Raw genomic sequence first — 72,089 nt, 5'->3', positions numbered from 1 at the left:
GTTTGAGTCCTGCTGTAAATTCTTACTATGAAATATAATTGACAAATAATTTGGTGAATGAACTTGTGAAGAAGGTGGAGCTGGAGTATTACGTCACTTCATTAATGAAAATGCCGTGATGCCCGGCGGGGGGAGTGTGGGGGTTGACGGAGAATGTTTTCTTCAGCGCTCTTTGGGGCTCTTCCTTGTTTTCAGTTCACGTGATTACGTAGGAGGCGTGATGACGCGATACGCGACTCTGCCTCCTCCATTACAGTATATGGACAAAAAAGAGGTTCCAGTTATGACCATTATGTGTAGAATTTCGAAATGAAATCTGCTTAACTTTTGTAAGTAAGCTGTAAGGAATGAGCCTGCCAAATTTCAGCCTTCCACCTACACGGGAAGTTGGAGAATTAGTGATGAGTGAGTGAGTGAGTGAGTGAGTGAGTGAGTGAGTGAGTGAGTGAGTGAGTGAGTGAGTGAGTGAGTGAGTGAGTGAGTGAGTGAGTGAGTGAGTGAGTGAGTGAGTGAGTGAGTGAGTGAGGGCTTTGCCTTTTATTAGTATAGATATACACAGTATGACAGAGAGTGATGTGTGTTTCATGATTTACATCTCTTATAATGCTTAAAATGTGCTTATCTGTTTATACATCCATAACAGTCTGTGTGTTGTATGTGATAACTCATTTTAGAACTAACTACACTCACTCAGACTTCTTACTAAATTACTAAAGTACATAACTTTGCTCCCCTTCACCATCTCCATGATGCATACTGGTACAGCAGTTACAATAAGTCTTATACACCTTATCATCTTGGCACATCTGGATAATGTAAAAGGTGCTCTTACAGAGGTATGTTTATAGACAACAGCTTAGCATTCAACACTGTTGTGCCAACAGAACTGGATTTTGGACTTCATAGCGAGCAGACCTCAGCTTTGCAGATTGTCAGCATCATATCCTCTATGCTCACTCTTAACCCAGGTACACTATGGGGCAGTGTGCTAATCCCCCAGTGTGACTGTGTGTCCGGACACTACGCCAGCTTCATCATTAAAAATGCTGCTGACATCACCATCATAGGACTGATCACCACCAATGATTAAATAGCTTGCAGACAAGAGGTCTATCTGCTGCCTCAGTGGTCCCAGGACAATCTGACCTTTCATGGCCAAAAATTAAGGAGCAGGTCATAGACTTCAGAGAATGGATTAAGCTGTGATTTGTTTTTGTGGGGTGCTGTGGAAATGGTGAGCTTGTTTAAATTTTGTACAGTAACAATCACGGATGAATTGAAGAAGGAACAGCACGTTTTATTTATTGCCAAGTTCTCTAATGCCTTCCTGAGATGTCTCACAGGTGCTATTTGGAGTCCATCTTCACTGGCGGCATCATATCCTGGTAGGGCACACACGCTTGGGTCACTACAGAGGGTGGTGAAAGCCATAAACTATTACTGGCACCCAGCTGCCTTCTATCCAGGGCATCTAAAAGACATTCTGCTAAGTATACACTTGGCCATCCTGCACAAGTATTTTTCTTAATCCTCCCTTCTGGCAAATAGTAAAGAACCAATGGCGCTAAGTATAGCTTCAAATAAAGTGTTTTAGTTAAAGAGTTACTGAGCAGCCAATCATAATAACAAACATTGTAAGAAAAAGACTAGGTATAAATATTTGAAATATACCTGAATATATATCTATAGTGTAAATTGTATTCTATATATTTGTTGTGGGGCGGCACAGTGGCGCAGTGGGTGGCGCTGCTGCCTCGCAGTTGGGAGACCTGGGGACCTGGGTTCGCTTCCCGGGTCCTCCCTGCGTGGAGTTTGCATGTTCTCCCCGTGTCTGCGTGGGTTTCCTCCGGGCGCTCCGGTTTCCTCCCACAGTCCAAAGACATGCAGGTTAGGTGGATTGGCGATTCTAAATTAGCCCTAGTGTTTGTGTGTGTCCTGCGGTGGGTTGGCACCCTGCCTGGGATTGGTTCCTGCCCTGTGTTGGCTGGGATTGGCTCCAGCAGACCCCCGTGACCCTGTGTTCGGATTCAGCGGGTTGGAAAATGGATGGATGGATGGATGTGTATAATTTGCTAGTGGGAATATGAAATACATTTATAGATTGAAAATCTACAGGTATGAGTTTCATGAGGTACATTCCGTTTGAAACACTGGATAGTAATAAGATTTGTTACTTTTACTATAGACCTACTGTAACACTTCAGGAGAAAACGTAATGAACAACCATTCAAAATAGTAAAAAAAAAAAAAACTGTACTTTATATCGGCAAAGTGTTAGAATCATGAAAGAGCTTAGAATGATTGGATAGCATAAGTATGAGACTGGAAGTCATTTATGTTTGACCAGATAGAAAACTGTTGTATTTTGTTCAACTACAGCATACTGTGCATCGAGCGCATCAACACTGTCTTGCAGAGGGCATGATGCGAGTGACGCTGGGAAAGGGCATTATGATAATCGCGTCATTACATGTGTGTGTGGTGTTGTGCTTTGAAGGACATTCTGTGACTGAAACTATGGGCGTTCCATGATATGGAGGGCATTCCATGAGGTATTGCAGTCTGGAGCTTCACTCTGTTCGACAACCTCCTCAAATTGCCAGTAACCATGGCATAAGAATCACCACAGACTCAGCTCACCCAGCTCATGACTTATTCCAAAAGCTTCCCTCTGGTAAACACTTCAGGTCAATTAGAACTTAAATTAACAGACACCTCAATACTTTTTTTCCCAGAGAAATAGCCCCCTCAAACCAGTAACTTAGCCTGACTTCTTTGTACATTCATGTGTTCTGTCATATACTGTATGAAGGTGGGTGTATGTGTGTGTATATAAACACGAAGTATTTTTGCATTTACTCATTTAAGTAATTACCTTATGTGTAGCGCACGGACTAAAGATTAATTTCTGAGATTGAATTCTATCATAATTCTCATCTTTTGAAAGTAAAAGATGACTGTAACTGCTCTGGGTATTTACTAATCTCTTCTGACTTTAACACAAGAGATTGCTTGCTTATTCATTGCTATGTGTGCCCATTGATGATTGCGTTTGGGGGGGGCAGTAGTTTATTCAACAGTATACAGATAAAGTTCGGTTTTGTTGTGAAGCAGTAATATGCTGATCATTTTGTATTCCTGATCACTGATCAGCATTCAGAAACAAACACGCAGCTGCAGTTTTCTCTACAAGCGGATGCATCCACTACCCCTTCCTAATCTAGATTGCTCTTAAGTGCAATTATTTCAATAAGGAATAAGAAAAGTCATCATTAGATGATCTGTACTAACCAGTTCAGTAGCTGATCTTCCAAATATCTCAATCTCATATTTTTCTTTCCTCTGACTTTAAGAGACACACCACACAGAAATTGAATCCACGCATCCATCTATTTCCTTTGTATTTTTTCATTTGATATTTGTATCTGTCAGGAATGATCACTTTTTCTCCCCATGAAACATAGTTTATCTTTGACATAAAGCTGCACAATGATTTATATTATTCTTTACTGGCAAAATTTCATTTAAGAGTGATCAAGATCAGGAAGGACTAAAGATCCTCTTTGTGTAGAGAGAAATTGAGCTGTGAGGTTTCTTGTGAATGCTCATCAGTGATCAAGGATACAGAACAATCAGAATATTTCAGCTTCACAAATAACTGATCTTTTATGCCGGTGGCAGTTCATCTATAAACTGAAGTTAATAAAATTGGTTCATGTATATGCTATGCTCAGAAAGTATTGCAACAACCAACAGGATGGCAGTAACAACAAACACTCAAACTTAAGGTAACCCGAATAGGGCGTTTCATTTCAATCAACCAAACAGCAACTCCAAACATGAGCTGCATCTTCCTGTTGTTTAGGCCACAGGAAACCCCCTAAAAGTTTTGCCCTGTTAGTTCCTCCTTCCTTCAGATGATGAACCTCCTTCCTTGCTCCGGTTCCCATTTAACTCCTGCAGCACTCAGGCTCTACCTACCTTCCTTCTTCTTCTCGAAGGTTCTCCGAAGAACTTACACATCTCACTGCTCTCAATTTTGTCCCTGGACCTGCCTACCCTCCTCAGCATTCATCCAGCTGCTACACTCCATCTTAGCTCCTTGTCCCCAAGCCCGAGGAAATACAAAACCGTCATAGGGTCTGGGCAGGTATGTTCGTCTTATTGACTTTCTACGAGCTGAAACAGATGGGGAGAAAGATCCAGACTCTGCAACAGCCAGAATATCATTGTGGTTTTGAGGACTCTGAACAATATTGAATTGAGATGTCAGGGAACCAATAGGAGCCTACTCCATTGGTCAAGCCGACTGAAGCTCCCCAACCTGGTACAGAGCTAAGCAGTCCTGACAAAAATCTTTTGCCCAGGGTGGAGCAGTTGCACCCAGTACATCACCTCACCAACTCTCACACAAAACCTTACAAATGTCCACCTATTAATTGTCCAGTTGAATTTCCCTTTCATTCTTTTAGGGCTATAAACCCACACACGATCTCCACTCTCGAAAGGCCACCCCCAAACTCGGATATCATAATTTATTAATTTAATTTATTTATTGCATGGCACAGTACCTGAACCACTAAAAGTGTCAGTCATTAAACCATTACTTAAAAAGTCAGACCTAGACCACACATACTAAATAATTATAGGCCTATTTCAAATTTACCCTTTCTCTCTAATATACTAGAAAAAGTAGTCGCCAATCAGCTTCAGTCACACCTTACACATTACAATTTATTTGAGAAATTTCATTCTGGTTTCAGCACTGGTCATAGTACAGAAACAGCACTAACGCGGGTTGTAAACGACATTCTGATATCCTCTGATGAAGGAAACTCCACTGTAATTATGTTGTTAGACTTAATTTGACTCTAGGAGTTATCTTTGACTCTAGCGTGTCATTTAAAGCGTATATTACAAAGTTGTCCAAATCATGTTTCTTCCATCTTAAAAATGTTAAGAAATTAAGGCGCTTTCTAAATAAACAGGATTCTGAGAAATTAATTCATGCATTTATTTCTAGTAGGATTGACTACTGCAATGCGGTATTCACTGGATGTTCAAACTGTTCTTTATACAGCCTCCAGTTAATCCAAAATGATGCTGCAAGAATTATTACAAGAACAAGAAAATATGAACACATAACTCCAGTTCTTAAAACCTTACACTTGCTCCCGTTTAAGTTTAGGGCAGATTTCAAAATCCTCCTTTTAACACATAAATCATTAAATGGCCAAGGTCTGGCTTACTTGTCTGAAATTATCATGACTTACAAACCAGAGCGCTTATTAAGATCTCAAGATGCCGGTCTGCTTATGATTCCAAGGATTAATAAAATAACAGTGGGAGATCGAGCTTTTAGTTACAGGGCCCCTAAACTGTGGAATGGTCTGCCTGCTACTATAAGAGATGCCCCTTCGGTCTCAGCTTTTAAATCCCAGCTGAAGACTTTCTACTTCAGTTTAGCATATCCTGAGTAGAGCTGCTGATTAACTGTACATACTGCATCTCTGTTGTTAGTCATTAGCACTAAAACATAAGTAACATGATAGTTATAATTGGATACCAACCCTCACCTATTCTGTTTCTCTTCTCGGTACTCAAATGTAGCACTTGGTGCCACGGCCCACCTGCCAAGTTATTTTGCCTGCCTAAGGTAAAGTCATCCCTGATGAAGGATTGCAGGAGTCGTGGGGTATAGGGGTCCTTTCATTGGATTGGCTGGCCCAGTGCTGTTTCAGCTGTGGAATGGCCAAAAGGGGGAGGCAACTTGATGGATGACATCTCCAGGACTCCAAACAAATCCAAATCATATTATGTGATATAATCTACTGTTAAAAATTTTAGAAGTACATTGCAGAATTTATTTTTATACTGTATTGAGGATTTGTTCTGTTCTGTGTATTGTATTGTATTGTATTGTATTGTATTGTATTGACCCCCTTCTTTTTGACACCCACTGCACGCCCAACCTACCTGGAAAGGGGTCTCTCTTTGAACTGCCTTTCCCAAGGTTTCTTCCATTTTTTCCCTACAAGGTTTTTTTTTGGAAGTTTCTCCTTGTCTTCTTAGAGAGTCAAGGCTGGGGGGTTGTCAAGAGGCAGGGCCTGTTAAAGCCCATTGTGGCACACATTGTGATTTTTAGCTATACAGAAATAAATTGTATTGCATTGTATTGTATTGTATTGTATTGTATTGTATTGTATTGTATTGTATTGTAATGTATTGTATTGTATAATGTTTCTTAAGTGTCCGCCCAGCTGCTTACAGATGCCCATAAGCAAAACTGTGTGCAACTTCCAACCTGTCCTGCAGTTGTCTGGCATACTTGAGGCTGGAGGGTCTTGATAATATTGTTAGGTTAATGCCCAGTACCATTGCAATAGATATCCTTAATTCAAATCCCAGCATTAGCAATGTTTGTGTACAACCTGTGGAATCCTGCATAGCAAAACAACAAGCCATTAAGATCAAAGGTAAATGTTGATCTTTACCAATGATAAGAGCCAGCTGCTTTGTAAGGGTGTTAATAAATCACTCTGCCAGCCCATCGCTTTGTGGATGCATGGGTGTGGTGTGGGTTTTCTTAATTTAAGTATCTGAGCATACATAGTCTGAAACACTTTGCTTTCAAAATTCCACTCCTGATCTGAGTGAACTCCTAAAATGACTAATGATGCCTTCAATTAATACCTCTGACAAGGTATCTGCCTCTTGATTCAGAAAAGCATATGCCTCAGGGCACTAAGTGAAAAAGTCTGTGGCCACAAGCACAAAACAGTTTCCTTGATTAGGTTTCAGGAAAGGACCCTATACATCTATCCTTATTCTTTCCACGGGCTCCTCCAACCAATATTGTTGCAACAGTGCTATTGATTGTTCTGGGTAGCCTTCTTGGCTGTGTACGGGTCACACATGCAACAGAAATCCTCTATGTCTCTGTGACAGCATACTTAGTAAAGGTGCTAATGGAACTATTTTAAAGTTTTTGTCTTTATTTGAGGCTCCGGGTATGTGTTGCAGAACATCTCCTTGCAGCACCTTGAGCACTAGAAATTTAACATTTCCCTTTACCAGTTACCTGCTCCTGCCATTTCTGTTTCAAAACACCCTCCTGGATGGTCTGACTGTCCCATTGGGACCAGAGCCCCTTTACCACAGTGTTCTCTGGTGCCACCTCCTCCCACGTCGGTCAAGTTTTTGTCTGTACCCAACTTCTTTCTTTACACTGCTCTGGATTCATCTCCTGGTACTCACACCACCCTGTTCCATTTACAGGCACAGCTGGAACCCAGCAGTGGGATCACTTCTCCAATTGCTTGGCCTTCTCCTGTTCCAGCTCATCCAGTCATGTGCAGTACTGGCAATTACGTTCTGCACAAGGTCTCCGGGACCGGGCATCTGCATTGAGGTGTGTGGCCCCTATTGACAACCAGTGAGAATTGAAAGAATTGAACCTGTTCGATCCAGCGGGCCTCTTGTCCCTCTGGTTCATGGACAGGCAACAGCCATTGTAGCCCTGCATGATAGCTGCTCACAACGAAAGGCAGACAGCAAAGTTACTGCTGAAATCTAAATTTGCTGTGTCCATTGCTGATCCCTAATGGGCAAAGAAACTAGTGCTTTTCCTAACACTGCCTCAGTCTCCCCAGTCATGGTGGGTAAAGTTGTCTTTTTTTGTTTCTGCATCACCCCCGATGGTATTATATGGGGCTGCACAATAGTGATGATGGCCCTTGTGTCTATCAGAACCTTTACAACACGACCGCCAACCAAGGTGTGGAGGGCAACAATAGTCTCCATGCCCAAAGCGTCCCACTGTTACAGGTGGACACGGCCCTAGGTTATATTGTAACAATGGCTTCAGCAGGAGGATGCAACCCAGTGTCCTCCTCTGTATCCTGGGTTTATTGTAACTGGGGATCTTTTGGTGGTGGTGCCAAGCTTCTTATTGCAGACCCAGCACCAGCAAGCCGACCAAGTAAGCACTGGTTCACTTTCTATTGCCTTTGCCAAGGCCTGCTCCATTGTAGGTTGGCGCATAAAATGTACACACCAGGATAGTGACTCGGGCATAAGACCCCTCAAAAATGCATCTATGGTGCCAAATCCACCTGAACTGTCTGTAGAAACTGAGAATATGCCTATCTGATAGTAACAAAATCTCTGTGGCTTATTTCCCTAGGGTCTCACCATTTCCCCGGACTGAACTCATCCAAATCTGTGCTCTAGGGAAGTGAACATGGCTCCCAGTTCCACTAAGTCCTTGGAAGGTAGGTCTTCCAACAGCAAAAGCACTTCCCCATCCAGTGCTGCTACTAAGTGCACTACCTGCTCTTTTGGCCCCAACCAGTTAGCCAATGCAATAACCTGGAACTGGTTCCAATAAGCCCTCCAGGAACTTGAACCTTTAAACCAACTCACCTTCAACTTTTCTCCTCACACTGTAGTGTGCCAGGTTCCCCATTATCACATAATTGGTGTATGACAGCCTCATTGCTGGCAACCCACCAAGCAAGGGATTCTAGTATGTTTGGCATGAAGCTCTATCAAAAGGCTCAGAAGTGTATGACTCCCTGCAAGGTGGCCAAAATAAATTTCCTCCAGTGAGGTCTACCTTGACTCCTGACAACTGGGTGTCCAGGTCACTGTGCCATTCCTCCAAAGCATGAATACAACAAACTGAAAATCCCGACAGATGAACAGATGAATTCAGGTCACCATCACCGACCGGTGTGCTCAACCTACACTTGCAACAGTTCTTTATCTCTGGTGGTCTTTCCATAGTACATCCCACTTTCATCACCACTCACCACTTGTAATGACCAACGGTATGGCAGTTATGACACACACACAACTTAAAGTAACACAAATCAGGCACTTTATTTCAATCAAAAAAACAACAATTCCAACACAGAAAATACTTGCTAAGCCCCAAAAAGTTTAACCCTCCTTCGCACCACACTCCTTCCTTGCGCCAGCTCCTATTTAATTCTCACTCCACTCTGACTCTTCCCACCTTCCTTTATCTTCCTGAAGATTCCAAGAAGAGTGTTCCCTTAGCTTGCACGTCTCACCACTCTCAGTCTTGTCCCTGGACCTGCCTACCCTCCTCAGCATCCAACCAGCTGCTACAGTATTCTAATAAGTAATACCTTTTACATTTTTACAATCAAGTATGCGCTTAAAGTAAGATCTTTTCTTGGGTGTGAAAACCACAGACTAAATCCGACTTTCTCCTGAGATTGAATTCTCTTATAATCTCCTGCCTTAGAAGTAAAGAACAACAAATCCTCTGGGTATTTATTAGTCCTTTTGACACTAATACAAGAGATCGCATGCTTAATCTGTAGCATGTGCTTCAGATGGTGTGTGAGTTTGCGCACCTGTGTGTATGTGTGCGTCTACAAGTGCGTTTTGGAGTCAGTTTAACTATAAAGATTTAAGAGTTAAAGATCAGTTATTTGTGAAGCAAGAATATATTAATCATTCACCATTCCTGATCACTGATCAGCATTCAGAATAAAAGCGCTTTCAACAAAAGGAATTCTTATTCTTCCTGACGTAAATTGCCCTTCAATGAAATGCTGCCGGGGCGGCACGGTGGTGCAGTGGGTAGCGCTGCTGCCTCACAGTTGGGTGACCTAGGGACCTGGGTTCACTTCCCGGGTCCTCCCTGCGTGGAGTTTGCATGTTCTCCCCGTGTCTGTGTGGGTTTCCTCCGGGTGCTCCGGTTTCCTCCCACAGTCCAAAGACATGCAGGTTAGGTGGATTGGCGATCCTAAATTGGCCCTAGTGTGTGCTTGGTGTGTGGGTGTGTTTGTGTGTGTCCTGCGGTGGGTTGGCACCCTGCCCGGGATTGGTTCCTGCCTTGTGCCCTGTGTTGGCTGGGATTGGCTCCAGCAGACCCCCATGACCCTGTGTTCGGATTCAGCGGGTTGGAAAATGGATGGATGGATGGCTGAAATGCTGCCAAAAGGAGCACCAGAAATCACTGTGTCAATGACAAACTAATGTTTCATGTGGTGAAAAAACGGAAGTACTTCAGATGCAATCAATGCTTTCTGATAACTCTGCTTTTGAGAAGAATCTATCATGGGAGAGACAGAATAAGTGAGAGTGGTGGGAGGGACTAACTGGGGTGGGACAGAGCTTGGTGAGAAGGCAGAAATCACTGCAAGTGTTTTTTAGAAAATGAAAGAAAAGAAACATGGTTTGAACTCAAAGAGCCAGATCAACATGACTTGCAAAATAAAATAAGTCGGACAGATATATGTTTTTGTATAAAATATGAACAATAATGACAACAAGGCTGAAACAATGGTAAAGCGAAAGCATGGCAATAAACTTAGAGGGCCACGCAGAGCCTGAATGTAAATTCCAACAATTTTATTCAAACCGTTATCTTTATATCTGAACAGACCTATATATTCAAACCAATGTGTCTCAACCTATATACAGTGCATCTGGAAAGTATTCACAGGGCATCACTTTTTCCACATTTTGTTATGTTACAGACTTATTCCAAAATGGATTAAATTCATTTTTTTCTTCAGAATTCTACACACAACACCCCATAATGACAATGTGAAAAAAGTTTACTTGAGGTTTTTGCAAATTTATTAAAAACTAGCAAAATACCCGCGCTTCGCAGTGGAGAAGTAGTGTGTTAAAGAGGTTATGTAAACATATATATACATAAACATATATACATATATATATATATATACATATACACATCCACATATATATATACATATATCAACATATATATATACACATACAGACACATATATACATATACATATTTGTATATCTACATATATATACACATATATACATATACTTATTTGTATATCTACATATATATACACATATATACATATACATATTTGTATATCTACATATATATACACATATATACATATACATACATATCTATCTACATACATACACATATATCTATCTATCTATATATATATATACACATACATACATATCTATCTATATATATATATACAGTATATATATATATATATATATATATATATATATATATATATATATATATATATATATATATATATATATATATATATATAGCTGATTACCCAGTGGATTCGCTCACTGAGTGCAAGAGAAAAAAATAAAATGTATGTATAAAATAAGTTTAATTGCCAAATTTATTTTTCCACAAATAAAGGGCACTTACAATAACATAGAAATCAATATAAACAACATTAACATCATTATCATATGAGAATATGAAGTAATATATAAGAAGCACATTGCATATAAATATAAATTATTAAACAGTAAAATGTTCTTCTATAATACGCTACCGTGGCTATTCGTTTGTCTGTCCAGGATTTTAAATCACCTGTAGCTCGCAAACCGTTTCACCTATTGACTTGAAATTTGGTACACATATACTACGTCACGTCTACTATTCGCTTTCCCACACATATGAACAAATATATATATATATATATATATATATATATATATATATATACACATACATATACACACACATACACATATATACATATACATACATAGTGCGTTGCAACACGGGCTGCGATTGTTACATGGGAGGGAGAGGACAAATCATAGCTTCCCGCTTTCTAATCGGGCTTGTGATTGCTGCTTTGACGGATGCCCAGATCCCACAGTATTTCCCCTTAGGAGAGGCGTTAGGCAAGTGTAATTGAATAGCGGTGCTGCAAGTTATTGCTCTTTTTATGTTTATTTTATTTTATTGTAGAGTCAACTCACAGCTGCGCGCACCAGTGCGTGCATGGCGGATGCGTACGGCTGACGTTTTCATTGTCTACCACCTCCGCTAATCATTCTTGAGGCAGATTGAAGACTTAAGTGCCAGCTTAACTGAAAAATTAAAGAAAACATACTAAGTTTTAAAAAAAATCAGTTTTAACGGGAAAAGATGCCGACGAAAGAAGAGAAGCAGCGGGACGCTAGGGTGAAGAGCTGCTCATTAAGCAGCAAGGTCATCAACCTCTGAGCAAACGAATGCTAAACGTACAGAAAAAGAGGATAAATACTATGAATGGTCATGTCAAGTATATTCACTCCACGTTATCGTGCAGTGCGCTGTTACTGGTATTTTGATAAAAGAATCTGAATAACATATAAGAAGCGTATAAATTATTAAACAGTAAAACATTAACATTTAAGAAGTAAAGATACATTGAGTACTACTGTAGTGCTTTCGGGTATAGTACATTTTTTGTTTGCCCATTACATGCATAAATGTATACATTTTTTGGTGTACCTACCCAAGAACACGCGGCATGACCCGGCAGTTAAAAATTTATCGCTCCAGCAATTTTAACTCTGTTACAAAGTCATCTAATATGGTATTGCAAACGGCAGCGGGAGCGTTTCTATAAACTCAATTTAAACTTACTGTTTACACCGTGGTTTGAAGATGCATAGTATGCGACACGTGTTTCGCCGTAATTGTGGGCTCATTAGGAGTACACAGTCACTGCACTCCCTTACTGGAATCGATCCTCGGACGTAGAGGCGAAGCCCCTAACGTTGTGCTACGGCGTGTGGTTCGTTCATTTGACAGCATGTAGATCGGGGTAATTACATTGCAGGCATTCGTAGTCTGATTCACAATCTGATTGTATGGGTGGTTACCTACCAGGTAACGCTTGTGGTTGGTGAGCAAGTCGGCTAACTTCTGCCACGGTGCCCTCTTTCAGTTGCGAGAAGCAGATCATACAATGGTTGAAATAGTTTAATATATATAGCAAAATCACCGCGCTTCGCAGGGGCGAATATGGTATTGCAAACGGCAGCGTTTCTATAAACTTAATTTGAAGTTACGGTTTATACCGTGCTTTGTTTCATATTCTTTTCCTACTTTATCAATTGTGTAATGTGTTTTTTGAACAGGTTTGATTCATGGAAGTGATCACTCCTGCTGCGTTCAGTCACTTCACGTGAGCCGCTCTCTTGTGTGATGTTGCGATGTCCACGGGTTTATTTAATGTTAGCTAAGACCCGGCAGTTAAAAGTTTCTCGCTACAGCAATTTTAACTCTGTTACAAAGTGATGCAAACTGTCGTTTATACCTCGTGTCTTCTCATTAAACTTGTATCTCGCGAATATGGCATTGCAAACGGCAGCGGGAGCGTTTCTATAAAGTTAATTTAAGGTTAGGTTTATACCGTGCTTTTTTATACCTCGTGTCTTCTCATTAAACTTGTATCTCGCGAATATGGTATTGCAAACGGCAGCGGGAGCGTTTCTATAAAGTAAATTTAGACTTACGGTTTACACCGTGCTTTTTTATACCTCGTGTCTTATGAAGATGCTTGTATGCGTCACTCACTCGCTTCTTATTGTTTCGCTGCCTTGTCAATTGTGTAATGAGTGTTTTCTTCAGCGCTCTTTGGGGCTCCTCCTTCTTTTCTACGTACTGAGTTCACAGTCAGTTCACGTGATTACGTGGGAGGCGTGATGACGCGACACGCAACTCAGTCTCCTACGGCCATCTTGCTGCCTTCCATTACAGTATATGGACAAAAAAGAGGTTCCAGTTATGACCATTACGCGTATAATTTTGAAATGAAACCTGCCTAACTTTTGTAAGTAAGCTGTAAGGAATGAGCCTGCCAAATTTCAGCCTTCCACCTACACGGGAAGTTGGAGAATTAGTGATGAGTCAGTCAGTCAGTCAGTGAGTGAGTGAGTCAGTCAGTCAGTCAGTGAGGGCTTTGCCTTTTATTATTATAGATACAAAAAATGAGAAATCACATGTACATAAGTATTCAAAGCCTTTGCTCAATACTTTGTCGATGCTCCTTTGGCAGCAATTACAGCCTCAAGTCTTTTTGAATATGATGCCACAAGCTTGGCACACCTATCCTTGGCCAGTTTTGCTCATTCCTCTTTGCAGCACCTCTCAAGCTCCATCAGGTTGGATGGGAAGCGTTGGTGCACAGTCATTTTAAGATCTCTCCAGAGGTGTTCAATCGGATTCAAGTCTGGGCTCTGGCTGGGCCACTCAAGGACATTCACAGAGTTGTCCTGAAGCCACTCCTTTGATATCTTGGCTGTGTGCTTAGGGTCGTGTCCTGCTGAAAGATCGCCCCAGTCTGAGGTCAAGAGCGCTCTGGAGCAGGTTTTCATCCAGGATGTCTCTGTACATTGCTGCAGTCATCTTTCCCTTTATGCTGACTAGTCTCCCAGTCCCTGCCGCTGAAAAGCATCCCCACAGCATGCTGCTGCCACCAACATGCTTCACTGTAGGGATGGTATTGGTCTGGTGATGAGTGGTGCCTGGTTTCCTCCAAACGTGACGCCTGGCATTCACACCAAAGAGTTCAATCTTTGTCTCATCAGGCCAGAGAATTTTCTTTCTTATGGTCTGAGAGTCCTTCAGGTGCCTTTTGGCAAACTCCAGGCGGGCTGCCATGTGCCTTTTACTAAGGAGTGGCTTCCATCTGGCCACTCTACCATACAGGCCTGATTGGTGGATTGCTGCAGAGATGGTTGTCCTTCTGGAAGGTTCTCCTCTCTCCACAGAGGACCTCTGGAGCTCTGACAGAGTGACCATCGGGTTCTTGGTCATCTCCCTGACTAAGGCCCTTCTCCCCCGATCGCTCAATTTAGATGGCCAGCCAGCTCTAGGAAGAGTCCTGGTGGTTTCGAACTTCTTCCACTTACGGATGATGGAGGCCACTGTGCCCATTGGGACCTTCAAAGCAGCAGATATATTTCTGTAACCTTCCCCAAATATGTGCCTCGAGACAATCCTGTCTCGGTCTACAGACAATTCCTTTGATTTCATGCTTGGTTTGTGTTCTTTGTGTGTGCCTTTCCAAATCATGTCCAATCAACTGAATTTACCACAGGTGGACTCCGATTAAGCTGCGGAAACATCTCAAGGATGATCAGGGGAAACAGGATGCACCTGAGCTCAATTTTGAGCTTCATGGCAAAGGCTGTGAATACTTATGTACATGTGCTTTCTCAATTTTTTTATTTTTAATAAATTTGCAAAAACCTCAAGTAAACTTTTTTCATATTGTCATTATGGTGTGTTGTGTGTAGAATTCTGAGGAAAAAAATGAATTTAATCCATTTTGGAATAAGTCTGTAACATAACAAAATGTGGAAAAAGTGATGCGCTGTGAATACTTTCCGGATGCACTGTATACATATATGTGTGAATATGAATGAATGTATATACCGTACAAACCAATGTATGTATACTGTATATTCAAACCAATGTATCTGAACCAATATATATTTAACAATTTATCCATTTACAAATCAATCTACACATATATCTCAACTGTTATTTTGCCACTGTGAAGTAACAATGTTAATTCCCTAATTTACATAAACAAATGTTATTTGCATTGTAGTAGTTGTAGTTGTGTGGGTTTCCTCCGGGTACTCCGGTTTCCTCCCACAGTCCAAAGATATGCACGTTAGGTGCATTGGCGATTCTAAATTGTCCCTAGTGTGTGGTTGATGTGTGGGTGTGTGTGTGCGTGTGTACGCGCGCCCTTCGGTGGTCTGGCACCCTGCCCGGGGTTTGTTTCCTGCCTTGCGCCCTGTGTTGGCTGGGATTGTCTCCAGCAGACCTCCATGACCCTTTAGTTTGGATATAGCGGGTTGGATAATGGATGGATGGATAGTTGTAGTTGTAGTGTAATAGTGGAATTCCATAACTGAGTAAGAAAAGTATGTTTAGTCAGTCTCTGTGTCTTTCATTATTTGTTGGAGTTGGAAGGAACGCAGCCCTGTGTTGGCTGGGATTGGCTCCAGCAGACCCCCGTGACCCTGTGTTCAGATTCAGCGGGTTGGAAAATGGATGGCTGGATGGATGAAAGGAACACAGCATTAACCAATTTATTTGTGTATATATACAGTGGTACATCGGTATACATCCTTAATCCATTCCAGATCCTTTGACTTATACCAAAACAAGACATATACCAAACAAATTTTTCCCATAAGAAATAAAGGGAAAATGATTAATCCATTCCCATGAAAAAAAAATGTTATTGGCATATTATACATTTATGGGGTTGTATAAAATAATTTAAACACTGCTTAATATTAAAATACATAAATACAAAAGCAATTAGATGAAATAAATGAAAATTTAAACTCACTTTACTTTTTAATAACTTCTTTGTTTTTCACAATCGTAGATACCGTCGTTCTCGGCATACGGTATGCAGCAGCCATGTCCCAGATACGCATGCCACCCTCATACTTTTCAACAATCAATTCAAATTTATGCAAAAAAGCACAAAATCAAGTGAAAATTCACATAAAGTTATAGCACGGGTTTTTCACTGAATGCTAGCAACAGGCGTACTGACGCTCGTGGGCAGCATAGGGTAGTGCGCAGTGTGACGATGCACGTCCGCTCCACGCTCCCATACATCCTTATGGGGAGCCCTGGACCCGACAGCATCGGTAATGTCACCGAGATGAGTTGACAAATGAGGACAATTCTCAAATGAAGCCAGGGGATAGTGCAAGAATGGCAAGTGCTTTTATTTAAAACAAAAATCAGTGTCCAAACAAATAGTGCAGTGCATTTGGTTTCAATAAATAATTATTTAATAAATATCTATAAAAACAAGTGTTCTCTGGGGATAAAAACAACAATAAATAAATCCGATAAAATCCGAGGTTAAAAATGCAGTCTCACTCTTTCCGATCACAGCCCACCTGTGAAGGTGCGACTCGCTCCAACTTCCTCATTAACTCCCCCGCGGTTGTGCAATCGCACCCACGGAGAATGACATGGCTATATGGGTTAAAACCTGGCCCTTTTTTTGAAGCTGCGGACCCGCTATACCACACATGGTGTTCTAGCACACGAGTCGTATTCCAAATAAATGTCGTATACCAAGCAAAATTTTTCATGTTCAAGCAGGACGTATACCAAGTTGGACTTATTCCAAAGCAGACGTATACCGAGGTACCACTGTATTTATATATATACTAGGGGGCTTCGCCCCCAGCTCGCTTCGCTCGCCAGCCACTTCACATCTCTGCCACTCACGTATGTGGATTTCACTTTCACCAAACAACAAATCTTTTAATTTACGTGGATATGCCTCTTCATTGGGAAGAAACACTACTTTTCCCTGATGGCAACACAAATTAAATAATCTACAAGTCTCCGACTTAAACTTTAAATCTGAACAATATTTTCAATCTCTTTTCGCTGTTCCATTATTTCACAGAGTAATAATTTCAGTTTGTTTGCACTAACGTGATCTTTACTATAATTTTTTTGAGACTTTTGAATTTTAGCACTTTCATTATCTCAAACCTGCTCTGCATGTGTATCACACCAATGTTTTGGAACCTGTTTACGATGTTCTACTTTGGCATCTACTCTTTGTCTTTTATTTCTGGCCCCGGGTGTGGTTAAATCTCTTGAAAGAAAGTCTTATCTCATATATCCATCCATCCATTTTCTAACCCGCTGAATCCGAACACAGGGTCACGGGGGTCTGCTGGAGCCAATCCCAGCCAACACAGGGCACAAGGCAGGAAACAATACTAGGCAGGGTGCCAACCCACCGCAGGACACACACAAACACACCCACACACCAAGCACACACTAGGGCCAATTTAGAATCGCCAATCCACCTAACCTGCATGTCTTTGGACTGTGGGAGGAAACCGGAGTGCCCGGAGGAAACCCACGCAGCGAGGCAGCAGCGCTATATTTACAAACCAATCTTTTTTCTGCCTATGCACTACCAGTCAAATATTCTGTCATAGCAAATGAAAGTGTCATAATATCCATTGGTACCTGCTTGTGTCAGTGCAGAATTACCTTCACGGTTGATGACTGTACTTGGTAATGGACTAATGGGGTCCATAAACCGTGACTTAAACATTGAAAACAAAATATGTACTATTATAATGCAATACTGGAAGGACAAAAAGTAAATCATTTACTATACAAAAGTGGGCAATTTAGTTATAAATATATGTGAATAAATTAGCTAATGGATAGTCAACACTGTTTTTCTAAAACAACAGTAATAATAATAACTTACAAAATATTTAATTTTTTAAATTTATTTAGTTTAATAACAGATTTAAATTGATCCTTTGTGCCACCAACTGAAGAAATTTAATATAAGCTCTATCCTCCATCCCATATAACATAGTTCACTATCATAAACAACATGACAGAAGATACATAGCGACAAACATAACTGGAGGGAATTTATTGTTTTTCTTTCTTCTGAATTATGTTATATCATTGTGGTTACCTAAAGAGGGAAAAATAATCTCTGCTAAACTTTGGTGACATACATTTTATTTGTTTATTGATTCATTTGTTAATTTATTTTGCTTTACATACCTTATTGTAAATTGTACATTAGTCGTGGAATATCCATAAAATAAAGTGTGTTCAACCAAAAGGTTACATAAAAATACCTTATCTCAGGGTAAATTGGTCAAATGCCATTAATCTAATTTGCAGTGAAGTCACATGATTTTATATTGTATCTTTGGCCATTCAAATGAAGCAAAATGTTGAGCTATTAATATATTACCACTTGGTGGCAACCTTGCTCAAAGAGAGTGTTGTCTGGATAGAAATGTAACACCCTTTGTTGTCCTGGGAATTATGAGCAGATATCTGTGTTTGGGAAGTTCAGCTGGGATGATGGGATTTGAAATATTAAGAGCATGGAGTGTGAATACACTCTGTTCAAGATCTGATTAGGGGAGGCAGCTGCAAAAGGTTGTGACAAAATGGCAGTTAATTGTAATAATGCCTGTTATTGTAACATTTCTACTTACAGTTTTTCAGACGATAAACATGAGTCCAAATAGAATAAATTATCCTTTCTATACAATATAAGGAGTAGATTGTTCAGATTTGTCTCAAAGCACTAGTTGCAAAAGTGGATGCAGAAAATGATCTTATTTTGGAGAAAGTTGGCAAGGTGATAGAGTATTACTGTTGAGATAACTCAAAAAGACCTTGGTAAATATTTGGATGACGCAGGGAAAGGTAAGAAAGGGTTCTCTCAGTAAAAGTAGGGATGCACTGATATTCTCCAGGAAATTAGAACTCTGAGGAATTGATAAAACTGGGGAGGTATGACAAAGGCATTGGTGATTAAATTTACCATGCTGAGTTCAGCATATTGATTAAAAAACTGCATTGTAACAAGATTTCAGGGTTTTGTAAAATTCAGCCACTAATTCTGACAGCTAAGAATATTAAGGGAATGCCTTGTTTAAGACATCTTATCACTGATGCTGAATGTAGGTCTTAATTCCATTTAATAAAAAATGGTTACACAGTCTAGCCTCCAGAATAAGATTCCTGTGATAGTTTTATTATTAACATCTTATTCAGGTGGAACAATGCAGATTCTGGATTCTGGAGGCTTTAAACAATGGACAAATTGTTAATCTGAGTTTAAATATCAGAGGGGAAAATTGCCAGTTCTGACTAAATGGGACTTGTATTCATGAAATGGGATGAAATGATTACCTGTGATCTCCAGCCTGTACTGGATTGGATGGAAGCAGAATGTGATGTGGTTGGGATGAAAATTGGAACATAATTTATAAGGGAAACCAGCTGCCAAAAGTGAAAAATTAAGATTGGCCAAAGATTGATTTAGTGTGAGGTGATTTTACAACATTCTACTAGACGGTCATTTTGAAGCTGGAGCTAAGTTTTTGGATTAAGTTTTTTTTTTTTAAAGAAAATCTATGCTGCTATATTGACTAATGGTCACATGCACTGAGTAATGACAAAAAAAATTAGGGTACAAATTTTAATATGGGGAAAACATTGTAAGGAAATCAAATTTTGAATCAGTATATTTCAAAGAGGGAGCCATTCATCATCATCGTCATCATCATTCTTACAATTTGTACATAGTCTAGTCTGTTTTTATTGCTTCATACCAATACCAGCTTATTTCCATTTCCAGTGATGAAAATAATGAACAATTTAATTCGTAATATTTAGCACATTAAAAATAACTAAATATGAGATATAATTCTATATAAATTACTTCACTCTCATTTTACTTCAGCATAAAGACATTGTCAGTTTTGCAGTAATAATAAAAACTGTACCTGTAAAAAGTGTTCATCCCAAAAGAAGTCCACACTTTCTTTGACAATGATCAACAGAAAATGACTCTTTAATGTCAAAATGAAAGCATAACTCTGCAAAGTGAATTAATTTAAATGTAAAACACGAAATAATTGATCACATAAGTATTTATGCACTTTAATATGACACACATAAATAATGACCAGTGAAGCCAATTGGTTTCAGAACTCACCTAATTACATGGCGATCAACTGTCTGTAGTCAAAGGGTTTCAATTAATTGTGGTTTAATAAATGCACCTTTAACTGGAAGGTCCATCTTGTGGTGAGTCAGTATCATAGCCTAACCTACACAAAAGAACACTAAAAACAACTCTGTGAAAAGGTGATAAAAAGCACATATCAGGGCTGGATACTAGAAAACATCCAAGTCACTGTGTATCCCTTGGAGTACAGTTAAATCAATCAATAAGAAATGGGTAGAGTATGGTACAGCTGTAAATCTGATTTCAGCAGATTATCTACAAAAAATGAGGATTGTGCAAGAAGAAGACTAGTGAGGGGGGCCACCAAGAAACCTATGATAATTCTTAAGGAGTGACTGAGATTGGAGAGACAATGAATAGAACTGTTGCACAGGTGCTTCACCAGTTACAACTGTGTTGGAGAGTGGCAAAGAGAAATATATGATTAAAAATATAACAGAGTTTACCAGAAGGCATGTGCAAGGCACTGAAGTCTGAGAGTCAAGACTGGGGGGCTGTCAAGAGGCAGGGCCTGTTAAAGCCCATTACTGCACTTCCTGTGTGATTTTGGGCTATACAAAAATAAACTGTATTGTATTGTATTGTAAGTCAAATGGAAGAAGGTTCCTTGGCTCGATTAAAACAAAACTGAGCTTATTGGCCATGACAGTTAATGCCATTTTTGGCAGTCAAACACTGCACATTACTAAAAACACACCATACCCACTGCAAGGCATGGTAGTGGCAGTATCATGTTTTGGACATGTGTCTCTGCAGCAGGCCTTGGAAGGCTTGTGAGGATAGAGGTGAAAATGAATTCAGGAAAACACTGGGGAATCCTAGAGGAAAACTTTATGCAGTCTGCAAGAAATTTACGCCTAGGGAAAAGATTTTCTAACAAGACAATGAAATTTAAGATAAAGCCAAAGCTACATAGGAATGGCTTACAAATAACAATGTTAATGTTAATGGATGACTCTGAGTTCAGAGTGGCTGTTCACTCATGATTATTATGCAATCTGACAGAACTAGAGCACTTTTGCAAGAAGAGTAGAAAAAAACTGCAATGTTCAAATGTACAAAGCTGATAGATACCTTTTCACTCAAACTCAAGACTGTAAATGTTGCCAAAGGTGTATCTGCTAAATGATTGACTTGAAGGGATTGAATACTTATGTGATAATTTTTTTTGTAATTAATCCATATCAGATTTTTGCAGAGATCTGTTTCTAGTATGATATTAAAGAGTATTTTCCTGTTGATGAATGTCAAAAAAACAAAATTAAATTCATTTTGATTCAATGTTGAATAATAATACATTTGTAAATAGCCTTTGAATAATTTTTAAAGGAACTGTATAGAAGCTTTCATAAAATATGTAGTGTACATATAAAGTAGGGAGCCTAACTGGCCAATATATACAGTGGTGTGAAAAACTATTTGCCCCCTTCCTGATTTCTTATTCTTTTGCATGTTTGTCACACAAAATGTTTCTGATCATCAAACACATTTAACCATTAGTCAAATATAACACAAGTAAACACAAAATGCAGTTTTTAAATGATGGTTTTTATTATTTAGGGAGAAAAAAAATCCAAACCTACATGGCCCTGTGTGAAAAAGTAATTGCCCCCTTGTTAAAAAATAACCTAACTGTGGTGTATCACACCTGAGTTCAATTTCCGTAGCCACCCCCAGGCCTGATTACTGCCACACCTGTTTCAATCAAGAAATCACTTAAATAGGAGCTGCCTGACACAGAGAAGTAGACCAAAAGCACCTCAAAAGCTAGACATCATGCCAAGATCCAAGGAAATTCAGGAACAAATGAGAACAGAAGTAATTGAGATCTATCAGTCTGGTAAAGGTTATAAAGCCATTTCTAAAGCTTTGGGACTCCAGCGAACCACAGTGAGAGCCATTATCCACAAATGGCAAAAACATGGAACAGTGGTGAACCTTCCCAGGAGTGGCCGGCCGACCAAAATTACCCCAAGAGCGCAGAGACGACTCATCCGAGAGGTCACAAAAGACCCCAGGACAACGTCTAAAGAACTGCAGGCCTCACTTGCCTCAATTAAGGTCAGTGTTCACGACTCCACCATAAGAAAGAGACTGGGCAAAAACGGCCTGCATGGCAGATTTCCAAGACGCAAACCACTGTTAAGCAAAAAGAACATTAGGGCTCGTCTCAATTTTGCTAAGAAACATCTCAATGATTGCCAAGACTTTTGGGAAAATACCTTGTGGACTGATGAGACAAAAGTTGAACTTTTTGGAAGGCAAATGTCCCGTTACATCTGGCGTAAAAGGAACATAGCATTTCAGAAAAAGAACATCATACCAACAGTAAAATATGGTGGTGGTAGTGTGATGGTCTGGGGTTGTTTTGCTGCTTCAGGACCTGGAAGGCTTGCTGTGATAGATGGAACCATGAATTCTACTGTCTACCAAAAAATCCTGAAGGAGAATGTCCGGCCATCTGTTCGTCAACTCAAGCTGAAGCGATCTTGGGTGCTGCAACAGGACAATGACCCAAAACACACCAGCAAATCCACCTCTGAATGGCTGAAGAAAAACAAAATGAAGACTTTGGAGTGGCCTAGTCAAAGTCCTGACCTGAATCCAATTGAGATGCTATGGCATGACCTTAAAAAGGCGGTTCATGCTAGAAAACCCTCAAATAAAGCTGAATTACAACAATTTTGCAAAGATGAGTGGGCCAAAATTCCTCCAGAGCGCTGTAAAAGACTCATTGCAAGTTATCGCAAACGCTTGATTGCAGTTATTGCTGCTAAGGGTGGCCCAACCAGTTATTAGGTTCAGGGGGCAATTACTTTTTCACACAGGGCCATGTAGGTTTGGATTTTTTTTTCTCCCTAAATAATAAAAACCACCATTTACAAACTGCATTTTGTGTTTACTTGTGTTATATTTGACTAATGGTTAAATGTGTTTGATGATCAGTAACATTTTGTGTGACAAACATGCAAAAGAATAAGAAATCAGGACGGGGGCAAATAGTTTTTCACACCACTGTATATATTGAATTTCTGAAAATATAAATTTAAAGTTTATATATATGTGTTTTTTTTATATGTTCATCCTTCTGATTTTTTGCTAATCAATTTATCCAAGTCAGAGGTTTGTAATGTGCATAAGAAAACTGCATTTCACAGGGTGCACGTAAATATAAACTTCACATGATGTCATATTATACATCAACCAAAGAAACTAATGTAAGCAAGTAAGAAATGTAAATTACCACTAGGGAAAAGCACTCCCCTAACCACAATGACTGTTGTCAGTGACTTATAAAGGCTGAATAAAGGATCAGTGCAATCAGATTAGTTAAAATACTTACAATTAGGATGGGATTGACTTTCATTGTGATTATTCTGCTGGTAAATATAATTTCATGTATGTATTTTTTAGTAACAAATTCAGTTAATTATTCATTTAGTCATTGCATTTTTTTAAAATAATTTTTAAAAACTTTTTCATTTGCAGTCACTTTTGAAGAGGAGGCTGTGACATCCTTATATCCTTCACAAAATGCAAAAACTGGGGGAAAAGCACAAATTACATGCAAGTACATTGCTGACAAGAGCTATGCTATTTATTTGCAATGGTACATACAGAAAGGAGACCAAAGAATAGAATACTTACTTCAGACTATTCAAAATCCTGGTGAGAAGAACATCAAACAAAGCAAGCATTTAGTAGATAATAGAATTGTTGCTGTTATGAACCCAGAAAATTCTACGGCTTACCTTTCAATAAATGACGTTGACTTGCATGACTCTGCAACCTACTTTTGTGCTTTGAGTACCACAGTTAACAATGCAGAGATGTGCTAGTGCAAAAACTTTGTTTAGAATCAAATTGGCAGAATCTAATGCAAACTTTACAGAATCAGTATTTACCTTAGAGTGATGAAAAGAAACAAAAAAAATAGTTTTATAAACACAGATGTAAAACTTTGTTGAGAAAGCTGCAGCATGTGATAAATATTAAAAATAGTAGACAGAAACAAATCAATTAAAAAAACATATATTAGAAAATAAGTCCTAAAATCCTGCGCCATTCATTTATCTGTTTTCCAAACTAGCTTTTCACCATCAGTCATAAACAAGTATCTAGCACTGAAAGGATTCATCCACTCATCCTTTTTCCAAAAAACTTTACATTATTTAATTTGCACATTTACATTTAATGTACACTGTTCTGGAAACAAGAGTCACCTGACAAGAACCAACCAAGAACCACTGCAGAGTATAACCACTCATGTGCCCATTATTTCTAATGCCAGGCCAATGTACAGTGACCAAATCTCTTTAATATTAATGTCTTTATTTTGTGATTGGAAATAGGACTACACAGAGGAAATTAATTCAGACAAGTTGGTAATATTTAAAGACCAAACACACTTTATTTTGACTGGATTGTAATTCCAGATCTCTGGAGTTAAGAGACATTGCTGCCAGTAAAATATTGTTTACAATACCAACCAAAACAATGGAACATATATGTATATTGTGTGCAGTTGAGCTGCATTTTCATTCTCTAAGGCTGATTCATGTACAAAGAAGACATACTCTCAAATAGTTAGCTAAAAAGAAAGAAAGGAAGAAAGAAAGAAAGAAAGAAAGAAAGAAAGAAAGAAAGAAAGAAAGAAAGAAAGAAAGAAAGAAAGAAAGAAAGAAAGAAAGAAAGAAAGAAAGAAAGAAAGAAAGAAAGAAAGAAACACTTTCAGACCGTACAGCATTAACTCATACAGTATCTCACAGTGTTAGGAGACTTTAAAGTCAGGTTACTTACACAGTACTTTAACTGGGTTGTCAAGTATATAGTAAGTGATAAATGAAGACAAACGAGTAACATTTTTCACATTTACAGTCTACCTTTAAAAGACTCTGATATTGTTCTTTCAAGTTCAAAAATAAACGTCTGCTGGCAAGCATCCAGCTGGCTGTTTTATTTTTTTAATGTGCAGGTCTTATCCGTGATGTCAAAGCCAAGTAGAAGGGCTGCTCTCTATCATCCTGGGGAAGATAGTGCATTGTGAATGCACTGTCTCCTGGCCCTTCCATCCAGCTGGTGTCCTGGCCAGGTAATGACCGTGGCCGTCTGTCACAATATATAGATATGGAAGAGAAGTTCTGTGATATGGTTTGCATATTTGTAGCTAGAAATCCACAAAGTGAGAAGATGAATCATGTACCATAAAATGTTTTTTTTATTTCTAAGCTTTCAACTTCTACCAGGAATCATTATCAGAGGAACATGATTAGACCTAAGGCAATAAGGAGAGGAGGGTAGGTTGATGTTGGGGGGAGGGGTTTGATGGTTTTGGTCATAAAATCTTATTTATATCTGCATGTTCTTCTTTTTAAGCCTGCATATGCTGGGTTCTTGTCCAAATGTCTGTTAATGGCATTTTCATTGGATAGCCACTTTTCAGCCAGTTCTCTTTTAGTTTGCTGTAAACTATGACTCCAATTCCTCTGGCTACAAAAACTCTACAAACAAGGCTTAACAACGACCCAATCATAATAACATGAATGGAGCTGGCCTCAAACGATATAATGTATCTAGTTTCACTTTACCAGAAAACTCACTTTCATTTAGGAAATACAACAGACGAAAAGAAGGCATGCCAAAGGGATCTCCATTATCAGGACTCTTAGCGGAACTGCAGCATTTTGAAAGTGTGGCTCTGACACCCTGAAACTTTGGATACGCTACATTGACAACACATTTGTCATATTAAAAAATGAGCAGCTGAATGATTTCTATAACCATATCAATGCAATATTCCCTGTGATCCAATTTAATATGGAAAAAGAAATAAACCGATGCAGCAATTTCTTGGATATATGTGTTGAAAAAGGTAACAATGCCACCATCATTACAGGTGTTTATCGTAAGGAATGTTATGCAGACAAAATATTACACTTTGTTAGCAATCATCCCTCATCACATCTACGGAGCTGTGTTAAGACACTATTCAGAAGAGTTTACTCTCATTGTAATTCCAAGGAGACCAAAAAGAAAGAAAGATGCTATCTTTTACAACTGTTCACATCAAACAGCTACCCAAAAACATTCATTAGACAATGTATACATAAGAGATGCCAGAGATCCCAGCAAACAATTGACTCCAACCTGATCCCCCATCCCACATGGCACACACTTCCTTCTCATCACAGGGTATCAGAAGGTACAGCATGTATCCTGTCCAGATCAGACATCAAAGTAGCTCACGAGCCTATAAACTCTCTGCGCATAGTCTTTCTTAATGCTAAAAGCAAGAAATCAGCAGCAGAGAAATGGAACACGGTTTATAGCATACCATGTGATTCATGTTCAGCTACATATGTGGGGCAGATATCAAAACTGCAATGTGGTCAAAAGAAAGGACCAACGGTCTCTGATTTCCACACGTACAAGTTCGACTGGATGAACATTTAAATAGGACTTGATGCAAGTAAAATTCAAGGCTAATACTAAAAGTGCCAGAGAATTGGTTAAACGTGGTTATCCAATGAAAAAACAATTAAAAGACATTTTGATATGAGCCCAACATATGCAGGCTTGAAAAGAAGAACATGCACAAATAAATAAAACTTCCATCTATCTACCCTGCCTTATTTTCTATATATTATATGTGATTCATTTTCTCCCTTTGTGGATTTTTAGCTACAAATATATATATATATATATATATATATATATATATATATATATATATATATATATATATATATATATATATATATATATGTATATATATATATATATATATATATATATATATATATATATATACTGTATATATACTGTATATATACATATATATTGTCACACACATGCGCTTAGGAGGTAGCCAACAAGACCTAAGGTCAGTTATATTATAAGGGTTGATTGTATATACTAATGCCTCTCTTCTCTATCAACAGAATCAAAGAAGAAAAACCATAATTCACCCATAATAGTTCCATTTCCCCAAAATGGCAACTATCCAACGATCTGGTCGGCGATAGACCAACGATCCCATCTCCGAATTCCATCGGCGACGTCACTTCCAGCTCCCACTTATGACGTCACTTCTGGGTCTGCCATAATGACGTCACTTTCTGGCCCTCCATGATGATGTCACTTTCAACTCTTCATGATGAAGTCACCTCCAGCTCTTCACTTCCGTCTGTCTGCTTTTGATGTCATTTCCTGTCTAAATCATTTCCTGCCACCATTTTCTATATAGACTCCGTGTAATCATTACCAAATTGTCAAATGCTTTTGCTTTTTGATCCATATGTTTTGCTATTTTTTCATTGTGTCCGACGGACTCATTCCCCAACTCTTCTTAGAGTTTCCCAGCATTGTTATTTTATTACATTGGTGTAGTCAGCAGGGTATTGTTCCTAAAAATGTCAGAGGAACAGGATCTCACTACCATCCTCGCTATAATGATAAATGAGCTTCAAACTCTTAAAATCCAGATGATTGAAACAAGGACTCAACTGGGCAGCGGTGGCAGTTGACTTATTTAACTAAGGGAGTCGACATAGAATCATACTTTCTTATTTTTGAGAGAACCATCAAACGTAAAGTCTGGCCAAGGTCAGAGTGGGCCAACATTCTGGCACCCTACTTGAAAGGGGAAGCACAGAGGGCCTATTATGATCTATCTGAGGAGCATGCCGATGACTACAACATTCTAAGATCGGTGCACAAGCACTACGGCATCTCAGTGGCCCAGCAGGTGAAGGACTGGTGGGAGTGGAAGTTCAAACCTGAGAGAACCTTCCGAATCTAGGCCTTTGATGTCTGGGGAAAAATTAGGCGCTGGCTACAGCCAGATATAAATAACGTCGAAAAGGTAGTCAAACTCCTCGCATGCAAAACATTTGTGAATGCCCTCCCTGACTAACTCGCACAGTAGATCCGTAAACAGGAGTGCTCTGTGCAAGAGAGGACAGAGCCGACTATACTTCCTTAGAAGGCTGGCGTCTTTCAACATCCGCAATAAGATGCTGCAGATGTTCTATCAAATGGTTGTGGCGAGCGCCCTCTTCTACGCGGTGGTGTGCTGGGGAGGCAGCATAAAGAAGAGGGGCGCCTCACGCCTGGACAAACTGGTGAGGAAGGCAGGCTCTATTGCAGGCACAGAGCTGGACAGTTTGACATCCGTGGCAGAGCGACGGGCGCTGAGCAGGCTCCTGTCAATCATGGAGAATCCACTGCATCCACTGAACAGTATCATTTCCAGACAGAGGAGCAGCTTCAGCGACAGACTGCTGTCACTGTCCTGCTCCACTGACCGACTGAGGAGCTCGTTCCTCCCCCACACTATGCGACTCTTCAATTCCACCCGGTGGGGTAAACATTAACATTATACAAAGTTATTGTCTGTTATACCTGCATTTTTATAACTCTTTAATTTAATATTGTTTTTATCAGTATGCTGCTGCTGGAGTATGTGAATTTCCCCTTGGAATTAATAAAGTATCTATCTATCTATCTAGTTAACCCATTGTCTCTCCTGTATATGGGAGTAGTAATAGTTCATGGCTATAAAGTAACCGCTATGTTTGATTCTGGGAGTAACATTTCTATTGTTGTTCACTGTTATGTTTTGCCATGACAGTGGTTGAAAACAAAGACCAGTCTCAGGTGTATCCATGGGGAAACCCGTTACTACAAATCCGTCTCCTGTATCATCCATCCATCCATTCATTATCCAATCCGCTATATACCAACCATAGGGTCACGGGGGTCTGCTGGAGCTAATCCCAGCCAACACAGGGTGCAAGGCAGGAAACAAACCCTGGGCACCTCAGGGCACACACACACACACACACACACCCACCCACACACTAGGGACAGTGTAGAATCACCAATGCACCTAACCTGCATGTCTTTGGACTCTGGGAGGAAACCGGAGTACCCGGAGGAAACCCACGCAGACACTGGGAGAACATGCAAACTTCACGCAGGGCAGTATTACCCAATCCACCCTATCTAGTAATATTGGGGCAGGACTGGTCTGACAGAAACAGCGGTATAAACAATACTACTCCTAATAAAGTGGGCTTGTTAATGGATAAAAGCAGCACTGGAATTAGTAGGGATATTCGCCTGTGTAGGGATCCCCATGGAGATGCCAACAGACCAAAGGACTCCCTTAATTTTAGAAACATTCAGGGAGCTTGCTAAGTTACTGAAAATGAAACATGTAAAGACATTGGTCTATCATCCTCAAACAGATGGGTTGGTAGAATGATTTAATCAGACTCTCAAACAGATGTTATGTAAGGTATTTAGCGGTGAAAACGGATCAGTTGCTTCCCCTCATGCTATTTGCCAATAGGGAAGTGACACAGACCTCTATGGGAATTTCTCCTTTTGAATTATTATATGGTAGACAACCCAGAGGTCTATTGGACATGTTAAACAAAGGCTGGGAAGAAGAAGTCTTTCCCTCTTCTAATATTCTAGTATATATCGCTCAGTTACGCAAGAGATTGGCAAATAATAGACCCGTTCTAAAAGACCATCTAGAGCAGAGGTAGGCAAAGTCGGTCCTTGAGAGCCTCAGTGGCTACAGGTTTTTGTTCCAACCCAATTACTTCATTAGAAACCAATAATTGCCCATCTCAGACCTTATTAAATTTTATGGCTGGTTAGTCTACAATGTTAGGTTCTTATTTTGTAGATTTTTTACTTTCCAAGAGTTTCATCCAAATGATTTGAAGCATAAAACTGAGTGAAACATTTTCAGTCTGTCACATTTTTCTATTATTTAAGTATTTTATAAAATCAAATCAAAAAGTACATGATGAATACACACGGAAACAAGGTAGATGGAGAACTGCTGGCCGCTTTTGTCATTTACATCTTATTGCTAACTAGCAAAATACCCGCGCTTCGCAGCGGAGAAGTAGTGTGTTAAAGAGGTTATGTAAACATATATATACATATACATATATACATATCTACATATACACATATCTACATATACATATATATATACATATATACATATATATATATATATATATATATATATATATATATATATATATATACACATATACACATCCACATATATATACATATATATATACACATATCAACATATATATACACACACATTTACACACATACATACACACACACATATACATATATACATATACACATACATACATAGTACATTGTAACACGGGCTGTGATTGTTACATGGGAGGGAGACGACAAATCACAGCTTCCCGCTTTCTAATCGGGCCTGTGATTGGTACTTTGACTGATGCCCAGATCCCACAGTATCTCCCCTTAGGAGAGGCGTTAGGCAAGTGTAATTGAATAGCGGTGCTGCAAGTTTAGCTTTACACCTGTTTTTAAGGCTTATTAGCTGAAAGGGGCTTTCATGAAAAAAGTTAGGGCTTTGCTACAGGATACACCCTCCACAAGTTAAGGAAGTAAAAATAAAGGTATATATTTCTGTTTTATTTAAACCTTTTAAGTTTGTATGCGGGCGGCATGGTGGCACAGTGAAAGGTGCCAGTTAGGAGACCCGGGTTCGCTTCCCTGCGTGGAGTTTGAATGTTCTCCCCGTGTCTGTCTGGGTTTCCTCCGGGTACTACGGTTTCCTTCCACAGTCCAAAGACATGCAGGTTAGGTGCATTGGCGATTCTAAATTGTCCCTGGTGTGTGGGTGTGTGTGCCCTGCAGTGGGCTGGCACCTCGCCCGGGGTTTGTTTCCTGCCTTGTGCCCTGTGTTGGCAGGGATTGGCTCCTGTATTTAGGATATAGCGGGTTGGATAATGGATGGATGGACATTTGTATACATAGCACCATTTGACCGTTTTCGTTTTTTTTCTTTCTTCAGTAATATTTCAGCAAACCCGGAGCTTGTCAGTTCAAATCCTGGTACTGACACCACTGTGTGACCCTGAGGAAGTCACTTCACCTGCCTGTGCTGCAAAAAACAAAAGTAATGTAACAAATTGTATCTCAGATGTTGCAAGTTGCTGGAATAAAGGCATAAGTCAAACAGATAAATATGTATTATACACATAGGAACTATTCATTTATTTTCAGTTAAGTCATCTGCAGCAAACCTTTATAAATGAGGGTTTCTCCTTTTTAGATAGTGCAAACTGTTTCTTCTTCATTGAGGTTTTCTCTTGGAAAGCTTTTTTCATTTCATTGAAAATTAAAGCAGCAGCTGCCAAAATATGTAGCTTTCTTATTAATTTTTCAACATTGTGTAAAATAACTTTATAAAGTAACATAAAAGGTTTAAATACTGGTTATCCTTTTACACTAAAATATTACTAAAGAGATACAAAAAAAGTAAAATGCATATGTTGTTTTTCTTTAAGGAGATTAAATATTACTGAAGAAAGAAAAAAAAAAAAAAACTAAAACAGCCAAATGGGGCTATGCATACGAACTTAAAAGGTTTAAATAAAACAGAAATATATACCTTTATTTTTACTTCCTTAACTTGTGGAGGGTGTATTCTGTAGCAAAGCCCTAACTTTTTTCGTGAAAGCCCGTTTCAGTCAATAAGTCTTAAAAACAGGTGTAAAGATATTGACAATAAGCTACGCAAACCCACCAAGACATGGAATCGTTTAAATCAAGGCGCTGCGCTACCTTCTTCCAGATCGGCCCCAAGGCGTTCATATTTTTCCAAAGCATTTCTGGTCTCCATCGGCATCTGTAGCTGAGTCAAAAAACACCATCCCATACTATTAGTTAACGATTAACACATTTCTATATGTATTGTAAGCATACAATACAACTGATAATGTGTTGCGCTTATTTATCTGGTGTACCGACATTTTTGCGCGTTTAACGGCTGAAATCCAATGTGGTTTGTGCCCTTCAGAATGAAAACAGTTTGCATTTACCTTTTTAATAAAAGGCGAGCTTTTAAGCCTGAGAAATCACACCGTAAATGCACACGTTTAATTGCACATGTGTTAATACTGGTTATCCTTTTACACTAAAATATTACTAAAGAGATACAAAAAAAGTAAAATGCATATGTTGTTTTTCTTTAAGGAGATTAAATATTACTGAAGAAAAAAAAAAAAAAACTAAAACAGCCAAATGGGGCTATGCATACGAACTTAAAAGGTTTAAATAAAACAGAAATATATACCTTTATTTTTACTTCCTTAACTTGTGGAGGGTGTATCCTGTAGCAAAGCCCTAACTTTTTTCGTGAAAGCCCGTTTCAGTCAATAAGTCTTAAAAAGAGGTGTAAAGATATTGACAATAAGCTACGCAAACCCACCAAGACATACAATCGTTTAAATCAAGGCGCGAGTCAAAAAACACCATCCCATACTATTAGTTAACGATTAACACATTTCTATATGTATTGTAAGCATACAATACAACTGATAATATGTTGCGCTTATTTATCTGGTGTACCGACATTTTTGCGCGTTTAACGGCTGAAATCTAACGTGGTTTGTGCCCTTCAGAATGAAAACAGTTTGCATTTAACTTTTCAATAAAAGGTGTAGCAGTAGAGGCGTGGAGCCACCTCTAACACCCTCAGGTACCACTCTGAACATGAGGTAAAAGCACAAGACTTCTTTATTATATAATAATAACGTGCACAAAGCACCCTCCACTCCACACTCATATAAATCACAATAACTCTCTCAATAAACCAATCCTCCTCGCCCAGACACTTCGCCACCCTACCTCCCAGCTCAGCTCAGTGTCTGGGCTTTCCCACAATCCTTTTATACTCCCTGACCCGGAAGTGGCTCCTGCCCAGTAGTCCACAGTTCCTTATTCCTTCCGGGTCAGGGTAAACAGTTCTTTTCTTCACTCCGGGACCACGTCGTTCCTTCCTGTCACGTGACCGTGACATACTCCTGGGTTATAGGGCACATAAGAGTCCACGAGCCCCCCTACAGCGACTCCCGGTGGCCCCCAAGGTATCCAGCAGGGCTGTGTATAAAAACGACATAGTCCATGAGGCCCTGCTGGAACTCGGGGCACGTCCACGCTGCTGGAAAAGCTCCTCCTGGCGGTCTGGGGGTGAGGGCCGGAGTAAAAAGCCAGCAATCCTTCACAAAGGAGAGCTTTTAAGCCTGAGAAATAACCCTTAAATGCACACGTTTAATTGCACATCTGTTAATATGTATGCTTACACAGTATTAAAAGACACTCAACAATTAACGTCATTTACCTTCGTTCCCGCGTTTGAGTCGTGCTGTAAATCTCTTCCTTGTTTTCAGTTCACGTGATTACGTAGGAGGCATGATGACGCGATACGCGACTCTGCCTCCACCATTACAGTATATGGACAAAAAAAAGGTTCCAGTTATGATCATCACGCATAGAATTTCGAAATGAAACCTGCCTAACTTTTGAAAGTAAGCTGTAAGGAATGAGCCTGCCAAATTTCAGCCTTCCACCTACACGGGAAGTTGGAGAATTAGTGATGAGTGAGTGAGTGAGTGAGTGAGTGAGTGAGTGAGTGAGTGAGTGAGTGAGTGAGTGAGTGAGTGAGTGAGTGAGTGAGTGAGTGAGTGAGTCAGTCAGTCAGTCAGTCAGTCAGTCAGTCAGTCAGTCAGTCAGTGAGGGCTTTGCCTTTTATTAGTATAGATAAGGAGCCATTAACACACTGAATGCAGCTGTTTAAGATTGAAATAAGCAAGGGAGGGGAAACTTAACAAGCGAGACCACTAAAATGAAACATCAAACTCTATTACTTAAGCAATAAGTGCTTCATCAGCAATAACTGGCTGCTCATTAAGAAACTGGGTTGGAACGAAAACCTGCACCCACTGCACCTCTCCAGGTGCCTCATGTATAAACAGTGCGTACACACAAAAATGTTGCGTACGCCCAGTTCCACACTCAAATCGCGATGTATAAAAGTTAAACTGGGCATAAAGTCATGCACATTTTCACGCTAGCTCAAACCCTGATGTACGCAAGATCTCCGCTCAGTTTTGCAAACTGGCAGCACCCAGTGTCAAAGCAGTGCTTTTGTTCCAGTGTGGTTTCTTTTTCTTTTTTAGATCAACATCCCTGACGCAGCTTTATCATATACACTGAAATTAACTACATATTGTTTATTAGTTTAAGGCATCTGATTGTAATTAACCTGTAACAGTATAATGGTCCATGGAATGGCCAAACTATTCCAAATACAATAGCTGCTTTAGTGTTGTTACTCTCACTGCATCTTCTTCTTCTTCTTTCAGCTGCTCCCGTTAGGGGTTACCACAGCGGATCATCTTTTTCCATATTACTCTCATTGCTCCACTCTGAGTATTTATATCACTGTATCTGAGTGTGGAATCACAGCTCTACAGCAGCTGATCGGACAGAGAATTATTGGTATACAGCACCAAGCACACACTGCCTCAGCCACGCTGCCTATTTGAACTGCTCCCATACAGTAAATACTTCAGAGCCATTCCTGTACTGACCTCGCGGTTCAGAAACAGTTTCATCCCAAGAACTATAAACACAATCAATCAGTCTATCAAGTGCTCCTTGTAGAACTGCTTGTACTTATAAGTACAATTACCTCATTGTAAACTTGCGATACAGTTATAATATTGCACAACCTGAGCCACTTTAGTGCGTATTTACATGTGATGACAATATCATTTTTAAGATGAAATGCAGCAAAATATGTTTATTATATTATACAGATAAAATGTTAACATCATTTAAATAATCTATATTGTTAATAATTAAACATGTGAGGACACGGTGTCGCCTTGTCTCACATGTGCGATTATGAGGCAGCTAAAAGGCTTGAGTGATTGTAATACTACATCAGATCAGGGTGGTGGTGGACTGTGCTGACTGTCTCTCTCAGTTCCTTGCAGACCATTCCCGGGAAATGCCACGAGGTTCCGGCGCCTCTGATGATGCCACTTCCAGTCCCAGCATAGATGACATCATTTCCTCCACCAGCCCTTAAAACTGCCATCTTACTTCCGCATATTCAGTTCTGTTTTGGAGTCTTGTAAGCAACTCACTAAGTACTAACCTTTTGCAGCCAGTATCATATTATACGGGTGGCTGCCCCAAACCTTTTTGATTGTCTGGAGTCATTTTGGTACAACATATATAATAAACCATGTAGTGGGCTGAGAGTTCATATCTTTCTGCCTGTATAGCCACTGGAGTAGAACATGGTCAGTCACCAAGTTAAAGCACCAACCCCACAAGTAATAGCGGAGTACCTTCACTGCCCACATAATTACCAGGCATTCCTTCATAATGGTTGAGTAATGATGCTCCCTGGGAAGCAATTTCCTTGCTCAGAAACACAATGGGATATTCTTCACCATTGAAACTCTGAGAGAGGACTGCCACCTTAACCAAACACACTTGCATCTGTCTAAAGAATGAACTCCTTAGAAAAGTCTGGATTCCACAGAACCAGGTATGACAAAACAATGGTCTTCAAGTCAGAAAATGACTGTTCACAATCATCGGACAAGACAAGGCAGTTGTTCTTTTTGCCCATCGCAAGGTCAGTGGCTCTATGTGCAAAATCCTGCATATAACAGTCTATAATAACCAGTGAGGCCTACAAAAAGCTCAAACCTGCAGTTGCGTTTCTGGACACGAGTACATAAGCACCTCACCCACCATGAGCATATACTGATAACCGTTCTTACTTCTGGGAAGTGGATCAACAATTGTGTCAAACCCAACTCTCTCGAAAGAGACATCCAAAGTAGGCATCAATGACAGGGGAGACTAAATGGGTCTATGAGAGGAAACAACTTGACCATCAGGGCAAGACTTACAAAAATGCTTCATAACTCTGCACATATTCAGCCAATAAAACCATTGAGAAATGTGATCCCTCATCTTCTCCACACTCTGAAGATCCCCAAAACATGTGTGTGAGCAATTTTCAATACCATCTCTCTATGACCACTCTGGACTACCAACTGTTCAATCATCCCGTCTTCAATGTGATACAAGATGCCATCCTTAACTAAAAAGTGTGGAGGTTTGAAACTAAGGTCTTCCCAATCTTCATTGTAACAATCATTTGCGACATGCTCTTGTTCAAATGCAAAATATAAGCTGCTGCCGGCTTGTTGCAAGTGTGCAAACTTCATCTTTGTTTCAGCCCCTGCTTCCCAAGAGTCCAACGCAGGAACCCCTTCTTCCCTAGCCAATGTTTCCCCAGAGCCTGAAGCCACAGTCCCATTTAAGAAGGTTGAAGATGCAACCAACTGTCCCAGAAGCTCAGGTTTCTCCCCATCCTCATTGGACAAATCAGGTCCAATCTCCAAGCTGGCTCCCAGTCTGACCTGGTCAGTGGCAAGCCCGTCCCTTTCTACTACAGAGAGAGGCTCTCTGTAGGTGGCTAGGACGTGCAGGAAGAGGGTACTCCTCTTCCCTACTAAGAGAAGCCAGGGTTCAAACCTTAAAGTTCACTTTAATTTCAGAGGGAGTATGACGGTCTCATACTCCTTAACATACCAATAAATGTAATGAATGTTCACATGTTCTGTGCTTGTGCAGGGAATCTGCTGGAGCAAGTCTTGGCGGACAATGCAGAGGTCACTACCAGTTTTCCAACAAGGCAACAAACTCATGTGTGGCTAAATTGAAAAATCCCTCAGGAGCATCTTTACACAGAGGTCATCGCTTATCCTAGACAAGACTGCATCAACAGCAAGCTTTTCCACAATGCACTCGAAGGTGTCTCCATGAAAGCAGCTTTGAATAAGGTCTACTAAGTCCTGCACCTGTCCCCGGATAGGGTGATCCAGATCAATTTGCCACAACAGGAACTTGCACCCCCTGGCGAAGGAGCTCATAGCCATACAAAGAATGATTTTCAGTTTCAGGAAATCATAATCATCAGGTATTTCGCGAGGAAGGTGACCTGGAGGGCCTTCCCAGTCAGTAAAGGGGCCCAGATAGCTGTCCAGTCTCCCTGTAGCCCATCAATGTGGCAGTGTATTCAAAACAAAATAGGAAACACTCTGAGTTGTCCAAAGGATCCATTTTCACAAGCACATCTCTGGGACTGGTAGGGGCTGAAGCCCCTGCAGGAGCTTCATCTGGAAGAGGAACATTTTGAGGTTGAATATTTTGAGGCTGTTAGAAATCCATATGTGCAAGACACCACTTCTGGTACCACTTTGTGATGTGTAGGCCACTGACTTGCACAAGAGAAAAGGAAGTGAGTCTAAGTTTCCGAGAAAATCAGCTTTATTGTAATGAATTGGGAGCTGGCACTTCAGAACACACAAATGCAGCAAACAGTGACATTGTCAGTCATCCTGTATTAGCTCCCATCTTCAGTTTAAAAGAACAGCTAACCATCCTTGTCAGATAGATTCAGTGGCAGCAGATCTGTGGGAGAAAAGACAACCAGGTAAGTGGTCGGAGTATATATATGGGGGTGGGCAAAGGTAGTTTTACAGTTGTGAATACACGAAAACACAGAGCTTAGCACTTACAAAATTGTACCTAAGTGCACTGTGCCATTGTAACATTATTTTGAGTTAATAAAGTTATTGTAATAATCATAACAAGCATGTCATTTTCCATATGAAAAACTGTGAACTTTTGCCCAACCCTGTATATTATATATACAGTGTATATATATATATATATATATATATATATATATATATATATATATATATATATATATATATATATATATATACATATATATACATATATACATATATATGCATACATATATATATATATATATATATATATACATATAAATATACATATATACATATATATACACATACATATATATGCATACATATATATATATATATATATATATATATATATATATATATACATACATACACACATACACATTATATATATATTGCATAGTTTTACTGTCAAATAATGCAAAGAGTACGCAACACGTGTTTCACCCTAATTCTGGGCTCATCTGGCGTACACACTCACTGCACCCACTCTCAGGGAATCGAACCTCAGACGTCAGCGTTAGAGGCAAAGCCTTTTACGTTGCGCCATGGTGTGTGGTTCGTTTATTTGACAGCATGTAGATCGGAGTAATTACATTCATTCATACATACATTCATCCATTTGTACTCTTTGCATTATTTGACAGTAAAACTTTGCAACATTCTATGATCTGCTTCTCGCAACTGAAAGAGGGCACCGTGGCGGATGTTTGCCGGCTTGCAGACCAACCACAAGCATTACCTGGTAGGTAACCACCCATACAATAAGATTGTGATTCAGACTACGAATGCCATGAATGTTATATTATATATATATATTATACAAGGGGGCTTCGCCCCCTGCTTGCTTCGCTCGCCTACCCTGGCGTTTTGAACCCGTGCCCACTGGGCAGCCACGTGTGAGGATGACGCACATTTAATACGTGTCACTCTGGGCCTCTCCACTGTTAATACGGAGCCCCGTCCGTACCATTATGCGGTGCATAGTGGAGTACTGCGGACCCCGTAGTGTTTCCTGTTTTAGTTTGTATTTCGGTCAGTTGAGCTCTTGTTTTTGAAGCTTTTGAATTCCGGTCTTCATTATCTGTAACCTGCTGTCCATGTGTTTGGTCCACTTGTTTCACCTGTTTATGACGTTTTACTTTGCTTTCTACTCTGTCTTTCATTTGTGACCTTGCTTTTGTTCTAATGACACCTGGTCCGTTGTGATTATATTTTCCCCTTTTCGAGTACTAATTTTCATTTGTTTGCGATACTGTGATGTCTATCGTACTGTTAATAATGTATCACTGTAATGTGATTCACCTATGCCGTATAGTTTGGATGTGTGATGACGTATGTTTAATACGGAGCGTTCGCCCGTGTCACTGTGGGTCTCTCGACTGTTAATACGAAGCTCTTTCCGAACTATTATGCGGTGCATTGTGGAGCACTTTAGACTCTGTAGTGTTTCTCGTTTCACTTCGTATATCGTTTAGTCGAGCTGTTTCTTTTTGGAGGAGTCTCTGCCTGGTTTGCGTCATTTCAGACGCACGTTGTAGGCACTTGCGTTCATTAATTATATCCAGGCAGGCGCATGTTTGTACCTCGGTCACTCGAGCTGTGTCGTGTTGAACCCGTGCCTACTTTGCTTATGCAATTTGAGACGCGCGTTGTAGGAGTCCACGTCCATTAGATCTACGCATTAGTGCCACTCACAAACACCATTTTGTGTTTTATTTCTGACCTCGCTTTATCCTGCTTGCGGCATGTCAGATGGTTTGTAGTCTCTGTCGTTGTACTCTGGGGAGGGGGGCTTTGTTCTGTAACCTGCTCTTTATGTGTTTGTCCCTGTTCTTTATCCTCTTTATGATGTTTTACTTTGTTTCCCACTCAGATGGTTCGTAGTTTCTCCCGTTTTGCTCTGTTGCGGGGGCTGGGCTTTGTGTGGTGCCTGCGCACGTGCGTAGTCTCTCCCGTTTCACTATGGGGGGGGGGGGCTTTATGTGGAGCTTGCGCACTATGTCTTTTGTGTCCACGGGCATGTCCCTGCGTCCATATCCGGTTTACCATTCTCGTTTAGTAATATGGATATATTATATAATATATATATTATATATAATAAATATATATAATATTATATATATATATACACAAACAGTAACAGTTTAAAGTCTGGGCATACCCAGAAATGTTCATGTTTTTGATAGAAATGATACCTTTTTTTATTAAGATACCATTAAATTTTAATTTTTACTGCTAAAAATGACAGATTTTTAATTTATTAATCACAAGTGTTCTATTGGTTAACTCTCTTAGCTTATCCTTAATAAGTCATGCATACCTGCTAATTGGTTAGTGGCTTTTTATTTATTTATTTATTTATGTATCTATTTATCCAACTTCTGTCTGTAAGGCATTACTTTTTCTCTGTTCTAGGTGACCTTGGTATTTGGCGTGTGACAAAATATGACATTGGTATTTGGTTAGTGAAGAAGCCAGCAGGAGGAATTGTAAGGCATTTGTTTGAGTGTGGTATACTTATACTCTTAAGTAGTTGTGAATCAGAACCTTACCCTTTTTTCCATCCCAGTTAGTTTCAGTTTTCTTTCTTCTCTCAAGACAGTAATAAACATCATTGCATGAAGTCTTCAGTTTCTTTGCAATCAGTCCCATGGGATAATCTTCATTCTGAAAAAAATAGAGTAACATGTTTCTTGAGGAAGCTATTTCATTTTGGACCTTTTTAAAATCAGAATTGAACTTTATGAATTCCAGTACCTTGCAAGCCAAATAAGATGACATAAGGGGCTTTGTAGGGATCTGACCATAAGTGCTTTAGAGGAGGCCAGAAATGACCTCAAGAATGTAACTTGTGACATATTTGGACATATCACAACATGGACAGGGAATCTTTAGCAACAGAAAATAAATCTGCACATCACCATACGATTCCTTTGATCTTTTTTGTGCTCAAATGTGTCCCAATAATCTGAAAACAGATAATACCCATTAGTCAGTAAGAGCTCCACTTTCACTTACTACAAGCATGCTTTGTCTTCTGGTATGTTGCTATGAATATTATAGGTTCCTTATAGAATCAGTGTGCAACAACAGTAACTTTTGGTTGTTGGTGGCTATGTAAACTGATTCACAAATATGTTTCCATTATATTCTACTACATTCTGTTATCACATCTGTGATTTGGTACCATGGATTTCTGAAGAGAATTGTTAATTTTCATAACATATCTACTGTATTTGTGTATTAGTTTGCTTTCTGATACTGACTAATGGATTATCATTCTTTTGAGTAAGGGGAGTACTGTTCGTAAGACATCCCCAAAAATGTGACTGAAGTGAAATTAAATTTGGTATAATGCAGTGGAAATGAACCCACATATACTGAGATTTGCCTGCACCAGTGCCAGCAAATGTAAGGGGTGACAGCAAACTGAATTGCTATTTTATGTATGACTAACACTTATTTTTCACTCAGCTCACTTCATCTTTTAATTTTCTGGCTCTAAGATTTAGAATGCAGTGCCTCTTTATTGCCATCACACACACACATACACACACATGTTTTGCAAGCCCTATCTCCTAATTGTCTTCCATTTGCATTTCCTTATCGCAGCATTAGAGAGCCTAAAATACACAATTAGTTAAACCCTGGGGCATCATAAATGTTCTAAAAAACTGATTTGACAGCAACAAAAATTATATGATTAGATTTAGATATATTATATTTATAGATTTATGAGCCTTCACATACAATGTGGTGTTAAAGATCTACAAAACATAATCTTGCCGAGGAGTGACCAGTATAAATGATTTGTGGTTGTGTGTCACTAACATCAAGGAGTTTGTCCGGGCCACATGTTCAGGTCAGGTGAGCTGCAGATTGAGAACACCAGTACAGATGGCAGATTTGGCTTTACAATCACTTCAGCAGTTTTACCATGCGTGTGTCATGGGTCAGCAAGGGTGTATTTAACATTTTTGTTTTTTAAATATTATATTTTAAATATTATTGATTTTGTCTTTGTTTCATCGTTTGTTGCATGATTTGAATAATAGTATCTGATTTATTGAAAATTTTGTATTTATGAGTAATGCAAATTAGTTTTGTGTTGTCTAGTAATGATGTTATGTGTAGTCTAAATGTTAAGCCTGGGATGTGGAGTCATGTGATTTTGCAGCTGAGTAACTGCCTCCACTGGTATTTAAGAGAAAGCAGCAGATGAAGTGGCTGTTTCAGCATTGCTTAAACTTGTAAAATGTTATCCTTTCTTGTTAAATTTATTAAATTTGTCAACTTCTCTCATTTCAAGGTACTGTTACTGTGTTTTGGGATTTGTTTGCTTTTAAGTCTGCCTTTTAGACAAACCTACAGTATTTTTTCCTGCCTTGTTTTTGCAGTCCTTTTGAATTCTTTAAATAAAATTCACAAATATATTTTTTTTAAATTTGTTGTTTTGGAGTTAGAATTATTTATTTATTTATGTATTTATTTATATTTTTACACTCTCCCTTTAACAACTGTGACTTTTAAAATCCTTGTTGAATTTTTGGATCTGTGCAAGCCATAAGCCTGCTTTTTGAATTTGAGGCCAGGATGACTAGGGTCCAGACCTGCAAAGAGAATGTTAATTACTATGATAAAGATGACTCTTAGAATTCTGTTTGGGTATCACTACAACATCTTCTGAGCGAGCACAGTGGAGTAGTTATTTATTATTCACAAAGACTCACACTGACACCAAGTCTATAGCCATTACACCCAAGACTCCAGCCATCACAAACCCTATGCTACTGTCTCTGTTTATTCACCCACTCAGGTATTTATTGCCACTTCTTTAAAGTCAAACACTCCTGGTTGTGCAGTTACCATATTAATTCAGCACCTAGTCTGAAGATTTTTACTGCAACTTTTGAACCACCTAATGTAAGATACGTGACTGTTTCTTTTGAACCCTCAGTGTGCTACTATGTTTCTATAGTCACCTACTCCAGTGCATCTTGTCATTATTGGAATAATTTCCCCACCTGTTTTTCCCTGTCCTGTTGAGTCTCTTTACTTTTCTGCTCAGCCTGTTCCAGTTCCTACCTTTGCTGCTCAACCTGGGCCTCCATTTCCTCCCTTCACTTCTCAGTCTGTACCTTCTACATCCCCGGGGAGCACTATTTGCCTGTTAATGTATTCCTAGGAAGGGACATCCCAAAGAGGGGGCACTTTCACTGCCCACCAGAGTGCCAAGAGTGTCTTGCCACCATACCAGAATGCCAGTAGGCTGCCACCATCCTGACAGAGTGCCAGGAGGCTGTCATCACCCCACCAGAATGCCTGGAAGCTATTGCCACACCACCAGAGAAAACCGGCATCCAAGAAGCAATTGTCTTCTTGCAAATTAATCCACACCATGAAATTAACTTTTGTTTTATGGACTTTTTTGTTTGTTTTCCAGTGTCTTGAAGCTTCTGCAAGAGAGGCATTTCTGAGCCCATTAAGTGTGCAGGTTTATGATAGGCTATGGATGGGATCTGCAGAGAATGACTGTGTATCTGAGATTTTTTCATCAAACTGATGCATCTGCACATATGATATTCCCTTCAATGAAGAATGCACAGATTTTATGAACGATGATAAGGCTACTATGCTACAGATGACCACAACCAGATGAAGCTCCTTCTGCTAATATGCTCTAGTGTTTGAATGTTTTGAAACAATCATGTTTTAGATAAAAATAAATATTTTTTCATCAAGGTAAAATTAAATTGATTTAATGATACAGCTAGGTTCAAAAATAGCCAAAACAAAACAGTTTTCTCAGTAAACATGTCAATCTATAGGTGTTCTGAAAAAAAAGTTACTCAATACTACAGCCTGTCAAAAAACTGAAGATTTTATGAAAACATGTCCACTACTGTCTTAAATGAAAAATGCAAACTGCATATAACCAAGAAAGAAAGACCCAAATGCGCAAAAGCCTACTTAAGTACATCAGAGACAAAAATGTGCCTTACAGGACTGATAGGACATACTGGTGTACCCAATGTGTTTTTTACAACAGGGCTAGGCAGCAGGTGGCAAACCTGGATTTGAATCAGAGAGCTAAACATGACTGCAAGGGATAGCATGTTTGCTGCTGTGTGCTTCTGCTTCCTGTCTCTGTTGAAACAATGGTATCTGCTCAACAGGTGCTGTAATGTAAACAAATGAGAGATTCAAAACATAAGATGAAACTACCTATAAATTACCACTACAGGGGTGGAGGAAGTAAAAGGGGTAGCAAGAAGATTTTACTTGGGGCCCCAGCTTTGCTAGGGACAACACTGCTTTTCTACAAAGGAACAGGAAAGGATACTTGAGAAAGTTAAGGGAATTGACATGCTAAGGGGTGCAAGGTGAAAGAATTCTATCTTTTGGACAGGGAATTTAAGGTTGGAAAGAGGAGAAAAATCTTATTAGTTTGGAATAGAATCTTTCTCCATGCCAGGACCAGCTCAAATGAAAGAATATTACTCATTAAGAGAGAGATCAATTTAAACAAGACATATGAAACAAAGGTGAAGAATAAGGTAAGAAAAGGCACATATATAGAAAACTCACAGATTTCTGATATATGTGCGACAAAAAGCATCACCATTTATAGCTACTGCCCTAGTTAAGGGTTTGCATATACCTGATACTTTTAAGGATGTATTTCATACTACGGTTTCCTGCTCTTTCAAATATAAATAAATATGTTGATAAACTTCGAATTAGTTTAATTGTAACTTGGATGCTGTTAGATTAGTTAGAAAGTTATAATTTAAACAACAGAAATAAGACAACAACAACAACAACATTTATTTATATAGCACATTTTCATACAAACAATGTAGCTCAAAGTGCTTTACATGATGAAGAAAGAGAAAAAAGACAAAATAAATAAGTAAAATTAGGGAACACTAACTAACATAGAATAAAATTAAGGTCCGATGGCCAGGGAGGACAGAAAAAACAAAAAAAAAAACTCCAGACGGCTGGAGAAAAAAAAAAATCTCCTTCCAGGCCACGAGACTACCCAGCCCTCTCTAGGCATTCTACCTAACATAAATGACCTCAATCAGTCCTCATTGTATTCAGGGTTCTCATGGAAGAATTTGATGATGATGGTGATGTGGACTTCTGGCCTTTAATCCAGGGACATCACAGTGCTTTGATTAGGTGGTGGTGGCATAGATCGCCACCACAGAAAACCAGAAAAAGAACAGAAGAGAATGTAGGGGTTAGTACGGATTTTGGAGCCACCATGAATAATAATGATAATTAATTGAATATACAGAGCATCAGGATTTAACTAAGATAAAGCTATGAGAAAGCCATGTTAAAGTAATGTGTTTTCAGCAGTGTTTTAAAGTGCTCCCTGTATTAGCCTGGCGAATTCCTATTGTCAAGCTATCCCAGATTTTAGGTGCATAACAGCAGAAGGCCACCTCACCACTTCTTTTAAGTTTAGCTCTTGGAATTCTAAGTAGACACTAATTTGAAGATCTAAGGTTATGATTTGGAGTGTAAGGTTTAAGACATTCTGAAATATAAGATGGAGCGAGATTATTTAAGTCTTTGTAAACCATAAGCAGTATTTTAAAGTCAATTCTAAATGACACAGGTAACCAGTGTAGTGACATCAAAACTGGGGTGATGTGCTCAGATTTTCGTTTCCGAGTTAAGATTCTAGTAGTTGCATTCTGCACTAGTTGCAATCGATTGATGTCTTTTTTGGGTAGTCCTGAGAGGAGTGCGTTACAGTAATCTAGCCGACTGAAAACAAAAGCGTGAACTAATTTTTCAGCATCTTGCAATGTTATAAGAGGTCTAACTTTTGCTATATTTCTTAAGTGAAAAAATGCTGTCCTAGTAATCTGATTAATATGTGATTTAAAACTCAGGTCAGGGTCAATAGTTACCTCTAAATTCTTTACCTCTGTCTTGCCTTTAAATCCTAATGCATCAAGCTTATTTCTAATAGCCTCATTATATCCATTATTGCCAATCACTAAAATTTCTGTTTTCTCTTTATTTAGTTTGAGAAAATTACTACTCATCCATTCGGAAACACAAGTGAGACATTGTGTCAGTGAATCAAGAGTGTCAGGGTCAACAGGTGCTATTGATAAATACAGCTGTGTGTCATCGGCATAGCTGTGGTAGCTCACGTTATGCCCCCGATATAATCTGACCTAATGGAAGCATATCAATCGAAAAGAGCAGCGGACTCAGGATAGAGCCTTGTGGAACACCATATTGAATATCATGGGTCTTTGAAGTATAATTACCACAACTAACAAAGAATTTTCTACCTGCCAGGTAGGATTCAAACCAATTTAAGACACTGCCAGAGAGGCCCACCCATTGACTAAGGCGATTTCTAAGAATATTGTGATCAATGGTATCAAATGCGGCACTCAGATCTAAGAAGATGAGAACAGATAAATGGCCTCTGTGTGCATTTACCCACAAGTCATTTACTACTTTAACGAGTACAGTTTCTGCACTGTGATTGGTTCGGAAACCCAACTGAAACTTATCAAGAATGGCATGTTTATTGAGTTGATCATTAAGCTGCATAATGACTGCCTTCTCTAGAATTTTACTTAACAAAGGCAGGTTAGAAATAGGTCTAAAACTTTCAAAAGCAAAGGAGTCAAGATTATTTTTCTTCAGCAGGGGTTTAACTACAGCAGTCTTAAGACAGTCTGTGAAGATCCCCATATCTAATGACGAGTTTACTATGTCAAGAATACTATCAATTAGCACGCCTGATACTTCTTTGAAAAAATGTATTGGTATTGGGTCAGAGACACAGGTGGAGGGTCTCAGTTGAGAAATTATTTTATATAAATCAGGTAAATCTATCCTGGTGAAAGAAGTTGTTAATTTGTTAATAATACAGTATTGGGGTTTAACAGGATCAGTATTTGGGAGATGTACTATATTATTTCTAATATCATTAATTTTTTGATTAAAAAAAACAGCAAAAACCTCACAAGTTTCACTGGAAGTATTTTGGAGGCATTCCATTGAGTGACCTGGGTTTAGCAGATGATCAGTTGTAGAGAATAAGACTCTGGGATTACTAACATTGCTATTTATAATTCTAGAGAAATAACACCGCCTGTCAAGATGGATTATGTTGTTGTATTCTACTATTTTAACCTTCAATATCTCATACTGGATAATCAGTTTAGTTTTTCTCCATTTACGCTCAGCTCTCCGGCATGTTCTCTTTGGATCAGACACTCTTTGAATCTTCCATGGTATAACAGTGCTAGAAGATTTTTTAACTATCTTTTCAGGTGTGACTATGTCAGCAGCAGCTCTCACCTTATTATTAAAATTTTCCACCTTTCTACTGTATTTACATTATTCTCACTATTGTAGTAAGCACTACAAATGGACTAGTTGCTTAGAATGTTTGTACATTTTGAAGCTGCTGATGAATCAAAGAAGCATTTTTTAACAATATGCTTCTCTTGAATATTTTATATCATTATTTCTATATTAAATAGTAAGAGAAATGGTCTGATAGACCAATATGAATGATCTGCTTCACATCAACTTTTAGTCCTTTTGTAATTACTAACTCTAACGTATGACCTGCTTTGTGTGTAGGCTGACTAATGTGCTGGTTCAAATCAAAAGAGTCCAGGAGGTTAATGAATTCTTTTACTTTCAAGTCACACTGATTATCAATATGAAAGTTAAAGTCACCGACTATTAGGAATGTGTCATACTTCGTAATTACAATTGACACCAAGTCTGAGAATTCCTTAAAGAAAGGCGCATTGTATTTAGGAGGTCTATACACAGATAATACTAGAAACTGAGAAACTCCATGAATAACAACAGCAAAATACTCAAAGGACTTGAATTTGCCAAAGCCGACAATTTTTACACTTTAACCGGCTCAAGTAATGTTTGCTAAACCGCCGCCTTTCTTACCTTGGTGATCCGCATGAGCAAAGCTATAATTCGGAGTCGCAGATTCGATTAAAACAAGACAAACCATATTAAGAAAGTGACTAACAAAATATTAAGGTCACTGTGAATGTACGGAATGGCATTATTAGGCCACGTTGAGGAGTTTGACATTTCAAATCCAGTCTCATGAGATTTGTATGCAGAGAGACTGAACTTTTTTCCAGAAGCTAACAAAGTAACAGACGCTGACCAGAAGTGTGCAGTGCTGCTGAGTGTGATTGGAAATAAAATGTTTGAAATTGTTAGGTTGTGTTGTGTCCTGGCGCGATGAGCTCCATTATTGTTTGTTATATTTTGTGTAATATTATGTGTGTGTTTCTTTAATTTATTTTACTCTGGCAGCGCCTTGGACAGTGATGCAGGTCTTGTGTGACCCCGCCCCTAACACGATTGATTCGTTGGATGATCACTGACGAGCTAGTTGGGGCGGGGTTGAGGCAGGATTTAAGATGGCCGCTGCTGTTTGTTGGGTGTGCTCGCTTGGGGAAAATGTGTCCTGAACTGCTGCGAAGAGACTAAACGTTTGGACTTTTTGTAAAGTGGTTTTGCTGCTGGCTGCAAGGGCAACGTCGACCAGACCTGAAGAGAATGGACTACAGCGCGGTGGTCCAAGTCCAGAGGGAAAAGTGGCGTCGGCGGCAGGGGCAGCGGCTACGGGATATTTGTCCCTTTTTCTCTTTGTGTGTTCAGGTACCTGATCGAGGTGAGTGAATGAGAACCCAGAGGCTGATCGGGTGATGCCGAGAGGGATCGGGATTGGAATCAGGCTGACGGAACGAATGGCAAGTGGACCAGAATGGAGAGAGAGAGCGACTCAGGACCCACAATCCCCAGTCAGCATAAAGGGAAGTGGCTAATAGCTAGTTGAGAGTGTGTGCATTGGCCTTGTGGCTGAGGAGGGGGAAAAGAGGGTCTGAGGGTTGTTTGGCTCTTTGCCGTAGGGTGCGTAATGCGACGGAGGAGAGACGGCGATGGCGGTGTGGAGCAGCAACAGTGATCGGCTGGTTGGAAGGAAGGACACCATTAGTGGATTGCTGCAACTGGACACCAATGTGGAATGTAGGGAATGTGTTCAGCATTGGAGAATCAGGACTTGTGAGACCTGGGAACTGAGCACTTGAGCAGAGGCTTTGGTATTTGATTATTTATTTTGGTTTAAGTGAGAGCAAAGAGGCCCAAGAACTGTTTGTTTGTTTAGTTATTTATTTCTTAATGTTTGAGTATTGGGTTATTGTTTGGAGTTTAGTTATTCATTTTTTTGCCCCATTTACGTTGTTTCCCCCACCCCTTAATAGTATTTATAGTGTGTTGTGCTTTCCCGGAGTGATATAACTTGAGTGCTGTGTGAAAAAGAATTGAGTGTTGTGTTTTGCTATTTTGAACTGCTGTGTCCACCACGGGTGTGTTGGGAGGGGGGCCCGGACCAAGGAGGGAGAGAATTGCCATCTGGATAGAAAAACTGTGCATTCAATAAACGTGTATTTGAACTTGCCGCTATGTGTGTGTGTGTGATCCCTCTCTATTTTGTTGTGCTCCAGGAGGTCCCAAGGGGGTCAAACAAACTTAAACGATAAACCAAAATAAATTGCTATTGGGGTCTTTTACCCCGGGCCACCACAGTTGCTCATCTCCCCTGCTAAACCCAGTGACAGGTCATATCAGGAAATTGTAACATTGTTAAAAAATCATTTTGCACCCACTCCTTCAGAAACAGTTCAGCGATTTTCATTTTAATAGGAGGAACCAAAAACCAGATGAAAGTATTGCAGCTTACATTGCAGAACTTCGAAGGCTGTCTGAAAACTACAATTTTGGTAACAGTTTGGATTCCTTGCTGAGAGACAGACTTGTATGCGGGGTCAGAGATGAGGCTCTTCAGAGGCGGCTCCTAACAAAATCAAATTTAACCTTTGCCTTAGCTCAGGAAGAAGCACTTGCATATGAGTCTGCATCAGTACACTCAAAAGAAATACAGGAATCATCTATTAAATTGTGCACATCAGACACCCATCAGATGCAAAATAAAATCCCAAAAGCAAAGTCTTATTTCTTACACTCAGACACTTTGGACCCTGCTCAAGGAAATTGCAATAAGCTGTGGGGGGAATCACACACGTGACGTTTGTCTTTTCAGAGAAGCTGTGTGTCATAAATGTAAGCGCCGTGGGCATCTACAGAGAGTATGTCACCAGGGGGCTTATCCAGTGAAAGGCAAGCCAGCAAGTGCAAGTGCATCTCACAAAGTAGAACAAAGAGGCAGTGCAGCTGCAGAGAGTTTTGAAGATGGACGTGATGCAAGTGTCTATTCTGCAGAAATCATCAACAGTGTGGGAGTTTGTACAACCAGACACAAGACATATACTCTTGTCACATTACAAGGAGCTCCATGCAAGATGGAAGTGGACTCAGGATGTGAGTATTCCTTAATCTCAGAGGAGACCTACCACACATTATGGCCAATGAATGCTCCTCCTATTGTACCCTGTGATATTCAACTTGTGGATTATAATAAACAAAATGTTACCGTGCTGGGTGCCTGCTCAGTCAAAGTACATTATAGGAAGGACAGGGGTTATTTATGCCTTATTATTAAGGGACAAAAGGCCAGTCTACTTGGAGGAGAGTGGTTTAAACCCTTAGGTACTTCAGTTAACAGGACTACACAGCCTTGCCAAAGACCAAACACAGTCAGTCCTGAAAGATTTTAGTTGTGTGTTTGAAGAGGGTTTGGGCAAATTTAAGGGTGCACCAGTTGTTTTCAGTTGGACCCCAAAGTAGCACCCATACATTTAAAACCAAGACCTGTTGCTTTTGCTCACCGCCCAAAAATAGAAATAGAGCTCGACCGTTTAGTGAAGCAGGGTGCACTAGTTTCAGTAACTCATCCCATTTGGGCCACTCCTATTGTTCCTGTATTAAAACCGAATGGTGAGGTTCGAATATGGGCTGACTACAAATCCATAATTAATAAGGTATTACAGGAGCACCCATTCCAGATTCCATCCATTAATCAGATACTTACTACATTAGCAAAAGGAAGACTTTTTGCAAAACTAGACCTGGCACAAGCGTATCGACAATTGCCAGTGGATGATGCAGATGCACAGACCATAATTACTCACAAAGGTGCATTCAGAGTTACTCACCTGCAGTATGGGGTTTGTATTGCTCCTGGGATTTTTCAGAAATTGATGGACAACCTCCTTTCAGGCTTCCCGGGAGTGGTTCCTTATTTTGATGATATTTTAATTGGAGCAGAGACTGTGCAAGCCTTAGCTGAAAAGTTATATTTAGTACTACAACGATTTGCAGATGTAGACTTAAGGCTAAAAAAAAGACAAATGTGTGTTTGGTGTACCAAGTGTAGAGTTCCTAGGGTTCAGAGTTGATGCTGAAGGAATTCATCCAACTACCACAAAAGTTAAAGCAATCCATAAGGCTCCAACACCAAGTAATACACAGGAGCTGCAAGCATTTCTAGGACTGCTAAACTTTTATCATTCATTTTTAAAAGGTAAGGCTACTGTGGCAGAGCCACTTCACAGACTGTTGGATAAAAATGCCATTTGGAAATGGTCCGACACCCATGAGAGAGCTTTCAATGAAGTAAAAAAGTTGCTATCATCAGATAGTATTTTAGTGCATTATGACTTGGAGAAACCACTTAATCTCACCTGTGATGCTTCCCCCTATGGAGTAGGTGCTGTTCTGAGTCACACAGTAAGTGGTGGTCGTGAAGCTCCAATTGCATATTACTTGAGGACTATGACCAATACAGAAAGAAATTATTCACAAATTGATAAAGAAGCACTGGGTGTCATTGCAGGAGTTAAAAAATTTCATGAGTACCTATATAGTAGGAGTTTTACAATCATCACAGACCACAAACCATTATTGGGGCTGTTTAAAGGAAATGGGCTTACACCACAAATAATTTCACCTCGCATGCTCAGGTGGTCATTACTGTTAAATGCGTATGACTATGAACTTCAGTATCGCCCAGGAAAAGAAATTACTAATGCGGATGCATTAAGCCGTTTACCCCTCAGGACCCCAGAATTTGAAATTCCTCCAGTATTGGAAGTTCTTATGCTGGAATCTATCTCCAGACCCCCCTTGCAGGCATCTGATATTGCATGCATGACAACAGTGGATCCAGTGTTAGCCCGTGTACTGAACTGGGTGTGGAAGGGGTGGCCGAAGGAAAAATTAGGGGAGGACGTCAAGCCATTTCAAAGGCATCGGCATGAGCTATCTTCATACAGGGGATGTCTTCTATGGGGAAACAGAGTAATAATTCCACAGAAGGCACAAACCTTAGTGCTCGCTGCTCTACATGAAGGTCATCCTGGTATGGTAAATATGAAGGCTCTTGCCAGAAGCTATGTGTGGTGGCCTAAAATGGATGAACAAATAGAACGATGGGTAGCTAGCTGTACTTCATGTCAAACTACATGGCATGCTCCAGCCAGAACTGTTAGTCAGCCATGGGAGGTAACCAAGAACCCATGGTCTCGACTGCACATTGATTTTGCTGGACCTTATCAAGGACAAACCTTTTTTCTCATTGTTGATTCCTTCTCAAAGTGGTTAGAGGTCAGCCTTGTTTTTGCTGCAACAACAGGTGTGGTCATTCAAATATTGAGAAAATTGTTTGCCACACATGGACTTCCGGATACAATTGTGTCTGATAATGGTGCACAGTTTACTTCGGATGAGTTCCAGGCATTTTTGGGGCGTAATCTCATAAATCATATCAAGACAGCTCCATTTCACCCATCGTCAAACGGCCAAGCTGAACGCATGGTGCAAACTACTAAAGACGCACTTAAAAGAATTGTGGTCGGAAACTGTCATCTTAGACTGTCAAAGTTTCCTGCTGCAACAGCATGTAACTCCTTGTTCCAGTATGGGATACAGTCCAGCAGAACTATTGATGAACAGGAAACTTAAAACATGCTTAGATCATCTCCACCCAGATCTAGCATCAGAGTTGCAAATAAAGAAGGAATCGCAGTCTTGTAAAGTTACACACAGTCCAACAAGGCAGTTTAAAGCAGGGGATAGTGTGTATGCAAGAAATTATGCAACAGGGCCTCGGTGGATGCCAGCAACGGTAGTGAGAGCTATGGGGTCAGTATCTTACAAGGTTAAAACAGATGATGGCCGAATAATTATGAGACACACCAACCAACTTAGAGGGCAAGTAACTAACTCAATGCCTCAGGAGACTGAGAACCACATGGAAAATCATGAGGAGCACAATAACACACAGCCAGCTACAGCCCAACAATCAACTGATGATAATTCCATAACACCCGATCAGATTCAGGAGGAGCCCACTGAAGTTACTCCAAACGAGGACCTGTCAAATTTTGAAATGGAGTGTCCTAAAAGAATAACTCGCCAGCCAGCCTGTCTAAAGGATTATGTTATCTAGGGGGGAGGAATGTGATATATTGCCTTGTATTAGTTCATACCAGTAGATGGTGCTGCTTTGTTTCATGACTAATTCCAATAGGCTTTGTTTCTCTTGATTTACGTTCTTGTTGATTTTGTTGTTTTGGAGCAATTTATAATATAGAGAATTCAGAAAAATAAACCGATTATTTTCCAGGATATTTATCAGAGTGGAACTCACTTCAGTACACAATAGACCCCACAACCAAAGGTTTCTGAATTATTTGATAAATAAAAACAGGAGTTATTTTTTTAAAGAAAGCACTTTCATGGCTTTCAGAATTCTATATTTTGCCATATAAGGATCCGCACCAGATCATTACTGCCAGAAGGGATTCTACTCTGTTCTTAACCTGAAATTTTTCCAGGGGCGCTGTACAATAGTTGACTCTGTGCTCTGACCCCAAGGGGTATGTGATAACTGCATTTTTTGGTGCTTGTACAATGATAATAAAATTGAATAATTAACTTCATTATTATTAAACCCAGACTTTAAAGATACCAGCAAAAACTAACACTTGCAAATATTCTTTCTTTCTTTGAAACAAGAGTTGACCATCTTAACGCAGTTTTTGTTTTCTATCTCTTTATCTTTAATAGGAAACTGCAGACTTGACTTACTCAAATGCTTTGTGCAGTGTGTTCTTTACTATGTATTGTTATTATAAAGTATTAGAATATATTTAACCATCAAATCAAATCTGTTACTTTTATACAATATGTAAAAATGTCTGTAGTGATACAGTTGATAAACTATATTTCCCATTTTGGGCAATACAATTTGAACTGAAATGAATATCCTAAAATATCTTCTTCAAACATTGTGCCTTTTACTAACAGTTCAATTACAGTATCTCTAATTAAATTTCAGTCTGTTTATAAATTATTAGTGAAAGCAGTTTCTGAAACATTTATTGATAGTTTCAATAATCTTGATCACAGATATTTTGATATTGATCTTTTAAAGTGTTCTGCAATATTATTGTTCAATTACTGACCAGGTTGAGCTAATCTGTAATACATTAATTGAATAAATATTATTAGTGCTTAGTTACTTGAAATGATTTAATAAGTTCTTTAATGGAGAAAAAAGATAGCAGAGTGAATCACCTAATGTAGCAGTTTTTGGTTGCAGACAACCTCAGATCTAAATTTATATATCTTTTAAAATGTAGCATATTTAAGAAAATTGTGCTTATATAATTGCAAATGGCAAACTGTGTTTGCTTAGCAGGAAGCTCTGTTCCTAAAGCATGGAACTTCAAACAAAACATCCTGCTAGCATTTCAATTGTAAGATAAGCAACTGCATTATGGAAAAGTGCAGTATAAAATAAGTTATTTGAATTCACAAGTATAAATCACACCAGTAGTGTAATGTACAATGAAAAATAACGAAAGAGAAAACCATTATCTCAAATTTAATCTTAACCTCTTTCAAAAAGCACCTGATTTAAAAAAAGCTAAGCATAATTTTACACTTGCGCCCTGATTAGATAATGCCACAGTGAGTCTACATTTTTGCAAAATATGTGGCATTTTAACAGTGTTATTATTCACTAAATCTGCTAAAAACAGCACTGATAATGTTTCTTAAGTTGACAGACCATAAACCAATTGGGTACCAGATGACAATCAGTGGAGAATTTTTCTCCTTCTTTTTGTGACCACATTTCGTTTTACTCTGGTTTCCCAACGGTGTGCATCTTAGGTTAGTTCATTTTTGAAATAAACTGGTTCTGTTTCTTTTTATTACAGACATTATATTATTTTTAGCAGAGATTTTTGTAAAATGACCAGGTATATATAAAAATACTATACAAGGCAGAGTCTTTAGCTATAAAACAATTAATTTCTGACCTGCAATGAATTTTATTTCTTTTTCTTTTCTCCTATACGTCATGTGGTGATACTAGTTAACACCATAGTTTTGTCAGATTATTTTCCTTAATATTGTAATATTACCAATGCGTGATGGTGTAGTATTATCATTTTTTAAAATGTATTTAATTTTTTAAATTATCCTTGCATTCTGAATATCTGAATGTTCTTTAGGGGCTTTTTGGAGTGCACAAGGAGGGAATATCTGCCCTACATGATTAGCGGAAACAGAATATGTTTAGATTTAAATTTTCTTTTTCTCTTGTCTGTTTTTAGCTGGTTTTGGCTTAATGTACATACCATTCCCGTTAATGAATAATGTTTTGGTATATTAAGAAATAATAATAATAAAGTATATATAGTAATTTACTTTGATTTGTTATTCCATGGTGTTTTTATGTTTTGTTGTTTGCTACGTTGTGTTTTAAGTATTTTGTAATAGCTTGAAACTGTAAGTGGAAGATCAATATATAAAAATAAATTACTAAACTGAATACAGGTGGAGCTTGCCTCGCCTTCACGGTTGCTTCATGTCTAGTTCTAACTGTTGTTGGAATATGCTCCACTTTCCCAACTCACACCGCCTATATTAGTTAAAATAAAGCCAGTTTACAGACACTACTTAATAAACACCCCAAACCATTTCACATTTAGAATTATGAAGCAAAACTGAAATAAAAACAATGGAACAAACAATATCGCCGCACTGAATCTTTACCTTTTTGTATGACAAAAAAAAAGTGTCTACAAACCCGTGCGTCACACACGTCCCTGGTGCTAAAAACAAATCAGAAAACAATGTGAGGCAGCGCCTGTTGCAAAGTCGCAGTTATTGCTGACAGCTGAGTACAGGAGACGGCAGTGATGACTAAAAGAAAGAATACGGAAAGCCGTCCATTAAACGTAACTCTAATATGGATGACACTTGCAGGTAAGAAATTATCTTCAAAGGAACAAATATAGGAAAGGTGACACATACTTTAGCATTATTAAAATATATATGTTATAGTTAATAAAAATATATTTCAGGGATTTTAGACACATTAGAAAAGCCAAATAAAAACATTTTAAGCAATTTATTAATAAAGTGTGTTATACTCTCATAAACATATACATTCCTTGTATTACTTCAAAAAAGATTGAAGTAAATATTTTGAATACTATTTTAAAATATGCTACTATGCTTCTATATCAAGGCATTTAATTTAAAGGGCTCATTGGCAGTACCATCTCCACCCGTATATTTTGCAGGTTGTTACACTGTTTCATTTGCCACATATTCATGTTCGTTAAACACTTAAATTGTCTAGTTCAAATTTTAAAACTTTGTCCATCCATTACGCATATTAAATATATAATTTTAGTTCTTCTTGTTATTATTATTATTATTATTATTATTATTATTATTATTATTATTATTATTATTATTATCACTTTTCAGGACTGTGTTCTGGTGACTTCGTGTCACAGATTCCACATGTTCAAACGGCTGAAGAAGGACAGTACGTTACGCTAAACTGCACATACAACACCTCAAGCACTAATGCTGTTTATCTGCAGTGGTACCAGCACTATCCCACCACAGCCCCACGCTACCTTCTTCAGAGATATTCGACAGGTGGTGGAGATGAACTCGGCGTAAAAGACGGCAGATTTTCTGCTGACCTGAACCATTCCGAGCGGCTTACACAGTTAAAATTGCGAGAAGTAAAACTGTCTGACTCTGCCGTGTACTACTGTGGTCTGAGCACCACAGTGCATCAGGGCTGTTACTTGGCGTGCACAAAACATAGAATAGAACTAAAGCTGTACGTTTTGCATAAACAATTGCAATTTAATAAGCAGAAACACTTTTAAGTGAACAATATAAAGTGCCTTGTAAAAGAATTCATACCGTATCAAATTCTATAAATTTAATGAATAACATTGGTTCTATGTGATATTTTTTATTTAACTCAGTTATGAGGATGTGGAGGCCGAATTAAACCACCTAGATTACTGTCTAGAATAAAGTCATCCTTCAAAAACAAGAAAGTGACAGAGAGACAAACATGTGAAGTAAGCTAACTGTAGGTTAGTTCACAGTCATTAGGACAACAAAGAAGTGACAACAAAACAAGAGGACATTTTTTAAATCAAATAATTAATTAAGCTTAAATTAATATTTTGATTGCCTATATTTTTCTTCAAGATTCTTCAGGGATGTTATACATTCTGAAAACTGTTGAACAGATGGCTTGATAATTTAAACTATTTTATTTGTTTCATAGCATAGCATTCTTAAACTTACTTTATCCAATTCCAGATAACAGAGGCCAGGCTAGAAGCACTGGACACTATAGGCAGGAAACAGCCCAGGAGAGAACATAAAAAAATTTGAAGGACCCACTTAAAGGCACACACACACGCACACACACACATACACACACACACACACACACACACACACACACACACACACGCACACACACACTCATACGCAGAGTGTCAATTTTGGATCACCAATAGAAGAAATAGAGGAAAATAGTATATGAAAATTAAATACCTTGATATTTTAATCACCAGGAAACAAAGCATTTTTCATTCAATATCAGCTATTTCAATGCATCCTTTTATAAATGTAGCAATCTTTTAGTTTTTACATCTATTTTCATATTTTATTTATCAACATTGTTAACTAATAGATAGATAGATAGATAGATAGATAGATAGATAGATAGATAGATAGATAGATAGATAGATAGATAGATAGATACTTTATTAATCCCAGGGGGAAATTCACATTAATAATAATTAAAACAGTAATGTGAAACTAAAAAATGAGACTTTTCTGTGTGTTTTCTGCATTTGAACCTAAATTTTATTTCTTGAAAGTCAAGAAAAAAGTAATATAATTTATATTTTAATCAAGTAATTACATTTATTGTAAATATCTGTATTTAAAGAAGAACAAAGAAAAAATTAAATGATTTTTATTAACAGCACATGATAATACTGCATGGAGTAGGTCAGTGATCTAAAATTCAGTCATGGTCGCCTGGCAGTAGGTTTTAATCCCAACCAACATCTGATTTATTTCGTCCCCTAACCTCAGTTAGTGCAGTTGTTTTTTCCAGTTTAAAAGTTTTCATGTAAATCCAGAAATTACAAAATTGGATTAGTGATATTTTATTGGAATGGAAAAAGCTTATATTTCTGTTACATGGTAATAATATAGTGTTGTTTTATCTTGATTTTATTGATAGATTTTTTATCATCACATGTTTCATTCTGCTTTACCAGGTGTTATGGTAATTTAAGTTGTAATGTATCAGTGGCATTTGCCCCGCTGTGTTCTCTGTCCATTGTTCATTGTGATTATTAGATTATAATTATGGGAGAAAACTGTACAGAAAAGATGGTGAATATATAGTATATATATATACAGTATATATATATATATATATATATATATATATATATATATATATATATATATATATATATATATAGTAGAAAGATATAATAGAGTTAAATATTTTAAAATATTGCATAAATACAAATATTTCCAAATTTCTTATGAATATATATCTAATAATACTGTGTGCTTCTGAATGTTGGTAAACAAATAAAAAAATAAAGACAAAAAAAGACCAGGTGATTATACAGTGAGAGCAATTAAATCTCAATGATTCAGCGATTGTGAAAATGGTTGAAACAAAATTCCGCAGCCACTTAGTCACATTGGAAATCTGGGACTGAACTTGGGAACCACTGAAATTCATGAAAGACTTTTTTGATGTAGCTATGGAAGTGCAAAACTGAAGAAACAATCAATCCTAAAGGTGACATTTTTGAATTAAGTATGTAATTATAAAATTGTAAATAAACAAAAAAGATAGATAGATAGATAGATAGATAGATAGATAGATAGATAGATAGATAGATAGATAGATAGATAGATAGATAGATAGATAGATAGATAGATAGATAGATTCTGTCCTCTTGTATGCCATTAAAAGATTAAATAGTTCTAAAAGTGGATGAATTAACTATTTTTATAGATGATGGTACTTTTCTAATGGTACCAGTTGATGGAGACATTTGCTTCTTGTTTATGTTTAATAAGAGCGAGGTATCTGTGAAATATTTACATATAGTCTAGTGCTTAGTCTTTTGTCAGAACTTACATTAATAATAAGGTTTTATTTGACTTTTCCTTCAACCTTCACTTCTTTCTTTTACAGTTAAAGTTTTCTATAGTTTGTCTTCATTTTTTCAACACGTTTGTAATATCTGTCTTTGGAGTAATAAATACTTTTAATACATACATTTATTACTGCAATATCCCAATTTCTTTATCATAATAGTTTTAATAGTATTCATATTCCAATGTTCCTGTAATGTAATTCCTGTAATTCATTTTCCAACATTCCTGTAATGTTGTTCCTATAATTCCTGTAATGTTACTATAAGAGCCAGAAATAAACTGGTTTGCCTTTAACTCTGTACTTCATTCATATATTCTTTTAAAAGTTTGTAATCCATACTCTTGTATCTAGAAAATACCAGCCATTTACATAACAAAAAGATGGTTGTTTCAATTTTGATTTCCTTTCACTGGACTTACTTTAGTTTCTAGTGTCACTGTTTGACTGATCTACTGAATTTTGCTTTATCTTAATAATTTAGGTATACTGTAAGTTCTTCATCCATCTATCACTTACTGTCATTCTACTGTTTGTTGTATTCTGGTAGTTTATGTTTTTTGTCATTTTTTAGCACTTACTTTAAATTGAATCTCTAGTTTAAAGTTTAATAAGATGAAAAATGCTTTATCTTACTTTGAGCTGTGCTTTAAAGTGAAAAAATCCAAATAAAATTTTTAATTTGACTTTGTTACATTTTAACTATAAGCATTTTGACTGTTCTGCTACTGTATTTCTTCTACATTTTGCCGATTCTTGGTATTGTATTACTGTAGTTGTCCAGAGAAGACATGTAGCAATATGTACACATGAAAATAAACTTGAACATGAACAGGATATCATAAACAAATGAAACATAAAACTTAAGATTCCAAAATCCTTGGCTGCACCTTAATGTCCTGCCAATCCTGACCTATTTCAATGCTCGTAATGAACAGACTTAACTTTATAGTAAGCACACCAACACCCCTAATATTATAATTACCCCACAGACTTGCCAGTTAAAGATCTTAAGATTTTTTTAACCATGGATGTGACCTCAACCAAAAACAAGAATATTCATCCCAAGTTTCTGTATGAGGAAGGTTTGTATGAGGGATACTTTAACCTCTTTTACTGACAGGTTTCAGGTAGTTAACAGGCCTTAAGTCTGAAAGACTCATCAAGTAGAAAACATAAAGGGCAAAGCAGAACCTAGTTTTGTATAGCCAGTCTGTATGCAATTTCAAGGAGCTTTTGATTCCCGTGTAATTCAACTTTGAGCTTGTGTGACGACCATTTTGAATGTATTGAGAAAAGTGTCTACTCTGCAAGTTGAAGCAAAGCCAGCCTGGTTTAAATGTGGGCAAGGGGTGCAATGGCTACCTTTTGTTTGATTTTTTTAAATAACAGTTCAGTTTTCGTTTTTTAGTTTAATTGGACAACTCGGGAAAGAAATCGTTCTCTTCAATTTTACTTAATAATAACCTGTGACCAAATAAGTGAACCATCTACGATATGTCATCTGATACTAAATAAAAACTGCATGAACCCACCCAGGTTGAATTTTTTTTGTATTGCATATATTTCATACTATTGGTTATTATGTGAATGTATGTGAATTTCCCCTTGGGATTAATAAAGTATCCATCTATCTATGCAAATAAATATAATTTTTAAATAAAAACTTAAACTCAATGTCCCTGCCTGATTATTAATTACTAGTGTTGCCAAGTGCTATGATTGACATTCCATGTCCAGTCCCCTAAGGGCACAAACTATGCTTTCTATGACTGGAGTGGTGAACTGAGATGAAGCAAAGGAGTGAAACTAAAAGACAGTCCCAGTCAGTGAAGCAGCCTGCTATAGAGGTCCCTAGGGTTGAATATGTGGAGTACAATATGGACAGTGAGACAGGTAGGAGGTAAGAGATAATAGTTATATGGATGGTTTTGACATTTCTTCCTATTCCTCATTTAGAAAAGTGGTATCTTTTGTGTTAGGTACATGTTACAGGTCATTGACAAGAGCATGTCCATCTGGCACCAGAATTTGTCGTTCATCCAAGGGGGTTGCATGCAACTTTATACTAAATCAGAACTGAAAACAGCCTGGATGATGTCCTGACTGTACTTTTTATTTCATCAAATATTTTTCCAAAACCTCTTTCAGACTGTTCCACCACTACAAAATTCACAACTCTGATTTAGTTCAGGAATGAAATATCTCCCAATCAAACCCCTACAGATAGTGTTATCATTGACAAAATGAATGCTGATTTCTCCCAGTAGGATTTCAGAGTCAGTAGATGGTAAAGAATTTATGTTCCTCCTCCCAAGAACCAGTTTCCATTACTAAAGTGTAGTTTGCCTTTAATATGCCCATTTCTTACCTGTATCCAAACTGGCATTGCACTTTCTTCTTTCTCCTATTAAGTGGTAAGCATACAACACCTCACCATTCAAATTTTTCAAGTTGAGTACAAATGAGCTATTTGGGTTTTTCAAGTGTCAGATGCTAACTGGAGAATGCCATCCCTAGACTTGACTACAGCAGTCCCAGGGTCTATTTCAGAAAAAGAGATTAGATAATCTTGGATATCAAAATGAATATCAGTTTGCTTTAGTGCAATTTCACAAAAGCAGCCGGTTCCAGAACATCAGATTTCAAATGGCTCAGGCAATCCTAGTTACTAGATCCTAGATACATAGATTTGGATTATTGTGCATTGACTGCAAAATTTACAAGTCCTTGTGAATCTTGAACTGAACAGTTGATCAACCAAGGACATCAAGTCTGAGAAAGAGAGGGGACAACCTTTGTGACAGCAGAGCAAGACATACTGGTGGCAGTGGATGAAAAGTGCAAAACCAACAAAAGAAGAGCAACATGACAACAACAGTGGCCAAGGAAAAGGAGATGGTGTGTAGTAATATTGTTGAAAGAATGAATGAGTAAAACAGTAAAATCCATATAAATTTTGTGTGGTAAATTTTTTGCATTGTACAAAATGTACTCCTGATGATATTATTTTACACGAAATATTTAATTTCATCAAGAAATCATTATATTCTGCTTTTGCTATATTAATGATATTAAAAAAAAGACTAAGACACATGGCAATAAGTGTTCAGCATATATAAAGTTGCTCTTATCATTGTTATGAGAGATATGGAGCATTCTCCTGCCTACACTGAACCATGCACTGTCCTTTGATTATATCCAAAAGGAAGCAAAGGTTAATTACTGTCATGTACAAATTTGCAACAAAAGCCTTACAGTACCTATTCATTGAATGGTAGCTTAACCTATTCAAACTTGAGGCCCCAGACATTTGGCCTCAACATTTGTACTTATGTGTGTGTCATCTCATATCATTTTGAGAGTAGATAACAGTAGATAGCATTGATACAGTATTTGTATTGAATATTTGATATACATACTTGTGCTTCATTCATAAAAGCCATCAGCCACATCAACTACAATACAATGCTGAAATAATATTACTGTCTTATTTTGTTACAAAACCCAAATTGAAACTGCATTAAAAAGAATATCAGGTATAGGTTTCTACTAAATAGTCTTCAGATGTGTTTATTTAAAGGGATAGGAATTCTGCAGATAGAATGAAGGTGCTCCACCATGGAGTCTATTATCTGTTATAATTATTCAGAAATGCCACAGTTGTTTAAATTCGACTACCCTGTCTTCAATTTTATGGAAATGCTATTAAAGTGGTATCAGGATTGTTCTTCATCTGGTCTTTCTCTTTTGAAATGAAGAGATTTACATATTACTCCCTCTACAGTGTATAACATCACTTAATGATTCAAGGAATCTGGAGGAATTTCAGTGTGTAAAGGGCAAGGGCGCAAGCCTAAGCTGAACACCTGTAATCTCTGATCCCTCAGATGACACTGCATCAAGAACCATCACTCATCAATAGCTGATATAACGACATGGGCAAGGGATTATTTTGGAAAACCTTTGTCAAAAACCAAAATACAGAGTTATATTCACAAATGCCGCTTAAAACTTTCCTGAACTTAAAAGAATCCTCATGTTAATAAAGTCCAGAAGTGACATTTACTTCTCTGGGCTCTGAGGCATCTGGAAACATGAATTATGGTCGGATGAATCAGTACTCCAGGGTCCTCATGTATAACACTGTGCATATAATACTAAACTAAAACATGGAGTATGGACAAAAGTGGAAATGTGTGTACGCACAAAAAAATGCAGATGCACAAAACCGTGCATAAACCAACTTCCATGCACTTCAGGTCCATAAATCCTGATCAGCATGAAATGTAACACACATACACGTGCCTGCTGCCCCACCCTGACTCCTCCTGGAATTTTGCATATTTTAATATGCAAATAAATATAAATTTCACCTTCTGTTCAGTGTTTGGTTAAAATAAACATAATGCCAAAAGCATGTGAAAAAAAGAATTTCAGTGAATGCAAAGCGGAGGCAAGAAAAAACTTATTATTTGTTGGCTTAAGCAGTGGTATAAACAACAAAAGAAAGATGATCGAATGATGCAGAGTGGTGGAGATACTGTTAAGTTCAAGATCAGAAAAACACACAGTGCCCCAAATAAATAACAAATGGTCAGATATCAAAGTTGCCGTGAAAATGCGAATCGTAGCCCACCATCTGAGTGTCATATGAAAGCGTATTAGGGTACAGAGAAAAGAAAAAAAAACAGGGACACAGAGAAGAAAAAAGGTTAAAATGTCAACTTTAATCTCAAAATTTTCACTTTAATCTCGTAGTTTACTTTGTCATTAAAGTAGAATGTCGTAAACTTCATCTTAAAATCAATGTTTACCATATTTTTCGCACCATAAGACGCACTTTTTTTCCCCCAAAACAAGGGTGGAATGTCTGTGCGTCTTATGGAGCAAATATTGCGTCACAGACCATGATGTGAATTACCTGACAAAAGTCGACATCCAGGGGTAGAGGGTGACAAAACTCACTGTTACATTACAGGCATTCCCTCTGTGCTTGGAGGAATGTTAGACTCATTGACTCGACATCTAATCGTTGTGTGTGTGTGAGTTGCGAAATGTAAACAAATGTAAATAAAGGCAATATGGCATCGACATCTCACAAGGAAGTGAAGTGAGTGTAGAAAACAAATGTTTTGCGCATTATCACTGAGTCGGACTTTTGTTGAGAGTGATCAGGAGATCGAACAAGAGAGTGAGGAACTGGCATCAGCTGATTGGGACACCAGCCGATGCCGCCCCAGCTGAGCACATTCGTGCAGCCGATGCACCTATGGTAAGGTTCGTGTGGAAGGAATACCTAGACATTGATCCGTGGGAGCCAAACTGGCTACCGGACTTCACAAGACCGTATGGCTTGCTGTTGGACTTGACAGATTACCAGCCGCTGGACTACTTCAGGCTATTCTTTCCTGAAGCTGCCATTTAAGCTACTGTCAGATGAGACAAACAGGTATGCAGAGCAATTTTTTGAATCGAGGGCTGTGCTTGCATTGCATTCTCGTTTTTCAAACTGGAAACCCACAACAAAACACGAGATGATGGGCTTTGCGGCATTATAAATATAGATGGGACTAGACTGGTGATATAACTTCAGGGAGCATTGGTCCAAACGTGCGTGATGATAGGTACGTGCTCCTGCAAAGTGATTGTGAGCAACTGAGCTTCATAAATTCTGACACTAGCCATGAGGAGTTTTTGGGGTTTCCATAAAACTAGAAGAGTGCTTGAACCTTAAAGTCTCTCCTTATTTGTTAATGACAGTGATGATGTTTCTTAATACCGCTGTTGAATTTACATGGTTGAAATATTATTCTGCTATATTTTATTAAACATATTAGTACACCATTTGGTTCAGAATTATTTTTTTCTTGTTTTCCTCCTCTAAACCTAGGTGCGTCTAATGGTCAGGTGCGTCTTATTGAACAACAAATACGATAATTTATTAGAGTTTCTCAGATCCCATTGTAACTAAAGCAGCATGTTACATGCTTCGTATTCTATGTGTTCTATGTGTGTGAATCACTAAGTGCTTCTTAAAAGGGCTTTCTCTTATAGCACTGATCTCCACACAGAATACATTACATTCATGATAATACAGTTAGTACACCAGAAGAGCTTAGATTTTTTTACTCCTCATTTTACAGCACTGCTCTCCTTTAGGACATTTAATTGTAAACCTTCTTCTCGAACTGTTCATCCATTTAAAAACCTATTTAATCTATTTGAGAATCAAAACAACATTTGAAATAAGACTTGCACAGTAATTTCATGCATAGTCCTTAAAATAACTAAAATAAAACACAGAGCCTTTAGCGCTGTTTGGTTCAGTGTTCAATGTAAAGGTTACAGAGGAGAACGAGTTGAAAGTTACAACCCTAAGCAAAGAAGACCTTACCCAAAAACAGGACTTGTCAAATAATCTAATAACCAACTCCTCTCTTGCATCTTCTGCTCAATCTGTTTTTTAAATGGAAACTATACAGGAAGCCACAGTCATTTGAAAAAGTGCAAGGTACGTCAATGTCAAGCCAGCCTCCTCTAAAAAATACAAACATTTAAATGATATTACTAAATAGCACAGCCTGGGGATTTTAAAGATTGAAATTCTACAAAAACAATGAAATGTAGTTTAGCAATAGGTTTGTTTGCTGTCAAATGTGCAACGTGTGAGGCATTATGAGACATTTGAATAAACCTGCAGCTTTTCTAAAATGCCAAAAAGAAAGTAAAAACTTGAACATAAGAGTACCTATAGTGCTTGAACACATTTTGTTCAGAATACAGTCTCACTCTTGCTAAGTGGTTATTGCTGTTGCACAGGTGGTTATTGTTGTAGGAGGGCTTGAAGGAAAACAAGCAGATGTGAAAAAATATAAATATCTTAGACATAATTCAGTATACAGTATTTGCATTATCCTTCCTGTTGAACCAACTAAGTTCCGATAACAAATTTTCGATAAGATCAAAATTTATAAATATATGGAAAATTCTTAAATATCCAGTAGAAGGATGTATGGAAGAATACACTACATGATATCAGAGCAAGCAGACAAATTACAGTATGCTGAAACAACCTAATTAATTAAAATTTTGGATACACTGTAAAATCTGATGAGTTAAGAAAACTCAAATGGGTTGAGAAAACTGATTGCCTTAAACTATTTAAGTTTAATGATTCAATCATTTGAGCCGCACTAATTTTGGAACTGTGTATGAACAACAAGTGTTTATACTTATAAAAACTTAAGTAAAATGAACTTTACTAACTATATTTATTGAGTTGAACTTATAATTATTGAAAGTATGGACTTACTAAAATTAAGTTATTGTGATGAATGAAAATGATGTTGGAATCAGTTAAATGTACTATTTTACACAAATCCAACAATTTAAGTTGAACTAACTCACTTCTTTCTATTCAGATAAAATATTACACCAACGTTGTAATAACATTATATTGAATAGTTGCTACTCACTTCAATTAAGGAAACTGATTGCCTTAAATCATTTAAATTGCATTAACTCAATACAAATACTCAACAGAATAACCAGATAGATACAAACAATTTATTAACACACCAATTACATTTTGTACCAAATGACATGCTAAATTTGCATTAAATACATAAATCAATATGAATCACATAGTTTTCTCAAAACAAGCTGATTTATATTAAAGCATGTTATATTTGCTTAAAGCACCGACATTTTGCTAGATACAGTATCTTGAAAATGAACTGATGTGACTCAAAGCTAGACAAAATATAATAGAAATTAGCATGCAAAATGCAGAATACATAATAAAATGTTAATAAATCCATTGGCTCCTTGTTGAAATAGTTTAACCAGAAAAAAAACCTAAAGGGTGACAATGTTCACAGCAAAATGCACATTCTTTTGTCACAAGACAAATACTAAGAACTTTAGTCAAGTTCATTTCTCAAGGCCTGTAACTTAGGTTTGAATTGCTTCCATCCATCATCAAGATTTAAGAAGATGACCTGGATGAACTCAAAGAAGCCACTCAGCTTTTCTGGGTAGTTCAGATGAGGAGCATATATTAAAATAAAATCACCAGTGCATCTGCCCAAGAGCTATGAGAAATTATGAACTGATCTTCAAGAATGATTGACACAGAATGGCTGAAAAGGAATGAGGCAGACATGTTGTCTTCATCCATCAAAGCCACAGCCCCCTTCTGAAATTCAAGGTCCTCCTGCTAAAAAAGGAAACACACATGATTTTTTGCACTTATATAAGTTACAGTCAACTAGGTAATACTTAAAAAAACAAAAATCACATTAGTATACTGTAGCATTTTGCTTATTATCCCAGCTAGCCATAGATATCTTCACATTTTTCTTTGTAAAAAAATACTTCAACTCAGTTTGTTCTAAAGTAACATTAAAATACCTCAAACATAGTTCAAAGTCATGTTTAGGGTTTAACAAGTAGGAGGACTAACACATAAAATTATGAAATGATTAATGCCTTTGTCATAAATTTGTAACTGTTACCTGCGCAACCAGCACTCAAATGCTATGAACTTGTCACAATTGTACCAACAGTAAGAAATGAATGATTGTAGTAGAAACATTGTTTTCCTAATATCAGGAAATGTAACATTACTGATTACCTGGCGTTCTTATGCGTCTAATACCCTTAGAAAAAACTGTGTGCAGAAATACATTAAAAGGCAGGTAACAGTGACTACTGGAGTCATGCTACCTATACTATATTATTATATACTGTATATACTGATCTGTTACTGCAGACTGAAGAAGTAATGAATTGCCTTTAAGTGGTAGGCCAGCTAGGACGGCGGCTCTTGCTGCATTTATATCATTCTTGTCCTGTTGTACAAATGTGTATCTGTATGAGGCTGCTGTTAATATTCAACTTCCAGTTTAATACATTAATAACTTTATTACCTGCTCCTCATATGCCATTAGAAGATTTTCCATCTTCTCCCCAAAAGTTCCAGTCTTTTTGTGCTTGTAGAGCTTTAGAAGGTGTGGTGTGTTCTTGTCCAGTCCAGTGAAGAAGGAAAGTGGCAAGTTCTGATTGATGATTCTGTGGAATTCACAGTAGAGCTGAACAAAATACAAAGGCATGTTATAAACTTGAATTATCCTACATCATTGAAAAAAGACAGACAGACATGGAACATTTTGGAATATTATGTTCTAAATATTTTGATACAAGCAAATCAGACAGAAGTATTTTAAACATTTTCACTGATCACATATAAATTACTGCTTAGATATGTTTTACTTCAGAATATATATTACAAAGCTCTTAATTCAAAAACTGTTGCTGCTACAGTGATGAACTGGGCAACATTCAACCCACATCTACATTGTTTTTGTTAAATGCTTCTGTATTATTTCCACTTACTTAGGATTGACAAAAAGGGCTGGCCATCTGTCTTTCAACTCTGCAATGGGATAAGCAGCATTCACAATTTCTTCATGCCTAAGTGCAAAGGTGCATTGGATGTGCTGATGGATAAGCATCTTGTCTCTCTCTGCAGTTGCTTTCTTCAATTCCTCCACCATTTCTAGTCTCATGGTCTTTAATGTGTCCTTATTGTCACCTGAAGGATAATTATGTAAGAAGTTGACTTCCCCTCTTCTGGATCGTTTAATGTCCGCCCGAGAAGCTGCTGCCTCTGGGTTGCTTCTGCTGCGCTTTCCTGCATTGATGACTACGTCCTTTATATCTGCTCTACTTAATTTTGTTCTAAAGTTGCCCATCTTGAAGAGCAGGCTGTTCTTCCAGCCATCACATCCTGTTTTGGAACCCCTCTCTTTTATGCTTGGATATTTACTCACTAGGGCCTCTGCAGCCTTGCCTATTTGTTTGCTACTTGGGTATGCTCTGTGTTTGTAAATTTCAACAGCCATCACATCCAGGATATTATGTTATTGATCCCTGGTCAACCACAAATTTTCCCCTGTTTCTGAAATGCACAGTTGCCAGCACTTAAAGTAAACTTCACATCACAAGAGAACGATGAAACTTCAAAGACTTCTGGCCACCTATTGAGACGCTCAGGTGAATCTATATTATCCGATAGCATCAACGTGTCATCAGTGTTATTTGAGCTGAGATCAGAGTCAACTAGTCGAACTATCTTTATAGTTGCCTTTGATGGAAGATCCTCTATATTCACTAAATTACAGAGGACATTATCAAAATCAGCATCTTCATACTGCAGTTGAAAGTCATAGGCCAGGTTCAGCTTACTTTTCAGTTCTAATATAAGGTCATTAACAGTCTCAGGACAATAAGGCAAGATAAGCTTTTCGGCATTTTCTTCATCAAGGATGACCCTTAATTTGAGAGGTACTGCCATTTTAACTTTATTACAGAACCCTATAAGAAACACAGAAAATCAAAATTCAAGCATCTGTCTGTAATAGCATAGTATGTATAACATCTTATGTTCTTATGCTTTTTAAAAATAGTAAAAAAAAATGGTCTTCACCTTAAAATATATCACTCTCTTCAAGTAGTCCTTAGGTTCACGGAAGTCACCAGACAAAAAAAAAAGGCTGCTGGATGTGGTACTCCTCTTTTACTCAAACTGAAATTAAATGTTTAGTGATGAGAATTTGCTTGCTTGACACTTTGTAGGCAAACAACGGAATCTTGTCTATACCATGTCTCAAAGTCTCTGAGTACAAAAAATATTTCATTGGCAAAAACTGAAATGTTTGTAATCTCTTTAAACTCAGGCAAGGCAGCATGTACCACAGTGCAGAAAAACATGCCAACCACGAAAGGTGTGCCATCAATGATTACCTTTTTTGTGCCAAATACACTACCACTTTTTGTAAAGCTTGTTTCAAATGCACATGCCTCTGTTGGCAATGATTCAATAAACAAAGATTCCACTTTTGAAGTCTGCACTGATGGCTTCAAAAATCTTGGTGATGACAAGTAAAAAGCCATTATTTTTGGTGTCTCTCTGACAAACTTTTTAAAACATTTTTGAAGCTGTGTGTTTCATTAACTATTTTTTTGCACACCTTGTGCTTCCCCTCAAACCTTTTTGTCCAGAAATGCACTAGAGGACCAAAGCATTTTATGAGATTAGGGTAGTGCTCAAGATAATGATGTTTTGGCCGCAAGAGAAAGGTGGGGAAGGCCTCCTGAAGCAGCTGCCCATGATCAGAAATTTTAACAGACATGTACTGTACAGTTTTGTCTGTGAATGTACCAGACAGAGCAAGTTCTGCTATGTCTTTTAACTCCATTTTGATCTCTCAAAATATGTCCCCTTCTGGTACTCTTGAGCCTATAATAACTGGAAGCAGTCTAAGGAGAGTGTGATTCTCATGCCCATTCCCACCAATTGTTCCTCGAGTGGTAAAATTATGTAGAATTGGGTGGGGTCGCTCAAGCTTGTCAGAATGCTGGTAAGGAAAAGACCTATTCAAATCATCCAGATAAAAATATTTTTTGGTTATCATGCCTTTCAAACACAGGGTAAGCTCCATAGGAACCACACCTTTGAAGAGGTCATTCAAGATGTCGGATGGAAATCCTGTGATTGGATGGAAATATGAGAGATGGTCAGAAAGGATACAAATGTTTTTAACACCATAATCATTTTCACTGTCATTGTTCTGTATTGCATGAACGAGGTGATCATGTTGATCTTTTGTCCTCATCTCACAGTTACCATTGACTGCATCTGCCTGACCTGACCTGGTAGCAAAACCAGCAATATATAGACTTGAAACTTTCATTGAAAGCAGCTAGCCAATGTGCAGAAAGGTTATCAGCAACAATAGATAAGAGCGTGCCTTTGAGACAGTCACCTAACATCTCAACATAGACACCTTTCTCTTCCAATTTCTTTAAGTCATTCAAGAAAGGCGCAAACACTTTTGCAAACCCAAACTGTCACACACAATTAGAATTGCACAAAAGGGCAACTTGTATGGAGTGTAGTGCAGCACAATACTTTACTGAAAGATTAGCCAAAGTCCAATAAACTGCACATACTTCATATATTTTCTTTGAAGTCTCAAGAGGGTTCACAATTTCAAAATCATCTCTATAGAGAATTATAGATAAAGTCAGGCCTTCAACTAAGAGAAAGGAATTTTCTTGGCAGTATAAGCCATCGTGATATGATGAATACTGGCCAGGCGGATGTGTCATAATATCTTGTATTTTCTCAAATACATCTGTCAATGTCGATGTCAATGTCAACTTTATTTATATAGCACATTTAAAACAACATCGGAATGCTGTGGCCAAAGCGCTTTACAATAATAGAATTAAAGAAAAACATACAACTAAAGAAAAACATACAATTAACATGAATAACATAAATAGAAATAAAATCAATTAACATAAATAAAATAAATAATACATAGAAGTAATGTTACATAATCCCAATGAGGAAACCATCAGTATTACTGAAGGTCATGGAATGCAAGTGAATAGAAATGAGTCTTTAATCTTGTTTTAAACAGTTCAATTGTAGACAAGATCCTTTATGTGATGAGGTAAAGAGTTCCACAGACGAGGAGCAGCAGCTGCAAAAGCCCTGTCCCCCTTAGTTTTACACTTGGTACGAGGGACAACAAGAAACAACTGACCAGAAAGGTCTAAGCACTCTGGATGACTGGTGTAAAACACATAATTCGGATAAATAGGCAGGAGCAAGCCCATGTA

The 72,089-nt window shown here is 38.2% G+C and overlaps 1 pseudogene and 1 gene segment (V, D, J or C); both read left to right on the top strand.

Moving 5' to 3' along the window:
• Window positions 1-48,837: 48,837 nt before the first annotated feature.
• On the top strand, window positions 48,838-53,306 carry LOC114657606 (uncharacterized protein K02A2.6-like; annotated as a pseudogene).
• A 2,734-nt stretch (window positions 53,307-56,040) lies between these two features.
• Window positions 56,041-57,090, top strand: LOC114657605 (T cell receptor alpha variable 12-3-like). The segment is given in 2 exon segments: window positions 56,041-56,137; window positions 56,648-57,090. Coding segments are annotated over 2 exon segments (483 nt in total).
• The last annotated feature ends 14,999 nt before the right edge of the window (window positions 57,091-72,089 follow it).

Source organism: Erpetoichthys calabaricus, chromosome 9 (genome assembly GCF_900747795.2).
Source record: "Erpetoichthys calabaricus chromosome 9, fErpCal1.3, whole genome shotgun sequence".
Classification (NCBI taxonomy): Eukaryota; Metazoa; Chordata; class Cladistia; order Polypteriformes; family Polypteridae; genus Erpetoichthys; species Erpetoichthys calabaricus.
This window is presented reverse-complemented; position numbering and strand designations above follow the sequence as displayed.